Source organism: Mirounga angustirostris, unplaced genomic scaffold (genome assembly GCF_029215605.1).
Source record: "Mirounga angustirostris isolate CCGP_5_RB_7025 unplaced genomic scaffold, mMirAng1.0.hap1 SCAF_13, whole genome shotgun sequence".
NCBI classification, from domain to species: Eukaryota; Metazoa; Chordata; class Mammalia; order Carnivora; family Phocidae; genus Mirounga; species Mirounga angustirostris.
Genome location: NW_026991721.1, coordinates 21,602,499 through 21,674,587, shown reverse-complemented (window position 1 = coordinate 21,674,587; position 72,089 = coordinate 21,602,499). Strand labels below are relative to the sequence as shown.

The window sequence follows — 72,089 nt, the reverse complement described above, 5'->3', positions numbered from 1 at the left end:
ATTGCATTTTCCCCCAATTATTTAACTGTGGATAGGAGAAAATCTCAAAGTACATATTCCTTCAGTTCAGTTCAGTTAGTGTAGTTGTTTTTACTTTTAGCTAACTGAAGTACTTTTTATATAAAGTTTCCATTTCAATATGTGGCAAGATTTACATGTCAGTTAAATTAGCGTTCTCTCCACCATCTTTGGGTTCTATCTATACTGCATTGTGCAAGGTTGTAGCAGAAATACGACTTTGATGGTTTATGTCTCTCCTTGCTGGTACCTAGCCTTTGTCCCTCTATGTCTCTGTGTTTTGGTCAGTAAATGTTACTACTTCATCCCTCTCTGCCTTACCTTTATGTCTGTCCAGGCCAGTTCATCTTTTCAAGTGGCTTATATGTTTCTCTTTGGGTACTAGAAACTCACTGAGGCTATTTATGGGGCTTCACAACTTACTCAACACATAAGAAATGATTACACTACTTTCTGATCATTGTGGAGAAAAGTAGGACTTCTGTGTGCCCCATTTTCAAATTCATCTGCCTAAAGATATTACTTAGCCATTTTTAATTGGCTGAATGATATGCTGCACTAAAAAAGTGTGAGACCCTTTTACAGACCTGGGACACACACATGCAGAGATTTCTGATCTCCTCTACTTTTAGTTCCTTAAATTCAGTATGAGATTCTGCATGTCATACTAACATTGGGCCAGTAGAAATAATTGTCAAATAATTGAGTTATTGCTGGAGTATTGCAACATATATATGAAATGAATTAATTATTTAACCAACATATAGACATATAACACTCTCTTTATATTCTTTCCCATTTAATAAAACCTAGTAGTCTTCTACCCTTAAATATTTTGAAATATAGCATCATTAAAAGCATAATCAAGGATAAGACTAAGTTTGAGATGACATCGGTAAGGTGAAATCATGTGAAAATGTGTTTTCTTGATCAATAATCCATATCTTTATAATTTTTTTGAATCAATGTATTAATCCATTTAATATACCAACTTTAAAATTTCAGCGATTTAAATATATAACACTTTCTTCTCATTGTATCACAAATTAGTGACTATGTTCCTAACGAGATGTCTGAGTCCTTCAGTATGAAACAGTGCAATTTTAAGATGTTTAAGGCGAAAAAGGCAAAATAGTTCATTGTCTGATAAAGTAGACTGAAGGATGGCAGCTAGAATTCAGTGTATGAAATAAAAGCCATTATACTTATTGAAGGATTTAAATTATATTCATAAAATAATAGCCTCTGAGCTTAGTTATAACCCATGAAAGGGAACTAAAGATCATGTGTGCCACTATGGATAAAAAGAATCATCCAGTGCTGGATAGCGTGTGATTTGTAAAAACAGTGTATATATCCAGACTTCTGTGTGATGCTCTGTTTCTAAGTTTCAAGATGGTATTTTCTCTTATGCCTAAGTGGGAGAAAAATGCAGTGAACAGCTAAAGAAATAATCAAAATTCCTTTTACATGATTAAACCGAGAAGGAGAATCCATTATTTATAAGTCTTTATAGATGAAAGCTAAAAGGGAATATGATCACCAAAGAAATGGAGTGGATGAATATCAAATACTCCAATCCCTAGTCATTAATATATGAGAGAATCCTTTGAGGCAGTGTAAAAATGAAGACAGATCAAAATAAAATAAAATGACTGTCCTAAAACACAAAAGATTGAGTGAGGGTGAACGAAAAATGGATTCAATTGAATTTAAGCTATATTTGAAGTGGGCATTCAAGAAATGAGCCTTTTTATATTGTCATGAAAAGGTAGTGATGTTTGAGGTTCTATCTATCTGAAGTGTATGTCTGTATCTACATCTACTCACATATATATCCATGCACACATATTCCATTCACACATTACCTGTAATTTAATTACTGTAATTACTATTAAGTTTGGTTAATATCCATCATATAATTATTTGTTCTGTGTGATAAGTCTTTATCAGTTTTATGTTTCTTTGCTTTTGCTTTCTTGCCTTCTCTTAGATTATCAAACATTTCCATGATTCCCCCCCTTTTTTTGTTGTGATACATTCTTTTACTATCCTTTTAATGGTTACCCTACAGATTAGCATATATATTCTTGACTTACTATTTTCTGATACAAATAATTTAGTTTACCATCTCTAGTCTGCTTAAATACTAGAAACTTTGAAATTCATAAGCCACCATCTTTGAATCATTTTGTCATGCATTTTAATTTTATATACATGATTTAAATTTTAAAAGATATTACACTTGTGCTGTACAGACAAGCTATATGTATACATAGATGTACTGTTTATATTGTTCTTTAAATGAGTATGTACCTTGTACATATTCATATTACTATTTGAAATCAATTTCCATCTTTTACTACAGAGCTACTGGCAGCTCATTCCCTCCATATTGGTTTATCTGAATTATTATTAATTATTATTAAATTATTATTTCACCTTCCTTTTTGGAGGATATATTCTCTAGGTATACAATTCTAGGTTGGCAGTTATGTTCTTTCAGCAGTTTAAAAATGTCATTACATTTCCTTCCGTCTCTCCTTATTTCTATTGAAATGTTATCTGCCAATCTTATTCTTTGCTTTATTGAAAGCATTGTGTCTTGTTTTCTCTAGCGGCTTGTCTTTGGTTTTCAGCATTTATTCTATAATGTGCTTAAAAGAGGTTATGTTTGGATTTATTCTGTTTGTGTTTTGCTATGTTCATTGGATCTGTGGATTGGTATTTTCTCTTTTCTTCTATAAACATATGAACCGTGTCTCTTAAACTTTGGTCTATTCTTTTCTTTTTATTGCACTTCTATTCCTCTCTCTCTCTCCATGTACCCATGTTTTATCTTGTGTATTTTCTATTAACCTATATTTAATTTTATTAATTCAGTTCTCCTGTGTCCAATAAATTTAAACACATATAATCTTAATTTCAGATACTGAATTTTTTCAATTCCAGAAAGTTCATTTTATTATTTTTTAAAATTAAAATCTCTAGTGAAATTCTGTATCTTTATATTGATATTCTCCTTTGTTCTTATGTTGTGTTTAACATGTTCGTCAAAGTTAAAGTCTTTTTCTCCAGTATCTGAATCATATATTCTTTGCTTTTTCTATTGATTGCAAATCATGTATGTCTGCTTCTTTACATGTCTATTGTTTTTCTTTTGTATATTGAACATTGTACACAAAAAAATTATAGTGGCACCAACTGATGTTATCTTTTCCTTTAGGCAAATCAGGAGATTTTAACAACCCCATTCTGATCAGAAACTAAAGTGAAACTCCTTTAAATTTCAGGCTTAGTACAACTCAATCTATGTAGAATTTCCCCCTTGCTCTGGGGTGATACCACTTCTAGAAATTTGTTTGTGGGTGTGGTGGGTCACCTGAAAACCTGTGAGAAACCCAACCTAGAGATTCCAACCCATACTATCACTGCAAACAGATTCAAGATCAGGGAAAAAAAAAAATCAGTGGATGTCCATGATATGGTTGATGTGGACTCACCTCCCAGCAGTATCTTGTTTCTTGTGCACTGGGAATCTATGAGAGATTTAACTCTACTCTAGAAGCTTTTAAATCTTATCCCCTGTTTCCTGAAAAGCCCTGAATTCACCACAAGTTTTAGAATTGTTTGAGACCTCTCTCTAGTTTCCAACTTTCACTCCAGCCCCAAATGTTTGCTTGGTTTTTTGTTTGTTTGTTTTTTGTTTTTGTTTTCCTTCTAGGAAAGTCTTTCTAACACAGAAGACCAGATTCTTACCCCACGGTGATTTGGAAAATGTCCTCAGGAAAAAAACAAAACCTACAGATCATTAGCCAAACATGAAATGATTTCCGCTCTCTGAATTTCATTTCAGCTAACCCTCATCCATCCCTCAGCTATTTGATATCTGTAATCATAAAACTTTTGTAATTTGTCCTATTCTTCCAATTAGTTGCTATAGGATTCTTGGCTTACTGAGAATTTCTACTAAGATCATTTACTATTTTTACTTGAAAAAATACTGTCTGTACTGTTGTTGTGGTACTTTGTAAACATGGATTGGATTTTGCTAACTGGAAGATATATTCAATTTTACTTTCTTTTACATTGAAATGTGTAAATTTTTAGCCCAAATATTTTCATTGACTTATACTACAGGCCCTCACCTGCCAAGCCTTTAGCCTTGGACTGGAAGTTATACTGTTCACTCCTCTGGTTCTTAGGTCTTCAGACTCAGACTAAATTATACCATCAACTTTCCTGGTTCTCCAGTTTGCAGACAGCAGATTGTGGGATTTCTCAGCCTCCATAACGCTGTGAGCCAAGGCCTACAGTAAATCTCTTCTCATATTTATAGATACGTATTTATATATATCTATATATACCCCATTGGTTCTGTTTCTCTGGTACTCAGAACCCTGAGTAATATACCCTATAACTACATATATTTTAAATTTTCAAAATAAAAAGTATAATCATTTGAATTTTCTATAATTTAATTTTTGCTTCTTACATTGACTTTGTGAGCATAAATTTTAATGACATACTATTTGAACTCCCTTTAATTAAATCTTCAAAGCTAAAGTTTTTTATACTCCATTTCTTGAACACTTAAGCTTAATATCTCTAATGGATTTTGAATTAGAATTAAAAAGAGAATTCCTTACAAGGAAGACTTCTTGCAAAACTATACTGCAGTAGGAATGAGAGGCCAGAATGAGTGTGAACTCAACTCCACTGAAACAAAGTGAGTTTTTAAGAGTTGGGGTGGGGAGTGGGGCAATCACAAAGTGCCATGTTTGCTATTCAGGCTCACCCAAAGGAGAAGTGAAGTTCCTTATATCATATCTTCATGAAAGGAAATAGTCGGACAACATGGATCAGGGCACGCTCTGAAGTCAGTCTCCTACCCCCCCCCCCCCCCGAGATGGGGAAAGAGGGGTGCTAGCTTCTTTGATGATTACATTTCAAAGGGATGGTTCTCAGGCCCTAGAGAAAGACAGTCCTCCTTGTAAAACTGGTGAAAGGATTTTTTTTTTTTTAATTTACATCTCAAAGTGGAAGAGAAAGAATTTGAAATTACAACTTTCCTAAAGTAAATGCTCTGAGGAAATGGAGATGGGGGGCCTAGAGGCAGGAGGAAGCCTACCTAAAATTTGGTTAAGCTGAGGGAAACTTTAAAACCATCTTGGTACTCCTCCTAGTTAAACTGAGATTTTAGATGATCTAGCCACAAGTAATTTTCTATGTTCCTTCATAGTATTTATAATTAATCTTCATCATTACTAAATATTTTTCTATTGTGTATTGGTAGCATCATTTTTTTTTTTAACAATTCCTTACTGTTGGACCATTTGCTTGATTTTTGCCCTTTGTTTAAAAAAAAAATTCCTAGATGTGCATTAAACTCACATTCGTTTCTTAGAGAATTCGCCTTTGTAAGTAGCCCTGCTTAATGTATACCTCCATATATTGGAGCCTGTACAAAATGATCCCACATCTAGCTTATGGATGATTGGATAGAATGAATCTGACTGAAAAGAATTTCGTCCCTAGGCTGTAAGAAAACTGTGATTTCTTAATCTAGAGTGAGTGATGGACTGCTCTGAGTGGATTCCTCTCCTGAATTAGAAATGGAATGATGAAAAGGTGTTGACACTTAATTGTGAAGATCTGTCACAGACTCAGAAGTTAGGGAAGCCCTTTTGAGCCATGAGAGAAATCCTAGAAGATTTATATTAGAGAAAAAGTATATGGGGGTAAATAATATACTAGAAAAGAGGGGGGGAAATTAGAAAGGAAAATTTGGTTTATTTTGAATTCTTCCCGAAGCCTGGTGTTGTTTTTGCATGTTTGGTTTTATATTATTTTATTTATTTTTAAATTTAATTTTACAAATTATTTTAATCCATTTTCTTGCTAGTGCAAGTTTATTCAATAAAGCAACTTCTTGCCCAAACACCTACTGTGTCATAATTAAAGTAGTATTCTGCCCTTGGCAAACATAAGAGTCATAAATGGGACATCAGTTTAGAATAGCTTTTCCCCCATGTTTTGTATTATTTGATCATGAGAGAAGTTCTTTAAAGTGTGTTTTAAACAAAAGTAGATATATTTTCCCACAAAATGAATCCTAATCTTTTTTTCCCAGAGAGATAACAATGAAGTTAATGGTGAACTATATGTCTGACCAAAAATAATTCTTAGTTTATCTTGATTATTTTAATAACAAATAAATAAATTTTCCAGGGCCTATAATTTATGTTTAGCGAGAGACTGCTTAAAATTAAAGGCACTTTACAAGTTTATGATTTTAAAAAATAATAATACAATATCTTTTCATAGCTAATTCCGATACTGCATGCATTCAATAATTATGGCTTTCATCTGGAGCAGAAACCTATATTCAACTTAACACATCTTTAGAGTGCATCAAATGATAGTGACTACCTCAAGTATATCTATTTGACTTGTGCAAATTTTATTTACAGAGGAGATGAAAACAAATTTTAAACCCGTTGGAAAAATAAAAACACATTTGCAGATTGATCAGCAAGAATGGATGTAAAATATATGCTCCCAAGGATATAATCCCACATGTAGTTCTCAAAATTTGTATTGCAGTTAAAAAAATAAAGCACATTCATAAAGTTAAATGGTCTTCTTCAACTCTTATCCTTGGAGATGAAGTCTTGTGGTTTTAATTTGGGAATGAGAAGAGCCCCCTCAAAGAACATTGTCAAATCCACTGTGATGGGCTCCGGCAACCTGTTATCTTTAGTTGTACCTCAGCACTCTACTTCCACTAATTTAACGATGTGTTTGAAGTGAAGCACACTTTCAAATTGGCAGGATGTCAGGCAGGTTTGAAAATAACTCCTATTAGCACAGACAGCCTAAGCTAGCCAGCAGGTGTTGTTATCAGTGTCCTACGACTTTGCCATGTTTACTAGATTATTACTGAGAGATGGGGCTAGACAAAATTTAACATTGCAAATTTCAGCATCTCCTTTTAAAACACTTAATTGAAAAGGGTCTAAAGGTTCACAGAAACAAATGTGCTCTTGCTAATAATCTCCTTACAATATACTCATTAGTGTTCTAGGAATATAAATTCTGTCTGATACATGTTTGCTCTCCCACCAAATGGTGGAAATGACAGTCAGCAGCTGATTAGAAAATCACATTTGGAGTACAAAAAGCAAACTGCCTGAAATCTCTACAGTTTTACAGTCTGCAATGGAAAATATATTTCATAGGCAGGGTCATGACTGCAGTCAAGTACTTGAGGTGCTAGTTATTGATTTTAAAGAGGTTTCTGGTTTTTCTACTGACTTTTTTTATGGCTTGGCAACTCATACAAAAGCACCCAATGAACCAGTTTGACCTTTTTCCAGGTATCTCCATTTATTGCTCTGCATAACAAGCCTTCCTTATGGAACAACCTTAGAGTATTGAGTTGTGAGCAATAAGAACAAATCAATTTTTTTTTTTGCATATGTGTATACTAGAAGTCATAGCTATGTCTGGAAAAGGCTGATTTTCTAAATCATTTTGTTTATTCCCCTCCTATTTAATAATATGAAGAACATAGTTGCTGGCATTTTTCCAAACAAGATGAAATGTCATTAATAAATAATTGGAGCCTCTTCCAAGTATTTCAGTTGAGGTGAAATTTTATTAAATTAACAGCTGTAAATGATCATAATTGATATGATTTATTGAGACTTTGTTACATGGGAAAAAATGAACAAAAATTTATATGTATAATTGAACTATATTCTCACAGTTATCCTAAGGATTAGGATATATTGGGAAAATGAAAGGGAGGTGTGGGATGATGGACAGTGCTGGGATAGATTTCAACAAAACTAGAACAAGTGGATACTAGCATATTCTCCCATTTCCCATTCTATCTTAAATATCAGATACGGCATCAAGGGATAGGAACTTAGATATTAGAATTTTAAAATGAAATTATTCTTAGGAATCAACCATAATAATTGACTTTTCACAGATAAAGTAATGGTCAGGTAAGTTTATGACCAGATGACCAACACTGAGTTTTCAGTTATGCTACGTAATTTATAATGAGATCTGTAAAAAGAGTTTTCTTAGAATGAAGAGGCGAGAAAGATGATTTCTTCGATAGATGGCTAAATTTTGTTAAGGGGGTGTGATCATATCCTAACTGGAAATATAAACGTAATCCTGTATGGAGACCAAGGTCCTTTGGATCAGGGTCCAAAGGAAAAATTATTTTTCCACTAAAAAAAAAAGTATCTGCTCTTGGACCAGCTCTCCCACATTAACTAACTTTAAATTCAGACAAAACATATAAAATAAATGTTTTCATGTATTGGACAACAGAATGTACAGGAATGGTTATCTCAGAGAAAAAGGAAACAAGTAAGGCCATCCTCCCACCCTGACTGCTCTGACATACTACCTGGTAATGCTTTCTAGATCATAGTTTGGGGAATGAGGAAACTTAAGTAGACGATATTGGTAACACTGAACTGAGGAGAAAAGTTGGTACTTTCGAATTTATGAGACAGAATGCCAGAAAAAAATAACAAGCAAACAAACAAAACCAGAGCTGTGCAGAAAAGGAGTTCCTGAAATCCAACCAGAGAGTCCTTTAAGTCTTTAGTTAAACACCTATATACACATGCATAGGGCAAGACTGTAGGGTTAGGCAAAGTACAATTACCAACATGATAAATTGAGATTCCAGATACTGTACAAGGTTGAGATTGGATTTCTGAAAACAAGTGTGGAGATATCTCATTGAATGTACTATGGACATTCAAGAGGGAACAGATGAACTAAACCTTATTTCTGGATGTACCTGTGAGGGTGTTTCAGGATGAGATTAGCATTTGAATTGGTGGACTCCATAGAGGAAATTGTCCTTCCCAATGGGTTGGGCATCATCTACTCCACTGAGAGCCTGAACAGAACAAAAGGCAAAGGAAAGAGGAATTTGCCCCATTTTTCCTGCCTCTGTGCTACACCTGTACATTTTATCTCATCTTCTGCCCCTGGACTGGAATTTAATCATTAGATCTCTTGATTCTCAGGGCTTGAACTGAATTGTTCCACCATCTTTCCTGGGTCTCCAACTTGCAGACAGCAGATTGTGGAATTTCTTAGCCTACACAATCAATTTTTCATAATATTCTTCACTTCAATAGATAGATCGGTAGATGATAGATGATAGATAGATGATAGATAGATAGATAGATAGATAGATAGATAGATAGATAGATAGATGATAGAGCTCTCTCTCCAATTGGTTCTATTTACCTGGAGAACCCTGATTAATCAATACAACAGCTTTATTCATAATTACTTGGACTTGGAAGCTACCAAGATGTCCTTCAGTAGGAGAATGGACAAATGAACTGTGGTACAAAAAGACTAGATACTGTTTGATTCCACCTATGCAACCTTGTGGAAAGGGCAACACTATGGAGGCAAAGATTTGTGGTTACCAGGGATTAGGGTGGAGAGAGGAATGAATAGGTGGGCACAGAGGATTTTTAGAGCAATAAAACTACTTTGTGTGAGTCTATAGTAGTGGATACATTTGTCCAATCCCATAGAATGTATAAAACCTTGGTTTTATACCCTATGGACTTTGGTTGACAATTATGAGTCCATGTAGGTTTATTAGCTGTAACAAATATCTCACTCTGATGGAGCGTGTTGATAATGGGGGAGGCTATGCAGATGTGGGGGCAGAGGATATATGAGAAATATATCTGTGCCTTCTCAATTTTGTTGTGAATCTAAAACTACTCTAAAAGATAAAGTCAAATAAATAAATAGATTCATAGATAAATATTTAAATATGTATTTGAATCCCTAATTCTCTGTAGATACCTTGGGGTCAGGAGATATATTGCTCTCAAGTCTGAAACTGTTGTTGCCTGACTTAGTGTTTAGCACATAGCTAGCTAGCATTTGGCAATTTTTTGTGAACTGATTCAATGATACATTCGGTGGTCCTGAAAATACAGGATAGGAGAAGGCTAAATTAAAGACAGCAGTGTGGAACGGATTTCAGGAAAAGCTGCACATAGGGGATAAGTCTTGAGCTAAGCCATGAGTGCAATTAGATGAATATATCCCCAAATCTTACTTTACCCCCAGAATTTCACAATGTAAAAATACTCTCTTCCACTGGATTTACTGAAACCACACTCCCCTGATTTTTCTAACGTAATTATGAACACTTCTTAGTCATTTTAACTTTCATGTGCTTCTCTCTTTAGCCTTTAAATATGTAGATTTTCAGTACTCATTCCAAGGTCCTTTCTTCTTCAGTTCTTCACACTCAGTTCTTTCAGCCATGGCCAAGGTTTGATTCTTAATTAGTCCCTCTGTCTCCTGTCTAGTTACTAAATTACTCTCTGCACTTCTGTCAGAGCAGTCTTCTCAAATTTCAACTTTGATTATTCTTACCCCCATTTAAAAATATTTAATAACTTCCACTTGCCCTTTCCATCAAGATAAAGGTAGTGACAAATGTCCAAATAGTCTAGCATAATCTCTCTCTCTTACACCTCATTTGCTTCCACTCCCTGCCCCACCTCTGTGCCAACACTTCCCATTCTGTTACCATAGACTCTCCTTTTATCATGTACATCTCTATAAATTTCCTTAATAGAATGCATCACAGGTTGGTATTAAAAAAAATATATGGACTCTGAGAAACAAACTGAGGGTTCTAGAGGGGAGGGAGGTGGGGGGATGGGTTAGCCTGGTGATGGGTATTAAAGAGGGCATGTACTGAATGGAGCACTGGGTATTATATGCAAACAATGAATCATGGAATACTACATCAAAAACTAATGATGTAATGTATGGTGATTAACATAACATAATAAAATAAAATAATGATGTAATGTATGGTGATTAATATAACATAATAAAATTTAAAAAAATAAATGGGAATTTGGTTTAAAAAAGCAAATAAACCTTCGTTGACTAGGACTTTACTGATGTAAATGTGATAATAAACATGCAATTTGGATCTTCAAGAAAGAGTAAATTACATAGGGTTTCCCATGGAAACATTTTGGAATATTATAAAATGGATTAAAATGGCTAATGTAATTCTAGGGTACAGTGCCTGTGATTGAAACTCTTAGTTTGTAACTTTATAAAAACTCTAATGGTTTTTATTTTCTTCCCAATCTGCTCAACACCATTCCATTATATGAACTAAATATTAAAATACAAGAGATGAAACAGAGTCTCTTCTCTACTCCTGCAAGCAATGACCCTTCCTCCCTGCCCCAGTGACTGTCACTTTTAATAGTTAGAAACCCACTGCTTTTTTTCTCATTAAATTATTCCTCAACCAGAACCTTTTCTGAGGTACATAGGAGGTCTCTACGGGAGCCAACAGGAGAGCTTTTAATTGGCTTTCAAGAATTGCAATAAACAGCCTTTAAGATATTTCAGATACTAAGGGAAAATGCCAAAGACATTTAGAAAAAGCTTTGAATTTAGTTAAACTCAGACCTGAATTTCTAAGCTAGATGGAAACATTGTTATGTGTTTCCTTGCAAAGAAAGTACTCACAGAATCTATAAACAAGGCATTTCCTTTCCTTTCAAGAGGTAATTAGGCAATTCTCAAGTAGTGCTCTGAAAGCAAAACCTAGTATAAAGTAGGTGTTCAATTCGTGTTTGAATAAATACAACATGGACATTCTGATTTCCATTTCTCTTACACTTTTCGCATTCATGGATAATTTGGTGCTTTGATTTCGACATATCAAACATACTGAATGTTGCAATAGGTACAGTATTGCCCCCCCACCCCCAGGGGCAAATGTCTTTACATATGGTAAACAGAGTAGATAGAAACCCTCTTCAGATTTTAAATGGCACAAGGTCATTATGGTTCCCTTCCCCCATCCCAGTTGTAAAGCCTATTCCCAAGTGCTTTGTTTACATCAAATACATTATAAACACACACACACATACACACATATACATACATTAAAGTGTATACATATGTACATTAAAAATAACATCTTATTGTGTTACTGTTCTCTATGTGGTATTTGTACAAAATGGGTATTTGAGCAGGTCCCTCTAGCCCTGATTCCCATGTCATTTTGTAGGCTCACGGTATAGGACTCCAAGCCAATGTCGGCTACTTACTAAGTATGAGCATAGGCTATAGGCCCCATGTTTATTTTATTTTTTTTAAAGATTTTATTTATTTATTTGACAGAGAGAGACAAAACGAGAGAAGGAACACAAGCAGGGAGAGTGAGAGAGGGAGAAGCAGGCTTCCCGCTGAGCAGGGACCCTACTTGGGGCTCGATCCCAGGACCCCGGGATCATGACCTGAGCCAAAGGCAGACGCTTAATGACTGAGCCACCCCGGCGCCCTGGCCCCATGTTTAGAGAACTCACAGACCACTACTGTCCTCCTGGCCTTGGTGGTTCTCGCCCATCCTTCTCCCTATTCTCATCTGTACATGGCCTTCCTTCCCAAAAGTTCCTGACACCTTCTTAAAATCAATTATAGGAAAAAACCCTCACTCTCTCTACTCTGGCTGCTTTTTGTAATCCCTGACTAGGAGCCTGGAAACAATTTGACAGGTGAGAGGAGGACCATAGGGATGGTTTTTCTTTAGACCATGGGTTGGCAAACTATGACCAGTCTGTCAGATCTAACCCACTTCCTGCTTTTGTATAGCCTATGAGGTTAGAATGTTGTTTTTACCTGTTTAAATGGTTGAAAAAAATCAACGAATGATATTTTGTGAAATGTGAAATTATATGAAATTCAAATTTTAATCCTTTCAGTTCCCTTTTGTAGGGACGAAGAGGCCAGTCTGTAAGGGCAGCCTGCCCAGGTGAAATTTTGTTCAGCCCCTATCTCCTGCTATGTGAGAGGATCACAGCCAGCTACAGAATATTGCTAGGAGGAGGGTGAAACCACCTTCTATAGAGTAGGGGCCCAGCTCTTACACAGGCATTAAGATGTAAACTCAGCATTACACAGTTCTGAATGTTAGGAAAGGATTTTCAGACATTGTGTTTGCTTTCTGCTGAGATAGGGAATATTTGTGCCAGAGTACGATTTCTTACAGATTATTAATAAAGCTATATACGTTTCATTGTTAAAAGAAATGCTTCACAGTTTTGCATTTTATATTTAGATCTATGACCTATTTTAAGTTAGTTTTGGTGAAATATGCAAGATCGATGTCTAGGTACTTTGGTTCTTGTTGCATATCAATATCAAATTGTCCTAGAACCATTTGCTAAAAGGACTGTTCTTTCTCTGTTGAATGGCTTTATGCCTCTGTCCGTAATCAAACGATTATATTTGTGCAAGTCTACATCTGAACTGTCTATATTGTTCCATTGATCTATGCTTCTTTTGCTAGTACAGCACAGCCTTCATCACTGTAGCTTTATAATTAGTCTTAAAATTGATAGTGTGAGTCCTCCAACACTGACCTTCTTCACTTTTTTGCTGGCAATTTTAGGTTCTTTGCATTTCCTTTTAAACTTTGATATCAGCTTATCAATATCAATAAAACACCTTGCTAGTATTTTGATTTGAATTGTACCGAATCCATAGGTCAAGCTGGGAAGCACTGGCATTTTAACAGTACTAAGCCTTCCAATCTGTGAACAAAAACTATCTTTCCATTTATTTAGATCTTCTGTAATGATTTACATCCATGTTTTATTATTTTCTACATACAGATCTTAGACATATTTTGTTATATTTATATCCAAGAACATCATTTTTTTGTTGTCATAGGAAATTGTATTTCTGGACAGTTAAGTCAATTTTCACATAGACAATCAGGTCATTTGTGAAGAAAGAAATTTGTTATTTTATTATTTTTATATCCCATCTGCATACGTTTTCTTTTCTTGTATGATTGAACTAAATAGGGCTTCCCTGGGCGATGTTGAATAAAAGCAGTGAGAGAAGATGGCTTGGAGTGTAGGGAGGGAGTACCCAATCTCTCACCATTATATATTATGTTAGCTGTTGGTCTCTCATAGATGTTTTTATGAAGTTGAGAAATTTCCTATTTTTTCTAGTTTATTTTATCACGAATTGCAGTTGTATTTTGTCACATGAGTTTTCCACATCAATTAATGTGATCGTATGATTTTTCTATTTAGCCTGTTGATATGCTGGGTTACATTAATTGATTTTTCAAATATTGAACCAGCTTACATACCTAGAATAAATTATTTATTTTTAAAGTTTGAAACTAACTGCTCATTCTCACATATATATCTGTTAAAATTAATCATATTGCAAACCTAAATCTCTTAAAATGTTTTAGTTCTTTATACATTTTTTAGAGATTTTACTTATTTATTTGAGAAAGAGATAGCACAAGCATGCAAGGGGAGGGGGAGTGGCAGAGAGGGGATGGGCTGAGAGGGGAGGGACAAGGAGGACTCCCCTCTGAGCATGGAGCCCTAAGTGGAGCTCCATCTCAGGACCTAGAGATTGTGACCTGAACTGAAACCAAGAGTCAGACACTTAACCAACTGAGCCACCCAGCTACCCCTAGTTCTTTATACATTTTTTACTATCAAATGCATATCATGTCTCATAGAGCTTTATGTATATGTCCTCTATATCCTACTAAGTTATGTTGAGTTGGAGAGATGCTAGGAAAAACTTGGATCTCGTGTCCAAAAATTCTTCTTTAGGATGATATCAACGAGTAAGATTCTTTTTTGTTTGTTTTTTTCATTTTTGGGGGGTACATTTTTTGTTAATTGTTAGGTATGTGGTCTTAAACAAGAATTTTACCCCCTCTAAACTCCCAATACATGTAAAAATGTATTTGGTACATATTAAGGGTTATATTAATAGTAACTCAGATACTAATATTTATAAATCAGTTTATAATTTTTTAATAGTTATTAGACATAACCCCCCCCACCACATACACACACTTTGTTTATTCAGAGTGATACCTGAATAGAACTTCACAATTCTTTGACGTCACTGTACACTCTCTAGGCAATTTCTTTAATCTCTCAATGAAAGAAATAAGATTAATTTTATAAGATGTATTCTTTAGAATGCTTACAAATCCTTATGAACCTTGTATCTCTGATATGGTATTTAATGTTTTCTGAACTGTGTCTTTGGTAATCCATACATAGGACTGAAGTTAAAATCACTAGACTAATGAGGTCAGTGTGTCCTTGCACAGGAGGGAGTTTTATATGCCCAAGTCTTTTGAGTTTCTGAACATTGGTTGCTAACATTTTGCTGAATCTGGTCTAATGAATCAAGGAGAGAACTCTGTAAAGAGATTTTTGTTATGAATGACATACACAGTATAGGAGTGGGGCCATCTCCATTTCTTGCTAGGGCAAGAAATTAGTAGAACAATTTCTCTTTTGAATGTTTTAATTATTCTTGCAGAGAGATCATTGTTATTATCACCAATATAATGTTCAAGGGATCATTAAAATTACTAGGAAGGGGTAAAGATTCACACATTTCACCTTTATTAATCTTTTTTTCCTTTTCTATCTCTTGAGAAATCACATAGTTTAATGAGTGCTATTTTACTATTGATTATTGTCACGGCAATAAAATTTCCTTTTATTTCAGATTCATGCTCAAAAAATTAACTAGATTTTTCTTTTATCTTACTCTGTATTTTCAAGTCTCGTATAGGATGCTTTCTTTTGCCTCTGACCCCACTGGGCAGTCAACCAGTGGCCCAGACAGACCTTAACCACTATCTTCTACTTCATATTGCACTAAGAGCAATGTAAAATATTTTGATTTTTTTAATCCCAAATAGTCATATTGGTAATATGGCACTGCTTTGCTAAATAATAAATTATTCTATATCTCAGACCATGTGGCCAAAAGACAAGAAAGGTCCAAGAACAATGAGTAGAAAGGGGTTTACACTTGGTGTAACTAGATTTGTGTGTCATTCTGCTTGTATAGACTCCAATTTGTTGTAGTTTATATTTGACTGTGTATTTAAAAAAGATGAAGAAATTTGAAAAAAAATTATATAAATGCATCTAATCATTTACTTTCAGGAAATTATTAAGATAACTATGGAGTGGAATATGCAAATATTCCCATGTTACTATTTAAATTATTTTTGTAGAAAAAATACATTACGTATGAAGAAAGAGATTTACTACCTTCTTATCCATTCCATGCTGCAATAATATCCTTATTCTTTTACATTTTTATGGGGGAAACACTCTTAAGAATAGTGGGGAAAAAAAGAAGAAAAGAAGGGCTGTGAGCTTTCCTCCCTTCAATATGATCTCCTTGTGACTAGGGTTTTCCGGGGATATAGTATGTGAAATATTTAAGATTTGAAGTAGATATTTTTTGTTTAATCTAACACTGTTTTAAGCATAGGCAAAGGATTTAAACCATTTGAATGAAATTGTCTGTGTCTAATACACTACATCTTTCCTATAAAAGTCTCATTTTTGTTCACTTAATATGCCCAGCGTGTAACTAGGCTGCACTTGGTATCTATGAAATGTCATTTCTTGTCAATTTTGGCTTCTTTGCCAGAGGAGAAATTACTATTTTCTTATCCTAGGGCTAGATGCCATTTTGACATATTTTTAATGTAAATGCCATTTATCTACTTCCATATATTTGAAAATAAGAAATTATAAAAGAAAGCCTCTCCAAACATCCCACTCCATCACACTCCTATTCCTAAGCCAACCTTGCACTTTCTACTCTGCCAAAAGTTATTCTTTGAAACTGAATTCCAGTTTCAACCAATTCATTCATGCAGCATTCTCTCATTGTATGTTTGGCTCATTTATTTTTGTCAGTTGGTAAAACCTGAAACTGTATCATAATTGCTCTACATTTCCTCAATCTACTCCTCTAAAATTTTCTCTCTCTTTTTTGCTTATCTTGTCTTTCATTTTCTTTGCTTATCTCAGGCATACTTTGATAACTCTCTTCTGCTCCGATATATAGGTAATTGTAGTAGACTTTTAAAAGACAATGTCATATTTTTATTATAGATTCTAGTTATCTACTATATTTGTGGTAATAAGTGCCTATGATTTGTGGTCCATTTTTATAATGGTCATCTGAAAGTTAATCTCAGGTTCTGGATTGACAACATGGATAATGGGGTAAATCACATTTTTGGTTTGTTTGTTTGTTCGTTTGTTTTTTGCCAGCAGTGATATAAGCATTCAAAGTAAAGAAACATTGGCCTGGCATAGCCTCTTTTCTTCTATTCATTTTTCCTTGCCCATAGATATATCTCAAAATTGCCTCTGAAACACCATCCCTCATTGATTTTTCTCTCTTCTGATTGTTTTTCCATTGTTGAATGTCAAAAAGATTGCCGTCTTTCTATGAGGACATTAGCTCTGTGATTGCACCTTCAGGTTAAAATCTATTGTATATTTTTTAGGCATGTATTATTCCTTAATTTCCCTACCTAATCTGTAAAGATTTGATGGATTCAGTCATCCTGTGTAATTCTGACATCCTACAATTATGCTTGGATACTAAAGGAATCTTCAGTTGTTCCCTTGAATGGTGTGCCATAGACAAATAAAAACCAGTGCTTTAGCTATTCCAAATACTACCAGAAATTTCCTAGACCAGCTTCTAATAGTGTTTACTTTTTTCTTTCTTTCTTTTTTAAATAGCATTTACTTCTTTCTATTACCTGGCCATCTATTGCAACCTAGTTGGATCTTTATGCCTCATACTTTCAGCATTCAAGACACTAAGTACAGACATCCTCTACCCTTCCATTTTTAATGTCAAATGTAAAAGATTATGTGGTTTCATCTCTTTTAACCCCAATAAATCCTAAAATAAATTAACTTTTTGCCAGATTTTGTCTAATATTCTTTATTCCCATGAACCACAATAAAATTAAGCAGGAATTTAATCCTCTTTGTTCCATTACCAAAGGGAAAAAACACAATGCTTATTTCTCAGAAATGTAGCAGAGGAAATTTTATTAGATTTTTGTTTGTTTGTTTTACAACAAACAGATAAACATTTACCGAAATTTATTTCAGAAAATACAGGTTGTGGTGCTTTGTTTGAAATGTACAAGAACTGGCTGTCACACTATCTTGGTCTTGACTCCAAGGTTCACTTACAGTTTTGTAAAAATGGACAATCACTTCTCTACTCTTACTCTGCTTTGAGTCTCACTGTTAACATAGAAAAAATGAAAATAAAATTGGTATATTATGAGCTATTGTGAGAATTAAATGAAAATAGATGTAAGCAATTATACTTCGTAGATGGTAGGAACGGGATATGTAAGTTTTCCTTTCTTTTATCTTCTACATTGTTTCATTTCCTTATAATATTCTGGACATTTTTGGACCTAGTTTTATTTTATAATCATGGAGAAAATGGGAAATAAGAAAATTAAATGAAAAATGTGAAATATAATCAAATAACATTACTTTATAAAATGAATTATGGGAAAACACATTTTAAAGACTTTGTATTTGATATCCAGTGTTACAAAATATTGATATCATTAAAATATTCACCACAAGTCAAGAATAAGAGATAAAACTTTTGTCATTTAATATCTTTCTTGAAGGATTCCAAGACTCAACAGATTGTTCCCAGTCAAATTTGAATTCTCATGTTTCTGAAAACATCAAAAGCTAACCAACTTATGGAATTACAATTTATTGAATATCTCACAGAAGAATATGCTTTAAGATCAAGAATTGAAAAAGATATTGTAGGAAAATTCTAACATTTCATCATTTACTATTGCTCATTTAAAGGCAACAAACCATGTGTTGCTATTAAAAGCACTTTGATAATTAAACCTAGAATTTTTATTTTTTTTTTAATTAGACGAGATTTAAATTTTCAGGTGGTTATTGATACCTGAATTAGAGAAAGGAAAAACATGCGAAGTCACCTTTCCCAAAAGGCTTTTTATTTCAGGCTTATTTTTCATTATTTCAGTCTTGCCTAGCCAGCTCCAATCTGATGAATTCAAAGCCTGAGATATTTGGCTGGAGTCTTTTTAAGATGATATTTCAGAATTCTTTCACCTAAGTTCTTTCTTTAACCTATTAGCAGCATGCTATCCAAAACTGTCTGTAGGGAAATAATTATGAGTTTTGATCTCTGCAAGAGTTTTCTATTTTTATTTTTCTTCTCTTGTGGGTATGTTATGTATGTGTTTTCTTAACTTTGGAAGTTCATCCAACTCCATCATCCAGGCCATTCACAGGCTTATAAACAGTAAATTATTAATGTAAGTATAAACCCAAAGCAGTATTGTGTTTTTACCTTTTTAATGGAGGTCTAAGAATTATTTGATCATTTAAAATAATTATATTAAATGTGATAAAACTTGTCAAGTGTTAATATCGATAAATTCCAATGTTACGTAAATTCTTTAAAAAGTTACAATGTTAGTCTTATATATACAGAACAAGGCATTCACCGTATTGATAATAATATAAGAAGTATAGCTAAGGAAATGACAGCTGAAGATTTTCTTAAGATTTCATCTGTCCTCCTTAGAATTACCTAAAATATTTATAGCGTAAAGACCTACCATGCCTCCAAAGATAGCAATTTGGGTTTCAAAAGACCTTTAGAATTCTAATAGCAGGATTAAAATAAATGAACAGAGAAATCTGTACAAGGTATCCTAGTTACTCTTAAATAGCTGGCAAATTTTATTACAGATACCTCGAGGGAAACAGGAATTTAAATACCGGTTAGAGAAAACACACAAAATCAAACAGCCCTTTGCTTGTGGCTCAAGAAAGACAATGGGCTTTAATCAGTCAAACTTGCTCTGTCTTCATAGTTCAAGATATTAAAACCAATACAAACACAACCAAGGTTGCAGTGGAATCCATGAGGGTTACCCCAGCCATATGCACTGAGGACTCTCAAACCCAGCAGAGACCCAACAAACCCCAACAAAATCTTAAAAGACTAGCAAGTTATAGCCTGTTCGGTTTATGGCAGAATTTCCTCTTTCTTTCTGACAATAAAGTGATATAAATGGTATTGGAGTGAGGACCTGCCTTCACAACAAGGGCCAGGGTCTTATAAAATTTTCCAAAGAACTAGTCAGCCAGATCAGTTACTCTTTCCTTAAATTAAACTGAACTTCTCTATATTATAAAAATACTTTAATATACTTTTAGCATCCACCATATCATTAAACACATGCATTGTTTCTTTGATTGACTAAATCAAGCCATGTGTTACACAATCCAAACATTAAACTAATGTTGGGCCCTGTCCTGTCCTGTTGTAATACAGATGGAAAGTCTTTGCTTGCAAAATAGTTTTCAGTAGGGTCTGAACATTTCCTTCTGTTACATTTTCAATATGGTTTCTAATTGTTTTTCACTGTCTTCTAATTTTTCACTTCCCTCTCCTGCTTTGTGTTTCTTCTGCTTTAGTATTCTAGTAACTGTTTCAAAGAGGGTCCTTTGGTTGATAACTTTCTTGGACCTCACTTTTATTAGTTACTCACACATAATTTTTTTTTAATTTTATTTATTTATTTGAGAGGGAAAGATAGAGAGCAGGGAGAGGGGTAAAGGGAGAGGCAGAACCCGGCTTCCCGCTGAGTAGAGAGCCCGATGTTGGGCTCCCTCCCAGGACCCCAGGATCATGACCTGAGCCACCCAGCCACCCCTCTCACTCGTAATTTTAAGTAACTTTTTTGCTGAAGCTATATGGGAAAATGCACATATCATAAAAATAAAATTCTCTGAATTTTTCCCACAGAACCACTATGCATATGAAGAAAAAGAATATTTTGAGTATTCTATAACCTGCCTCAATCTTCCTTCTAGTTATGACATTACCTAGGGCAATTGTTTCCCTGACATGTAAGACCATCTAGTAGTCTTTGAAATTTCTATGAATAAAATGATAAACATACTACTTTATGCTTGGAGTTTCTTACTTAGTGTGTTTCTATAGTTTCATCTTGTGTATTTAAATACGTGTATGTACAAAAGTTATTTCCCATGTGATTAGGGTCTTCTCTTCCTACTATTTTGACCCTCAAATTTGTGAGGGGTGTGTGTGTATGTATGAGATTAATCTTAACATTATAAACACTATGATATGTTTTTACTTTTTTCTGTTCCTTCTGCCTTGAGAATTACCTGTAATACTGTCCAAGAGCCTTGAACAGGGAAAAAAAAACAATGTCCTTTGCTTGGGAACAAAAGAAACATACAAAGAAGATACAGTTTAGGTGGAGGATGACGATGATTATGATAATAATTATCATTATAATGATTATAACAAAAGTGAGAACCACAGCAGCAGCAATATGTTTATTGTTTATTTTGCACAGACGCCAGTAAATGTATGATATATTATCATTTTTGGCTTCACAAATATTTATAAAGTATGTGCTATTTTTTTCAGTTTATTGATGAGTAAACTGAGATTTAAAATCCAACCTAACAGAATTGTAAAATGTCAGAGACAAAATCTAGGCTCATTCCTCTGTATCTTATTTAACCTCTTACTTTAACATTCGTTCAGAACTGAGAAGATCACACCCATCAAGGATCAGAAAGGCTTTCCAATTTCTTCTCCTACATATAATGGGTGAATTTAATCTTTTAGGTCCCTTTTCAGTTTTATATCTTCTGTTTTTTAGAGACAAATCACTTTGTGTAATTAACATGATTTTACTCCACTTTAAGTATAAATTATCAAAATGTAGCTTTATTGTTTCTTTATATTTTCCTTGATTTTTTAATCTAATAATTAGGGTTCTTTTGGTCAAATCACTGTGGTCTCTACCAGGATCTCACATTGCCCAAAGTTATTACAATACCCCATTTCTTAAATAGAGTCTGATAAACTTTTCTCAAACATTCCATGCAAACATTCTGCTTGCTTTGTAAAATGTATTGAGGCAAAGGTTTTAATTAAAATGCTGTATCCAACAGCTGTTAATTTGTGAGACTTACAAGCCAAATGTATCCTTTTAGGAAAATGAGGCATAATTGAAATATGAGACTAACAACAGCAGATTTAAAATCAAGTGTGAAATACAGCTTTATTCACAGCTTAGATAGATGTGTCACTTGGAAGTTAAATAGCATTTCATCGATACTTTTTCCTTTTTTGTCATGATCACTTTGTCTACTTTTAATGGCCCTAGAAAATGACAAGTATCAAGCCTGAAACATACATGTCTCCATATTTATAGGAAGAGTAAGAATGAAAGTTGTTTCCATGTACTCTGTTTTATTACCTACCAAATTAATGAATAAGAATGGCTAGATAATGTATTTTTTTCCTCTTCTCTACCATAAGATTTTGATCTTTGATCAGTTATAGATGATTGACATGGAAGAGGAAATCTGCAAAAAGGTTTCAAAAACACAGAATTCAGCACAGCCCTATGTTCACTGAGAATATCTCAGTGAATAGTGTATCTCAAGATAGCTGGAACAAATCTACATTATCCACCCCATTGTGCAGCGTCGTGAATATGACCTACCCTGTAAGAAACAACCATAATTTGAAGTGAAAGGAAAATGTGTGTGTGTATGAAATCAAGCATCAGGAGACATCTTGAGTCACACCTTGTTTTATAGAATAAGCCCTATGGATTAAAAAATCATAAAAGGAGATGACTAATTTTAAACCAAGGTTTATTTAATAATTAGTAGGTGTTGTACTTGTTATAGTGGAAACTTTGATGTAAATGGAGAATTCTTCTCCAAACCCACAATATTCTGCCCAGGGTCAGATATGGTGCAAGAGTGTAGAAATGGAAGAAAATGTCTACTATATAATAATTAAAATAATATTAATAAAATAAGAATAATAGCTAGGACAATGAAGATAATGATGGTGATGATGAGGTGGTAATTTAAACTTCTTATACAACATATATCAGGAACAATACCCAGTGCTTTACATAGATCATTTAATTTCATGACTAGATAATTCTCTAATAATAGTAATATGATAGTCATAAAGTTGTTGGGACATTCATACATGTAAAACACTTATGAGAGTACATGGAATATGTAATTATTTAATTATTATTGTGTTACTTTTTTATAGTTAGCTGCCATATCACAAGAAATAGGAATTAATACTTCAATTTTATTGATGAGGCTCACAGAGCTTCAGTAATTTACCCAGTGTCCCACAGTGAGTAAATTGGAGAATAAGAATATAACTCTTTCTCATCCTGATCCCAAATTTCATGCTCCTTTACTGTGCTATACTATCTCATTTCATATCATATATTTACGAAGCTCTTATACTCATTACCTCATATATATTGAGCTATCTGTAAATCAATTTTCTCCTCTGTAAAATGATGGGTTAGACAAAGAAGTTGTTATTTTTCCCTATGTCATGGCATTTGGCCAAATAATTCTAATTAGTCAAAGTTCATTCTATATGCACACGTTTAAGCAGCTTAAAGCTATCTCTATAAACTCTTAGCAGTAGGCAAATATTTTTATCAAAGATCTTCACTTGATCCATCTATACTGCCTTGAAATACTCTGCAGCAGGGCAGGGAAAGAGGAATATAGCTCACTTCTCCGGGAATCACTCAAGCAACTTGTAATAGGTGTACAAATTGGGTAATTTTCACCAATTCAATGTAAAGAAAGGAACAAATTAAGGAGAATTATTGCCACTTGGCACTTGTTTCTTTCTTGATCTGAGAGCAGTGAGAAAAAGATTCTCACTCAATTTTTTTTTTAATATAGAACCCAAATTAGACTTAAAAAGAAAAAGAAAAGTGCTTCTTTTCTCTGTGGGTAGCTTCTTGATTTTGTTAAGTTGACACTTGTCCTCCCTTTTTCTATTAAGTCACTCATCAGTTGGTAAACTGGGGCTTATTACTCACATATCAAGTGAGAACAGAAACCCAAAGTGATCAGCTATGAATCTGAATATACCAATGTATCAAATGACTTTGTTGAACCATGTCCCACAGGCAAGGGGAGCCTGGCTAAAGAACACACAGATGGCATTACAGTTCTGAATTTATTTTTCCTCTCTGCCCATTCTAACTAATTTTAAGATACCTCAAATCACCCTGGGTCTGAGAGCATACTTATTATCTTATTTTCAATTTGAGAGAAACAGAAAGGTAAGAGGTTAAACTCTTGGGAGCTCTGACAAAGAGCCATGGTCAGGTACCAACCTAGGATATAAGTAACAATGTTCATTATTACATGGAAACTAGATGGCACTCCTAACTTTTCTGTAAAGCAAATTTCTATTTACACAATTTCCAAGCTGTTAAATATAAGAGTAAATGATATGGTTTTGATAAGCCATGACAAGGGCAAGGGCTGCCACACAGAAGCCTTGAGTAAGAATAAAGGCAAAAAAAGAACATAGCTTTCAAAAGGAAGAAATTATTTTCATGAAAGTAGTGAATGCCAAAACCATCCTTTTATCCCAGCCTAAACCAGTATAAAAGCCATATCACCTTCTTTCATCACTATCCTTCATCATATACCCTTTCTTCTTTTTCCAGATACAAACAGAAACAAAAAATGTTTTGTGTACTAAGAGATGCCTTTGACATTGGAAAAAGAAAATATCAAAGCATGTTCTGCATTAGGATTCTGGACCCAACTCAGAAAGTCATTACATACTACATTCATGTTTGCAACAAACATTTTTTTTTTAAGATTTTATTTATTTGACAGAGAGAGAGATAGTGAGAGAGGGAACACAAGCAGGGGGAGTGGGAGAGGGAGAAGCAGGCTTCTTGCTGAGCAGGGAGCCCGATGTGGGGCTCGATCCCAGGACCCTGGGATCATGACCTGAGCCGAAGACAGGCGCTTAACGACTGAGCCACCCAGGCACCCCTGCAACAAACATTTTTGAACATCTGTATGCCAGACAATGTTCTAGGGCCCCACCATATATCACCAAACAAAATGAGCAAAAATATTATCATACTAGAACTTAGAGAGCTGAGGCTGATAATAAATAATAAACATAATCAATTATATCATATACTGGTATGGGAAAACCTCCATAGGAAAAATTGAATCAAGAGTGTGTGTCAATGCTATAAAACTAGTAGTCAATCACAAGATAAAATCTGGAAACACCACAAAAAATGGAGGTTAAACAACGTGCTACTAAGCAATGAATGGGTCCACCAGGAAATCAAAGAAGAAATAAAAAAGTATGTGGAAACAAATGAAAATAAACACAATGGTTCAAAACCTTTGAGATGCAGCAAAAGTGGCAGTAAGAGGGAATTTTATAGCAATACAGACCTACATCAAGAAGCAAGAAAAATCTCAAATAAACAACCTAAACTTACACCTAAACGAGTTGGAAAAAGAACAACAAACAAAACCTAAAACCAGCAGAAGGAAGGGAATAATAAAGATCGGAGCAGAAATAAAGGATATAGAAACTAAAAAAAAAAAAAAAAATAGAACAGATCAGTGAAACCAGGAGCTGGTTCTTTGAAAAAAATCATTAACATTGATAAACCTCTAGCCAGATTTAAGAAAAAAAGAGAAAGAACTAAAATAAATAAAATCACAAATGAGAAAGGGGAAATAACCAACACCATAGAAATATAAACAATTATAAGAGAAGATTATGAAAAAGTATGCCAACAAAATGGACAACCTAGAAGAAAATGGATAAATTCCTAGAAACATGTACTAAAACTGAAACAGGAAGAACTAGAAAATTTGAACAGACCAATAACCAGCAAAAAAATTGAATCAGTAATCATAAAACTCCTAACAAACAAAAGTCTAGGACCAGGTGGCCTCACAGATGAATTCTACCAAATATTTAAAGAAGAGTTAGTACCTATCCTCCTCAAACTATTCCAAAAATTTTTTTAAAAGGAAAGAAAACTTCCAAATTCATTCTGTGAAGCCAGCATTACTGTGATATTAAACCTGGATAAAGACACCACTAAAAAAGAGAACTACAGGTCAATATCCCTAATGAACATAGATGCAAAAATCCTCAATAAAGTCCTAGCAAACTGAATTCAACAACAGATTAAAAAAATCATTCACCATGATCGAGTGGGATTTTTTCCTGAGTTGCTAGGGTGGTTCAATATTCACAAATCAATGAATGTGATACATCACATCAATAAGAGAAAGGATAAGAACCATATGATCATTCCAGTAGACACAGAAAAAGCATTTGACAAGTATAACATCTATTCGTGATAAGAACCCTCAACAAAGTAGGTTTAGAGGGAATATACCACAACATCATAAAGGCCACATATGAAAAAACCCACAGCTAATGTCATCTTCAATGGGGAAAAACTGAGAGCTTTTCCCCTATGGTCAGGAATAAGAAAATGATGTCCACTTTCACCACTTTTATTCAACATAGTACTGGAAGTCCTAGCCACAGCAGTCAGACAACAAAAATAAATAAAATTCATCCAGATCTTCAAGGAAGAAATAAAACTTTCATTATTTCCAAATGACATGACATCATGAAAGATTCCACCAAAAAACTGCTAGAACTGATAAATGAATTCTGTAAAATCGCAGGATACAAAGTCAACATACAGAAATCTGTTGCACTTCTATATACCAATACTGAACCAGCAGAAAGAGAAATTAAGAAAACGATACCATTTACAATTGCACCAAAAATGAAAAGATACTTAGGAATGAACCTAACCAAAGAGGTGAAAGGCCTGTACTCTGAAAACTATAGAACACTGATGAAAGGAATTGAAGTTGACACAAAGAAATGGAAAGACATTCCATACTCATGGATTGGAAGAACAAATATTATTAAAATGTCTCTACTACCAAAGCCATCCACACATTTAATGCAATCCGTATCAAAATACCAACAGCATTTTGCACAGAATTAGAACAAACAATTCTAAAATTTGTATGGAACCACAAAAGACCCTGAATAGCCAAAGTAATCTTGAAAAAGGAAAGCAAAGCTGGAGGCATCACAATTACAGACTTCAAGTTGTATTACAAAGCTGTAGTGATTGAGACAGTATGATACTGGCACAAAAAATGGACAGATAGATCAATGGAACAGAGTAGAAAACCCAGAAATAAACCCACAACTATATGGTCAATTCATCTTTGACAAAGCAGGAAAAATATCCAATGGGAAAAGGACAGTCTCTTCAATAAATGGTGTTGGGAGAAGCGGATAGCAACATGTAAAAGAAAGAAACTGGTCCACTTTCTTACACCATACACAGAAATAAATTGAAATGGATTAAAGACCTAAATGTGAGACCTGAAACCATAAAAACCCTAGAAGAGAACGCAGGCAGTAACCTCTTTGACATCAGCTATAGCAAGTTTTTTCTAGATATGTCTCCTGAGGCAAGGGAAAGAAAAGCAAAAATAAACTATTGGGATTACATCAAAATGAAAAGCTTCTACACAACAAGGGAAACAATCAACAAAACCAAGAGACAACCTATGGAATGGAAGAAGATATTTGCAAATGACATATCTGAGGAAGGGTTAGTGTCCAAGATATATAAAGAACTTATAAAACTCAACACCCAAAAAACAAATAATCCAGTTAGAAAATGGGCAGAAGACATGGATAGACATTTCTCCAGAGAAGACATACAAATGGCCGACAGATACACAAAATATGTTTGTCATCATTTACCATCAGGGAAATAAAAATCAAAACTATGGTGTGATATCATCTCACACCCATCAGAATGGTTAAAATCAACAACATAAGAAACGCAGGTGTTTCTGAGGATGTGGAGAAAAAGGAGCAGTTGTGCATCGTTGATGGGAATGCAAACTGGTGCAGCCACTGTGGAAAATGGTATGGAGGTTCCTCAAAAAGTTAAAAATAGAACTACCCTATGATCCAACAATCAAACTACTGGGTATTTATCCAAAGAATACAAAAGCACTAATTCAAAGAGATACATGCACCACTATGTTTATAGCAGCATTACTTACAATAGCCCAGATATGGAAGCAGCCCAAGTGTTCAACTATTGATGAACAAATAAAGAAGAGGTGGTATATATACAAACAATGGGATATTATTCAGCCATAAAAAAGGAATGAAATCTTGCCATTTGCAACCACATGGATGGACCTAGAGAGTATAAGGCTAAGTAAAATAAGTCAGTCAGAGAAAGACAAATACCATATGATTTCACTCATATGTAGAATTTAAGAAACAAAACAAATGAGCAAAGGGACAAAAAAGGGAGAGAGAGAGAGAGAAGGAAATCAAGAAACAAACTCTTAATTAGAGAGAACAAACTGATGGTTACCAGAAGGGAGGGAAGTTGGGAGGAAGGGTTAAATTGGTGTTGGGGATTAAGGATTGCCCTTGTCATAATGTGCACTGGTTGATGTATGGGATTGTTGAATCACTGTATTGTACATCTAAAACTAATATAACACAGTATGTTAACTAACTGGAATTAAAATAAAAATTAAAAAAAAAAGTGTGGTGCGTATTGTGGGCAGGGAGAGCAAGATGTTGGAAAGTCGGAAAGTCAGAAAGTCTTCATTAATAAGGTAGTATTTGAATACAGACTTGAAGTATATGTGTGTGTTGGGGTCAGTGTTAGTCCTGAAACTGAGAAATATAAACTGTTAAAGATAGAGGGACAACCAACACAGAATAACCCAAATAGTACACATCATGTTCAAGGAACATCAAAGTGGTCAGTGTTGCTGGTGTTCAGCTTCAAGATAAAAATAATTATAGTAATAATAAACTTTAAAAAATTTTAAAACATAGAACAAAGTAGAAGAAGTAAAGAGAAAATACAATGCAGATGAAATGGAGCTATCTGGCTAATATGGTCATTTTGACTTTAACTTTGAAATGAGGAGCCATTGTAGTGTTGTGAGGAGTGGAATGGTAAGACAACCTACCTTTTAAATCACTCAGGATGCTGTGTGTGAGGGAGTGGATGGTAACGGTGGAATCTAGGAAACTCACAAAGAAGCTAGCAATAGAAAGTCAAAGTCAGAATTTATTTTGAAGGAAGAGCCAACAGGAGTTTTCCAGACATTAGATGTGAGAGGAAAGGGAAAGATGATCCCATGGTTGTTGGTGGGAGCAAATATAAGATTGCATTGCATCGGATGGTTTGGGAAGCCTGAGAGTAGACAAGTTTTGAAGGGGAGTAAATCAAGACTTAAATTTGAAATGCCTGGTTGACATCTCAGTGGAAAAATCAAGTAGGCAGTTTGATACGTGACTTTGAAGTTTAGGAGGGAGCTAAGATATATAGAGACTTAAGAGGTTTTTTGCACATGGATGGTATTTTAACATGGGATAATGAATTATGTCAACAGGAGAGTAAAGATGGACAAGATACCAAACACTAAGCTCTGTGTTACTGTAATTTAAGATGTTAGAGAGAAGTGGAAGAACCAGCAAAGGATACTGAAAATAGCAGTCAGGAGGAAGGAGGGAAACCAAACCTGAATGCTGACCTGTGTCTTCAGGAAAGAGAAGATCAAGGCAGAGGTAGTGAGCAATTATGTCACATGATACTGATCAGCCAACTAAGATAAGGATTGTGAATGGACTAAACATCCAGGAAGAGCTACTGTGTAAACTCCAGTAAACAAAATAAAAACCTGACCACCAGATGCTTTCACCAAAATAACATATGAAAAAGAAATATGGAAAAATAAAAATTGTTGACATCCCAATGTGTGGAGATTATTTTCCTTATTTTTCTTAATAAATTTTCTCCATTATCATTATAGAAATTTTGACAAAAGGAAAGTATTTATATTCTTCCAATGAGCATCAAGTTAAAATGCCCATGGTGATGGATGTATCTGTGCTAGCCATTTTGAAAACTACCGGCATACTTTCTTGCTTCAAGCGCTCTGTTTTCAGGATATTTTCCAAATCCTTTAACAGTGCTCATGATCCCCTCCATGATTCCAGCTCCTCAGCTCTCACCACTGCCTTTGTCACATTTTATGGATGAAGACGCACAAAAAACCTGTATTTTGCTAGCTGAACTTGCCTTATTCTCTAAATTGCTTCACAAAAACTTCTGCTTTCACAATCAGCTTAATAGCTCCCTGTTAGCAGTTTTGTTACCACTTCCTCCTGGAAAACTCCTCTGAACTGCAAAATTAGTTTAAGTTTTGTCACAGGTTCAAAACTAGGGAAACCTTTCCTTCTCCAGGAATCCTTACAGGTAGCAACATTTCTTCTAAAACTCTCAAAATAAAAACATTCTGACTGCATTTCCTTTAACGGAATATGAGGCAACTCAACCATCCTCCTATGGGAAAATAACTCCAATGCAGTGGCTGCTTTTAAGGAGACTCAGAGTAACTTACTCTTCTAAAATAAAGTGCAGAGGTGATTCTAAAGAGAGTATTTTCTTTTCCTCCACCTCTCTCATTAGGGGGATGGACAGGAAAAACCATGACCACTTCACTAAGAAGAGCCATGCACCCACCCACAGAATCAAGAAAGAGCTATCAATCTCATCAGTGTCTGGGCCAGGTAAGATGTCCCCTGTTCACAGTTTCTGCCAAAAACAATGCAGATGGGATCACAGGAGAGACTCCCTTCTTTTTTTTTTAACTTTTTTATTGTTATGTTAATCCCCATACATTACATCATTAGTTTTAGATGAAGTGTTCCATGATTCATTGTTTGTGCATAGCACCCAGTGCTCCATGCAGAACGTGCCCTCCTCAATACCCATCACCAGGCTAACCCATCCTCCCACCCCCCTCCCCTCTAAAACCCTCAGTTTGTTTCTCAGAGTCCATCGTCTCTCATGGTTCGCCTACCCCTCCGATTTCCCCCCTTCATTCTTCCCCTCCTGCTATCTTCTTCTTTTTTTTTTTTTTTCTTAACGTATATTGCATTATTTGTTTCAGAGGTACAGATCTGAGATTCAATAGTCTTGCACAATTCACAGCGCTTACCAGAGCACATACCCTCCCCAGTGTCTATCACCCAGTCACCCCATCCCTCCCACCGGAGAGACTCCCTTCTACTAGAACATCCGATCATACCCATTTCATTCACTCTAAATATGACAACAAAAGGGTATGTTTCTGTTGTTCATCTTTACATCCTGAGACATCAGCACCTTGCATTAAACACAGAAGTAGCTCAAGAGACATCTCTTGAATGTATCATCAATACATCTGGAATGCTGTTCAGCCCATTCATTTCAAAGAAGTTTTTAGACAAACCCGGTTTCACATTCAAGTCCTATAATTCATGTCGATGATCACATCTAGGCTGGGAAAGAACAGTGCCGCCCAAGATGGTGGAGTCCCGGCATCAGGAGTGCCTCCGTGGGCCACTCTGGGAATGCTCTTAAGTGAAACGAACATTGCAAGCGGGCAGGTTTGCATTGTGCCAGCCGCACTGCACAGGGAAAAATTATATAGCCCATTACCAACCGGTTCCAGGTGCTTGCTGAAGTTGTTTTCGCCTCTTTGTTTCCCTAGCATCAGTACACAATAGACCTCGTACTACCCCTTTTTGAAATCCCCCAGCCTTCCTGCTATCCCCTAAAACTAAAACACACTCCCCCTTTTAGTGTGATTTTTTTTTTTTTTTTTTTTACTGTTAATCATTATGGGGAAATAGATGGGAGGGAAACTGAAATACCAAAAATATGAGGAAGTTACAAAGCTGACAAAGTTTTCATATTAGTGAGCCCTCCACTAGTTCCTAACTCACTCTGAGGTGGTAAATGAAAGCCCCTTTGCCTCTTGTCCGCGTTTATTCCTGAAAGTTGTACTTCTCATGCAGCACTTTCACCCACTCTTTCCCCCTGGGTTTTGGGCTTCCTGTGGGCAAGTGTTGGTATTCCCAGTGCTTAGCACAGGGCCTGGCACATAGGGCTAACATATATTGAGTACATATATTGGGAACAAGTGGGTGGGAACTTGTCTCTCAACTACCTTTGGGAAAATCAGCAGTATTTATTTTCTTGTCTGTATATGAGAAACTGCAATGTGGAATGTTTATGCAAGGACTCTTAGAACCTGGACTTTGAGAATAAACATTCATTTGTAAGTAATAAGGTTTTCAGTGATACAGATGTTATTTCAATTATAATTTCATCTGAATATGGAATGCTGTTCCTGAAAAATACTGAAAATTTTAAAAGCATTTAAAGTTAATGTATGTTTAATTTACAATTTATGTAAAACTTAGGGATTATAAATTCTACCTATTGAGTGATCACCACTTTTATTTTTAAAGAAAAAAAATCCTATCTACCTTAAGAAAAAACAGCCAACAGTAAGTACAATACAATATGTACTTTGACTTTGGGTAATAATTGTAGAACTATAGTTATTTTTTATGGCTGTAGAACTATAGTTATTTTTATCCGTCTTTTCATATTTATTTATTTTCCAATTGTTCTATAATGAAAATGCATTACTTTCAATGTTATTGCAAAATTGTCCTCAAGTTGACATTTGAGGCATCTTCACTTTGCATTGTTTAAAATGTTGCAGAATTTTTATGAGAGATTTTAAGAGAATATCTCCCTTTTTGCCTTCAAGCAATAATTTTTAAAGAAAGAAATTATATAGAAATAAAGTAATTATATGGATTAAAAAAAAACATCTTGCTTTCACTTTTATCTCTGTATAAGACTGAATACCAAAATGGCTTTATGAATTAACATAAAATTGCTACAAATTTCAGAAATGCCTTTTCTCATTATCTCCCTGAGACATCTGTCAATATTTGTCTGTTAACAGACTAAGCAATCAGCCTTAGTAAATAAAATATCAGAGCCAAATACATATACCCTTTCAACAATTAAAGGGATGCTTAGGGATAGGATATTAGCATGACGATTATCAGATATCCTACTTACACCAATTTTTCCTTCACAAAAATTAATAGTAGTGAAACTGGCCAAAGAGTAATGATATTCTGTAGGTTCCCCCCAACCTGCCATTGTCCAACCACCGCATTGCTGGTATCTGTGAGATACTTAAGTAGAAGCTAATGCCAGAACAAATAGGGCTCCAGTTTATAAAACGAAGACAAAAGTCAAGGTTAGTTGCTGATAATCTACTAAAGCAATGCTGTTATTCACATGGAAGCCAAAATTGCTGAAATGACTGCTTTGTTGCTAGTTATTAAGGGGATTACAGAGCCTAATGGCCTTTGACTTACTAGTTGTATAAACTTGAGGAGGTTACTTGAATTATTTGAAACACATGAAAAGCATCTATCGAATGGGGTTATATGATATACTTCATTTAAATTGGCATGCAAGGGCGCCTGGGTGGCTCAGTTGGTTAAGCGACTGCCTTCGGCTCAGGTCATGATCCTGGAGTCCCGGGATCGAGTCCCGCATCCGGCTCCCTGCTTGGCAGGGAGTCTGCTTCTCCCTCTGACCCTCCCCCCTCTCATGTGCTCTCTCTCTCTCATTCTCTCTCTCTCTCAAATAAATAAACAAAATCTTTAAATAAATAAATAAATTGGCATGCGAATTTTGAGATAAAATATGTGAATTACTCTGTATAATATGCAACACTAAATAGACTTTGAATGCATCTTAGATCAGTTATGAGTAGTTAGAGAAACGTAAACAAATGAAAGGCACTCAGTAAATAACCAGGTTCTTAAAAATAATAGTTTTGTGTTGATATTATAACACAATGATTATTTTAATCAAATTCTGAAATGACCTCAGCATTTCAGACAAATCTGTAGGTACACGCAGCTGTGAATTTGGACGTGTTCATTTTAGCCCTGGCTATACTCCTGAATGATGTGAAGTTTCTGAAATGTTTTTCTTTCTCTAGGAAGGACATTATATATATATATATATATATATATAAATATAAATATATATATATTTATATATATATATAAAATGGTGGTGGTCAGGGGAAACACAAAATACAAAATCCAATACAGTACAATAAAAAGAGAATGACTCTACAATAAAAGAATTGTGATAAAATTCTACCTACCAGCTTGTATTACTCTTTTGAGTAATACAAACTTTATCTGAAAATTAGGAAAAATAGTATCAACTTCAAATAGTTTTCAAGAAGTAAACGAATGGATGGCAACCAGTCATAGCTTCTATGATGAAAAGCTGTATATAAAGTCTCTGTAAATGTGACTAGCAATAGGTTCAATTCAAGGTCATTTCTTGGGAGAACTTGTGCAGAGCTTTTACTGTAAAATAAAATGTCAGTTCTATCTATACAATACTTTCCAAGGGGAACAACAAAAACTTTTCAGATTGTTAAATATGAAGGCTCTTTCTCATATACTAGATGAAGCAATGGTTAAATAGTGACAAAAAGACTAAATTTAGTATCATGTTAAAAAAAAAATCAAGAATATGAGAGAAATTTTCCCAGCTTGTTTCTTTGGTATCGCCAATTGCATATAAATAGGACAATTTAAAGCAAGATCAGGATGATACTAAGTCGTAGCTTTTTACAATGTGAATAATGTGTAGGTAATTGTCATTGGAGTATATAGAGTAAGATTATGAACTTGGATCCTAGATTCTGAGGTCATATTCTATCCCTTCTATTAACTATGTTTGATCTCTTCATATTTTCTCAAATGTACGATGAAGCTCTCATCCAGTTCCCACTATCCTGAATCCTATACTTCACAGAAGTGAGGAGGCAGCAGTCATGTGAAACCAACTATTAGACTGTTCTCAGGCAGAGAACCTCAACACAGAGTTGAGCTATAAATTCTTCATGGACATGTCATCAGTTTGGGATAAAACTATAAAATTTAAGTTTTGCTCCATGTTCAACTATCAGATCTATATCAGATTATGCAGTGTATTGGAGCCTAGGAAGCAATTTTTTGACAAAAATAAGAAGGCTGGAATCAGTCCAGTAGTAGAGGTTGAACACAAACTCAGAATGACATCATGTTCATTAGCCACTCCTAGTGGCTGTGCCAAGGTAACATGGCATCAGAAATACGGACTAATATGTGTTTTGATAACTTGGAATCCTGTTAAAACATAGATTCTTCTTCAGTAGGTCTGGGTTTTATGTGTCTAGCAAATGCCCAGGTTGTGTCCAAGCCAGAAAACACTTCAAATAGGATGAGTCTAGGTTAGTGCTGTCCGCTAGCACTCTGTGAAGTGGAACTGTCTATATTTGTTCTGTATTTGTCCAATATGGTAGCCACTAGCACATATGGCTGTTAACCTTTTGAAAAGGGTCTCATGCAACTGAAGAACTGAATTTAAATTTATTTTGATCTAAATGTAAATAGCAGTGCGACGTTGGTGGTGGTTGGTTATTGGGCAGCACAGGTCTAAGTAATCCAAGTAATTTGTCTTGATGATATAAGAGGCCGTATTCAAAGCAATAAAATTATCTTCCCAAACAGCAACTCAGGGTTATAATTATTGACTTAGTGTTGATTTGTGTATATCCGTCATTCAAATGTAGGACCACAAATGCACCAACCAAAAAGGTAAGATAGTACTGGAGATCAGTATGGGGCAATCATTAGCTTCTGTGTTTTCAAATCTACTATGCCACTTACGAGCTGTGTGATCTTGAGTATTTAACTACTTTGTGCCTCAATTTCCTCATTTGTAAAAGGGGATAATAATAATAACGTTGTGAGAATTGAATTAGTTAATATTTATAAGGCACGACAACAGTGTCTGATACTAACCTATACAACACGGTTGTTGTTATAAATCGTACTCCACATTTTATACAAAAATATCAGTTTCAGAGAAATTAAACACATAAATGTCAAAGCTAATTTGTTTTATTTAATTTGGCATCATTTGTACACTGCATAGATGCACAGATCTTAAATGTATAGTTAGGTAAATTTTGGCAAGTATATCACCCCAGAAAGTTCCTTCAGGCATGTTCCCAGACTAAACCTCCTAGCAACCACAACCTTTATTTCTATTACTAGAGATTAGTTTTGCATGTTCTAGAAGAACATATAAATGAAATTATATGTGCTCATTCTTGCTTTTGTGACTCCAAAGAATATTTTTAGGGCCTATCCCCTGCGGAGTGGTACTCTATTTTATGACTATACCACAGTCTGTTTCTCCATTCTCATGTTGATGTACAGTTGAGATGTTTGGTTAATAATGAATAAAACTGCTATAACCATTTGGTACAAGCCTTTTATAGACATTCATTTTCATTTCCTTTTGATAAATACCTAGGAGTAGAATTGCTGGGTCATAGGGGGAGATGTATGTTTAACAAAATTTTAAATAGGCCAAAGTGTTTATCAAAGTGCTGGGTGACAATTTCCCCACAGACATCTTACCAAGTCTTGAGAGCAGAGGTGACTGACTGCCTTTGTTCTTCTTTTTTTTTTTTTAAATTTAATTTATTTATTTGAGAGAGAGAGAGAACATGAGTGGGGGAAGAGGGAGAGGGAGAGGGAGAAGCAGACTCCCCACTGATCAGGGAGCCTGATGCGGGGCTCAATCCCAAGACCCTGAGATCATGACCTGAGCTGAAGGCAGAAGCTTAACTGACTGATTCACCCAGGAGCCCCTGACGGCCTTTGTTCTGGATTACTGTGTTAATATTGCATATTGAAAAGCCTTAGAAAATAGAGCTAGTGTCCACCTCTGGACCAAAGGGTAGGTTTGCTTCCTGTCCAGTATAACAAAGAAAATGTCTCCCTCCAGAGAAAATATCTCACTCCCCATTATTTAAGATTCAGGTTCCCTAAGCTCAGGGTTTCTTTCTTCCAACATAACCTGCACGTGCAGGTATCACCTGACTCTCTTCATCGCTCTATGGGAACTGGGGCTTAAAACATTGGCACAAATGGTAATATGCTGGCTCATTGATCTGACCTGGCTGTCTTATATTTTCTTCTAATGTCTATGAAACCCTGGCAGACTTAGCTGGGACCTCGTAAGTAGGGTAAAATCTAAACCCTTCACAGTTCTCGATAGTTTCGTAGCAAGGATGAGATGTTGACAAGGAGTACATTGCTGGAAAAGGAAAGATGAAGTGTTTTATGAGGCTTTAGGGAGGTACAATGGAATCAGCAGCAAACACGTTGATCACATTGTATGGCTATCAGGTGTGTTTAAATGGAGGCATTGGTGAGATGTTTGCAGGCTGAGTTCTAGAAAGTAAGTTAAAGACAACCGTCTAAATGGTGCCCTGATTGCTGCTAATCCTCCTGCAGGTAGGGTGACTTCTCACCAAGCTGGGAATCATTCTCAAGTCCATCCATTATAACAGTTAGTACAAAGATTTTTATTAGATGGCAGAAACCCTCAGATGCCCACCTCCACTTCAGGCTGTATTTACAAAGACACACACCTGTACCGTTAGTGAAAGGAGGCTATTCTCAGCTGCCCTGGGCATAAACCAGGGCAGTTATTAAATCTTCAGCTGGTTCCTAGGAAGATGAGGGGTTTGGAGGTGTATACTGCTTGTTCAGGAAAAATGGCAAGAGCTGAGCGTCCTCTGCAGGCTACCATGCCAACTGGAGAGCCACCCAGACATGAATAAGAAAGGTCTCGGAGATGTTATTTGCTTTTCCAGTGGGTCCTGGCTACTATAGTAAAGCTTTGGCTCTCTGAGAGAGATTTCCCTGAGACAGGGAAAAACATCAAAACAAAAGCAAAACAAAACAAAACAAAAAACAACCTTTGGGAAACCGTAAACGAGGCACTGACAAGTATACATGCTTCAACTGTCCTAGATTGGGTTTATAAGGCTGATAAAATGACCCTTTGGCAAATGGGCCAAAGTAATGTTATTTGTGGTTCCGCTGCTCATATACTATTTCTGTTGTTTTGCAATTGTACTATGAATGCTTGTAAAGTCGAGGGGGGATTTGTTTGTTCAGGGACTGTGGCATGTAGCAAAGTGCTAGTGAGGGACATGAGTCACTCCTCAGTCTGTCCCCTTGTCCTCATGCTGCCGGTGCAATAGAAACAATATAGTAACTGAGGAAGAGAAAGAGAAATCACAGCCTTGACTAAGGTCCTAGTGCATCACAGGTAGTAGGAGATGCAAGACCGCAATGCTACACCCTGTAGAGTCCATTGTAAAGCCAACAGGAGTTGGCATTTTCCACAACAAAACCAACTGGATTCCATTCTTGCTCCTGTATTCCCAGTTCTTGTAGATATTGTGACCGTCACCAAATCGATTGCATGAACTAATGCTCTTAGTATGTTGCCTTAGACATTGCCAACAATTTTTTTCTATCCCGAAGGCACCCAAGAACCAAGACTAATTTGCATTCATGTGGCAAAGCTTCTAATATACATTTGCAGTACTCTGCAGGGTTATCTATACTTCTGCCATTCCCCACCTGTGGCTGGGTCAGGATTTCGTGTGAATGTCTACATTCTGTGGTGAGAAGCTTTCACTTTATACATGATGCCCTGTTTATTGGCAAGTCAGAACCCTCATGCCCAAAGGTCCTGACTGCAGTCCTCCGTCAGCAGGAGTGGTTGATAAACCTGACAAAATTCAGGGGCCCACTTACCAAGTGAAGTCGCTCGGCACTATGTGGGTAGAGTCACAATTCTCAGTTCCTCTGGCTGTCAGGGGAAATTGCTTTCTCTTCATCCAACAAGATTACCAAAAAGGGGACCCAGCACTTCATCAGACTTTTAGGTTTTGGAGACAGTATGCCTCCTGTAGGCATTCTACTTGGTCTCTTATATATTGGCCAACCTCCAATCAGCATCGGGTGTCATCCCTTATCGAGATACCTCCTTTGGGCTTTGGACTCATCACCTCTCTGATGCTGCTACAGGGTACATCCCCTTTGGAAACTAGCCATTAGATGGCTGTTGTGCTTCTGTTGACATGAATGCTCGACGCAGGAGGCCTCAAGACTCTTCAGCCTGATAATCCCTTTTTGGTGTGGCTTAACTCAGACTTAAGGACTATCAGGATGGAAGGGTCCACTGAAACTCACGTGTAAAGTAGAAATGGCATATTCACGAGTACAGTGTTTTTGGCCCCTTCGGCATCTTGGCTTTACATGGAAAAAAAAAAAAAAGGCAGCTATTCCTTTTGGGGGAACTTTGTCCTTCTTTCTACTGCCTGAAGCAAATCTGCTGGCTCAGTGGGACCCTGGGTTCACAGAGGTTCTACTAAATGCCTGAACCTGTTTCACGGATAGCTCATCTAAACTGAAATGCAGTGGCATCTGCTGGGATATTGCACCTGTTCAAACTCAGCACCAGCTATGCAGAACTGAAAATGGACATGGTTGCTCTGCTCAGTGGACAGAACTCAAGGTCATATATCTGACCAGTACTCCCCTTGATGAACTTCGTTATATTTTTACCTATACTTGGACTATTGCTAGTTGCTTAGCACAGACAAGCAATTTAGAAATACTATGCTTTATATGTCTTTATTATTTTTATTATTATTTAATCATTTTAACATTACCTTTCCTCTGTAGTTAGTACTTTATGAGTTCTAAGAAATTTTTGCCTACTCCCAAATCATGAAGATATTATCCTATTTTTTCTAGAAACCGTATAGCTTTAGCTTTTATGTTTACCTCTGTGACACATCTCAAAATAATTGTTTTACAATGTAAGACATTACATAGGGGTCAAAGGTTTTGTTTTTATTATTTATTTTTTAATATGACGTCATCTCAACACTATTGGTTGAAGAGATTTCCTTTCCCCATCGAATTGCTGTACTGACCTTGATGAAAACCAAGTAATAGTTAATTTTTAAAGAATTATTATATTTTTGTAAGTAGGATTTCTTAATCAAGATACAAAAGGATCTAACCACAAAAAGAAAATGCTCATGCATTTAAAAAAAAACTTAAAACTTCCATTTGTCAAAAGTGCATTAAAGAAAATATAGATAAAAAAAAAAGAAAATATAGATAAACCATTAATCAGAGAAGATAGACCTGATATAGCTACAGATCTAGATATGGGTATATGCTTCCTCAAATAAATAAGAATGGCATGAACAACTCAATAAAAACGCACTCAGAAATTAGCAAGCCATTTATAGAAGAGAAAATATTAATGGCCAATGAACACATATTTATATTAATAACCATTTTATATCCATTCATTTGGAAAACTTAAGACAATGCAAAAAATTAGTGAGCATATGGATTTATTAAAAACTGACAGTTGATACAACAATTTAGAAAACAATTCGGCATTCTTTTAAATGTAAATATTCAAATATCCTCTGACCTTGTTATTTTGCTCCCAAGTATATATGCAAAGACATTTTGGTACTTGTGTCCTATGAGATATATATAAAGATATCCATAACATCATTGTTCATAATAGCAATACATATGGAAATGGCACAAGTGTCTTTGACAGGAGAAATAATAAAGTGTGATATATTCTTAATAGAATATTACACAGCAGCGAATATTATTAAATTAATGTTCCATGCAAAATATGAGTGAATTTTAATGTCATAAGGCAAAATAAAAAAAGCAGGTTACATAAGACTACATATTTTTTTTAAGAAAGCAAAACCAAGAAATATGTGTGTATAATAAAAATACATTAAAAAGCAAGCTAATGTCAAATTAAGGACACATGTTACCACTTGGTGGTGGCAGGTGGATAAGAGAAAGAGACATAAATATCTAGATTCAAGTTGTTGGTAATGTTTTAACTCGAGGCACAATAATTTCACCAATATTGTTCTCGCTTCGGCAGCACATATACTAAAACTGGAACGATACAGAGAAGATTAGCAAGACCCCTGCGCAAGAATAACTTCACAAATATCCATTATACTGTTTAAAATAGTTATGCAAATAAACGTATATTTAAATATATAAATTTAAAATGATATTTGAATAAATATACATTCAAATTAAAAATTAAAAAGGTATGCATGCGATTTAATTATGACAGTGCCTTATGATCTGAGGATAATAATTGAATTCTGTGTTCGTGTTCCCTCTGTGAAAACACACACACAAAAATACAAGCATGTGAATACACAGGTTGAAGCCACTGGGAAAGCAAAAGTCAAAATCTCATCCTTGTATCATATTCTGTATTCTTCATTACTGAAATATTTAAAGTGACCTGTAAATGACCTGCATGTTGAATATCAATAGGAGTATGGCTACTAAGTTTCCGCAACTAATCTTTAAAGCAGCACGTAGGCGGCAAGACTTTTGAGTTTGTGCTTCCATGTGGATCATCCCCTTTATGAAACATTCTACCACAGCATGGCCAAAACTTCCCAAGAGAGTAAAGAATATTTTTATTTTATCATCCAGGGTATGCTCGTCTTAATCCTGGATGTTTGAACACCCTGAATCTCCACATGTTCTGCACAAATGATTTTAGACATTAGTAAATCATAACTACCCTGTTAGGTCTCAAACTTGTCATGGATGCTGTTACGTTTGACCTGTGAGAGAAGCAAGGGCAGCAGAGAGGATTATAGCAACATAAAAGTAGATGCCTTGCAATGTTTCCATTTGTAGCACATTCTGACTAGTAAATAACAGGAAAAAAGATGAATATCCAAATAGATAGTGACAACTTGATCAAAAGAGGAAAAAAAAAATGGAGTCATGTACAACAGGCTTAATCAGGTTAATTAGAAACTGGGTTGCATCTTGGACCTGGGAATACTCATCAACGGGCTGTCATCTGAAGAAGGATTAGCCTCACTTAGCCTAAGGAGTGTGGCAGGTGTGTTGCATGTGGCTAGATTGTCTCATCCCAGCTCTCTGGGAAGAAGCTGTCACCGAGTTGCAGTTCAGCAGGCTGCCACTGCACATGCTGAAAAATGCCTGGTGTCCCTGTTCCTCCAATGTCCAGAAGCATCATTGTGCGGTGGAAGTCTGGGTGGGGATGCAACGCAAGAAGGAGGGGAGAGGTAAACAAGGGAAAAGGGAGAATAACAGCCAGGAGAAAATGTAGAGAAAGGAAATAAGAGAAGAAATGAGGGGAGCTAAAGAGCAATGGGAATAAAGAAAGCGAAGGAAAACAACAGACATTGTGGAAGGAGTTTGTCCAAAATCAAAACGAATGCATAAATCAACAACGTGGGACTGCAGCACTAGCCTCGCTTTAAGGAATGCCATCTAGTGAAGGGATTTTGATATAATTTGAATCGAAATGTTGCCATAGGTTCTTTTTTTCTTTATTTCTTCCCTCTCCTCTTCACTTTCTCTTTCCCTCCACCTCCTTCTCCTGCTCCAAACCTCTTCTTCTTCCTCCTCCTCCTTCTACTAAATATGTGTACTCTTTACAAGTGTCCTTGAACCAAAAACCCTTCCTTAAGCTGCAAAACCCACACATTTCAACTTGCCATAGACAAATGATGGGAAAAATGGAATGGCATGAAATACGTTGATTTCTTTTCAAGTACCATGTATCCCTTTGGAGGATAGGAGGTGGTTCAGTCTCTGTGTCTGCCTCACCTTAAGATGCATAATGAGTATGGGAATAAGAGTCTTGAAGGGAGACATGTGACTTATAAAAAAAATAGAAAAGGTAATAGAAAAACATTTTTCAATTGTATTGAGCACAAGAGCACAATGAGGAAAAGATACCTTTGCTTTAAGGGACACTGAGGGTATTTTTTTTTTAAGATTATATTTATTTATTTGACAGAGAAAGACACAGCGAGAGAGGGGACACAAGCAGGGGGAGTGGAAAAGGGAGAAGCAGGCTTCCCGCAGAGCAGGGAGCCTGATGCGGGGCTTGATCCCAGGACCCTGGGACCATGACCTGAGCCAAAGGCAGACGCTTAACGACTGAGCCACCCAGGCGCCCCGGGTATTTTTTTTTTTTTAATTGCTGTGGATTTATGACTTTGTCCTTTGAATTATTCCTTTCTTTTTACTTTTTAATTTGGTTAGCTATTTACATCCTGATACACTTCCACTAACACAAAATACACTCAACAAACACACACACACACCCCTAATAGATGAGAGGGCCCATGGAGGAAAATTTTATTTTTTGACTCATCTTCTAGCTTCCCATTTACATGTAATATAATAGATATAGTCACACACTAGATTTCATAAATTAGATGTATAAGTCTAGTATACCTCCCAAATAACTCAGCTTACTTATATTATACAACTATAAAGTTTTGAACTAAAATCTAAAATATTTTAAGTCATAAACAATTTATTTCTTTTATTTCCACTCCCATATTATATCTCTTCTCTCATTCTCTCCCATATGGTTATGTTACATATTTTGGTAAACTAAATACTCAGGATTTTTATTAAATATATTAAATTAGAAAGTTTATTAAGTATTAGAGTTATTAAAGTAGCCATTTTCGAGAGTTAAACATTATGATTGTCATTTCCCTTATAAATCTCCACTTATTTGTCTTTTGTTATTCATATACTTACCTTTTTAGATCTCATTAGCAATTTGGCCTAAACTCTTCAATAAATCTGAAAAAAAATCAGAATATGGTTGATTATACAATTGAATAGATAGCTTCCTATTTATTTAATTGATGCCATTTCTCATAGAATTCACAGTGCACCAGTTCCAATCTCTATGTTCATTTCAAAGATATAGCAAAAGGTATTGTACTCATAAAATGAGAACATAATGTTATAACAAAAGAAATAATCAGAGGATATGAATGAACTCATGGGAGACAGATATTTAACATTCAATAGAAGAGCTGGAATAGACCAGCTCTTAAATATGGATTTAAGCATCATATTTAGAAATGACATTATTGGGATCAGAAAAAAGTACTTAATGGGACGTCTGGGTGGCTCAGTCGGTTAAGCGTCTGCCTTCAACTCAGGTCATGATCCCAGGGTCCTGGGATCGATTCCTGCATCAGGCTCCCTGCTCAGCCGGAGCCTGCTTCTCCCTCTACCTGCTTCCCCTGCTTGTGCTTGCTCTCTCTCTGTCTGACAAATAAATAAATAAAACCTTAAAAAAAGAAAAAAAGTACTTAAATTCTACCAGAAAATAAGGACAAACACTAAATGAAAAACAGTGAGTAATCAATGAGCATCTTCCCTAGACCATGTATTAAACAACTTGCTGGTTTATCACTTCACGCAGTCACTCCCAGAAACCAACAGAATGGATGTGAAGAAGCCTTAATTCTAATAAAACATACCTTGAAATATGCGACTCTTTTATACCTTCACTGATTTCCTTTTTTTTATGTATAGAACTAAGCTTCTCAGTGAGTTTGCAATTCAGTTTTGGGAGACAGACATGTTATCACACTGTGTGAGTGCTAGAATAGGTGTGTACACAGTGCTTTGGGGGCAGAAATGAAAAATGAAATCCTCAGTCTGAGCTCATGGGGGGATGAGAATACATAAAGAGAGAGGGGTTTCCTGAATGGGCTGATCCCTGTGTTAAAATCCAAAGAATGAACAGCAGTTATCCTAGTGGAACACAGTGAGAAAAGGTTTTCCTAGGCATTGATATTTCTGTCTACACCTAGTGGAACACAGTGGGAGAAGGTTTTCCTAGGCATTGATGTTTCCGTCTGCACCTCTCACTGAGTTGCAGTGGTAGATGGAGGGCATTGGATGTATCCGTGGACAGATGCTGAAAAATCAGTGGAGCTCATCACAAGTTTGGACAATACAGACTGTCACATAATTGATAAAAATTGTTTATTTGATGAATCTGACCAGCTCAAGAATGTGTGACTAATGTTATGCCAGGAGATTGGCAGGAAAACAAGACATCTACCCTAGGAAAGAGGTGGGAAATGACTTTCCACATTTCCAGAAATATGACATGCCTTCTCAAGTCGCTGAATTCTCATTATCCACCTGACAGTCTCCCAGCACTAATGCACCTGTTGGAAGAACGTGGATGAGGACTTTTTCTAAGGACTAAAAGAGACTGTCACTTATCAAAGAGAAGCTAAACAAATGGTCTGAAACCATTAGAAGAGGTTGTGCATTCCTATATAAACACTTTCAGGAGATATAGACTGCGTTTTTACAAAATATCTATACAGCAGAGGGTCTTAAGTGTTTTATTTTACAGTGATATAAAACAAATAATTTATCATTTTAGGAAGCTTCATGGAGACTGCAACATTGTAATTCATTGCCTCCATACTTGAGACTTTGTAAAATTAGAGGTAAGGGCACAGAAGGCTGTGTAAATGGAAAAATCTTCCACTAGATTGTTTTGTACGTTCCCTACATGTTTGACCTAAGCACTGAATTAAAAAGGATCTCAGAAATGGCATTTCATAACTGACTCAAAAACTCGGGCTAAGAAGTGGAAAAGTTATATTAATTACCATTCCTGGTTGAGAGTGACTTTGAGGAGATGTTTACACTTGACGAGATGAGAAGTGTATGCTCTGACCTGCAGAGAGATTAGAGATGTGGTCAAGAATAGACAAAAGGAATTTCAATGTCAAAAAACCTCAAATGCAATACAAAGTGAGCACATAGAAAATCATTACAACTAAGAACAAAAGGCACAGCTATTAATGTAAAGAGTTGCAAAATAAATATAAGATTATGCACCCAAACCTGCCATCATCAGGGGCACTACCAGCTGTCAGATAACTAGAAGCAGAAAGGTCAAATAATTATATATCTTCATAAAATGAGATTTCAAGTGCACTTTGAATTCACAATGGAGCATCCTCAATCAATAACAATATCAAATTTTAAGAAAGGTGCAGAAGGAGCAATTCCATAATTACAGTATAAGTGATATAATTATTTCAACTATTTCAGTAGTCTTTGCCAAATGAGAACAGGAAAAATAACATTTCCTTAGAATAGAAACTAGGATTTATGAGAAAGTTCCCAAGTGTGTAATTCACAATAAGATTCATTCAGATACTATGGAGAGTTCAAATAAAATTCCATGTTTTGAAGGCTTTGTTTTTTGTTTGTTTGTTTGTTTTAAGAACACCCTCAGGTGGGGCGCCTGGGTGGCTCAGTTGTTAAGCGTCTGCCTTCGGCTCAGGTCATGATTCCAGGGTCCTGGGATCGAGCCCCACATCGGGCTCCCTGCTCAGCGGGAAGCCTGCTTCTCCCTCTCCCACTCCCCCTTCTTGTGTTCCCTCTCTCTGTGTCAGATAAATAAATAAAATCTTTAAAAAAAAAAAAAGAAGAACACCCTCAGGGTCTGAATGCTAATTTTACCCCAACTCTAAAAAAATACAATATACAATATTCTAAATTTATAAATGCTAAGCCAGCATAGCCTTCTTCACAAAAAGAAACACTATTTATTGTTTTAAGTTTTTATTTAGATTCCAGTTAGTTAACATACAGTGTAATGTTAAAGTGTACAGTTTAATGATTCAACACTTACATGCAACACCTGGTGCTTGTTGTGAAGAAACGTCATTTAAAGGTACTCAAGGGCACTTTTAAATAGCAGATGCTTAGTGAATTTTGTGTTTATGTCTAGAGATTTTATCATTGGCAGAAAGACTTGGGGAAGGAATTAATATTTTGATTATCTTTCACATGCCTATAGTTTTATGCACATTATCCATGTAACATTTTGACAAGGTGATCATCCTTGTCTTGTTTTACAGGTAAGAACCTGAACACAGATTACTTACAACTAAAAGCAATAAATAGAGATAACAAAGGATGCTTTGGATTCAGGAGACCTGGGCTTCATCCGGTTCTGTCACCCTCTAGCTGTGTAACCCTGTGCAAGTTACTGAAAGTTTTTCTGTGACCAAATTTTCTCAGGGACAGTAGCACCTAGATTTAATGTCCAGGTGGCTTTAATTTATAGAAACTACCTAAGATGGTGCTAGGCATTAATATCCAATTAAAAAATGGCTATTTTTTTAATTCCAATTTTTCTAATTTTGGTGTATATAGCAAGAAGTAAAAATCTCATGCTTTCTTCCTTATTTTGTTACCAGATTCCAAAATAAGGTTTTGCATTTTTTTTTTAAGACTTATTTATTTGAAGAGGGCTGGGAGGGGCAGAGGGAGAGAATCTCAGTCAGACGCCCCAATGAGTGGGGATCCCAACGTGGGGCTTGGTCTCACAAACCATGAGATCATGACCTGAGCAGAAACCGAGAGTTGGAAGCTTAACTGACTGAGCCACCCAGGCACTCCCCAAAACAAAATTTTTAACATATACAAGGTTGAAAGTAGCCTGTATACTTATAATCCACAAAAATTGGACATAGGAGTCAGTAAGAGAAAATTAATTTGATATCTGATATCTATCATATCACATTTTCTGACTTTAATGAAATCACTAACATTTTAAGGAAATTTCCTTGAGGAAGGCTCAAATATTCTGTTTTGAAAAAGACATGAATATTGCTAAATACTGTCATTGAAACAGATGAGTTTTAAATATTAGACTGCCTTTCTTCGGGGTGTCATTTAAATAATAATACAAATAATCCCTATGTCCAGTTTAATTGTAGATGTGTTCCATAAAACCTCCCCAGATGCTCTTCCTTATAAAGATGAAATGTCATATTAGGATTTTTTTTAAAGATTTTATTTATTTATTTGACAGAGGGAGACACTGCGAGAGAGGGAACACAAGCAGGGGGAGAGGGAGAGGGAGAGGGAGAAGCAGGCTTACCACAGAGCAGGGAGCCTGATGCGGGGCTCGATCCCAGGACTCTGGGATCATGACCTGAGCCGAAGGCAGACGCTTAACGACTGAGCCACCCAGGTGCCCCGATATTGGTTTTTTTTTTTAAAGTTAATTCCAGTTAACATAGTGTTATATTAGTTTCAGGTGTATAATATAGTGATACAACAATTCCATACATTATCCGGTGCTCATCACAAGTGTCATATTGTTTTAGAGACACACTTAATATTCTTCAGCAAGATCTTGTCCTGAAATGGTTCATTAGATACCTCTTTTATAAATTGGAAGCAAGAAGATGTGAATGATTTTTTTCAAAATGTTGACTTTACCATGGCATTCAAAGCCTTCCAAAGACTATCTCCTCCAACCTACCCATCCATTGCTTCTCTCTTGCCTTCCCTGATAAAGCTCTTTGTTCCTCTAATATGTTTTGTTCATTAATAAGTAAATATGCCTTTGCTCTCCTACCTTTCTACTCTTCTTTCCTGGATGGTCTGTTCCTTCCTCATTCTCTACCCTGATACACAAACTTAGACCTGATCCTGCTAGCTCCTGATTATGTTAGCCTGATTCCTCCACCCTGCTCCATGGACTACCTTTGGAAAATGTCATGTCTCTTTTTTTCCCCCCCCTGGAGCTATGATAATCACCTTAATGTCTACCAGACTGTTATGCTGAAAATTTTTAAAGGTACATTTAACACTTCCCATGATCTTTTTCGTAGCCATCATTGGAATTTATGTTATTAACTCGTATTCCTAGAAATGATAAACTTTTTTTCCAATCTCATTAGAATAAAACAAGTCAGTTTACCTATTTAATTCCACACAGGTAGTTTGTGACAAACTCGGAACAAGAAACTTTCCTGGAGATTAATCGTCCACTTCTACTCCCAGTGATGAGATGTTGCTCTGTCTTATGGTGTCACCCCAAATAGATTATAATGTATCACTTTTTTTGTTTGGATTCTTTACAAGACTGGCTCATTTGTTGCATTTTTGTCAACTAGTGGTTGATGGAACTGAGCACATAAAATTTGTGGAACAGCTGTAAAATCCACTTGCACTGTGATTTTGAATAATATATTGGTATACTTCCTGGAAATACTGAGGCAACATTTTCTAGGCCTACAGATAGAAAGAAATGGAATTGCTTCAGAATTCTATTTATATCTTGATCACATGTTTTCCCAAGACAACTGGGAGCTATAAAATAAATTGGACAAGTATGGATGTAAAACCTTGAGTAAGTTTCTGGTTTCCCAAAACCATGTCGTAGCACAAAATTGTTCTGTTTTCTAATAAAAAATACGATCCTCTGAAAGGAGGATGTGTGGGGCTTCTCATATCTTTCTTTGCTCAGACCTAATCACATTACAAAATGAGCATCTGGCTATTGACATTGTAGTCTGCAAATATACAAGCAGGCTTTTTTTCCACTCAGTTTTTCATAAGCACTTGATATTACGTTATCCTTTTTGCATGAAATCTGTGTTAGATAGGAAGAATGAATCAAATAATAAAAACTCAATATGGAATCTCTCTATCATTTTATGTTTTCAAAAATGGTATTCCTTCACAACCTCAGGAGAGAGAGATTATTTTTATAGATGTCAATGGCTTATACACTGGAAGCCTCTGTGAGTAAAGTAGTATCTGTGTGTACAGTATGGTACTAAGATTTAGCTCCCTTAAATCAAGGAGTTACCTGAGTACATCAGCTGATACTGCTTGATGAATCAATGTAAAAATCAATTAAAACTAAAATTGTAGGGGCGCCAGGTTGGCTCAGTTGGTTAAGTGTCTGCCTTCAGCTTAGGTCATGATCCCAGGGTCCTGGGATGGAGCCCAACATTGGGCTCCTTGCCCAGTGTTGGAGTCTGCTTCTCCCTCTCCCTCTGCCCCTTCCCCTGCTCATGCTTTCTTGTTCTTTCTCAAATAAATAAATAAATATAATCTTTTAAAAAAACAACCCCCCCCTAAAATTTGAGTAGGATAAACAAAAATTTTGGATTAAAAAATTTTCTATTTATCTTTGCCTTATTAACTTGTAGAAGACAGCCAGTATCAGGATTCAGAAATCCAAATATTTGCAAAAGATAAATAATTATGAGATTATTTTTTGGAATAACATCAAAATGGGAGATGAGGAAACTTGATGGTGAAAATTTCCCCTACAAATTTCACAGGGCCAAAGATTTTAGACAACTTAGATAAATTGAGATGAACATTCACTTTACTCAATATAGTAGAACTTTCTGCTGTTTTTTACTCTTATGATCTTTATAACTGTTCATACTTTAATAATGGTATATGGTAAATGTGAGAAGCTTTCTCTCCACTTATTGTTTTTCAAATGTTTTCTTTCCCCCTTGGGAATTTTTGAGGTATATAAAATACTTGCTAAATATGACAATCTGCCATTACTTTCAAGTAATTAATTTGGGGAGATTTTTATTAGGAAGATATTAATGCATTGCCTATTTTTACAGAGGCTCAGCTTATACGAAAGAAAAACTTCTCAATTAAAATGCCATCCTTTTGGCATATGTATATAGATAGACGATAGATGATAGATAGATAGATAGATAGATAGATAGATAGATAGATAGATACCGTGAATTCCTACTTTTCTGGGATTTCTGGATGTAGCTAACATCTGTTCCTAAAGATATTGAGGTGGAAGTATATTGTTCATTAAAACCAAAAATGTCAGATTTATAGCCAATATTTGCTTAATCCTGTTACATATTAGGAGTGATTTAGCTGTAATTAACAGGATATCTAAAGAACAATGGTTTATAAATACAGGCAATTCATTAATCTAATTATATGATTTATTATCTAACTTAATTAGACAATTCCTTATCTAATGTAACAAAAAATCTGAAATATCACATCACTTGATCAGTCTTTCTTTGAACATTTCAACCTCGTTTTAATACTTGATCTAGTGGCTGTGGGCCATGTAGAAATGATACATACTTACATAATGTATGCAAAGGCAGGAAGCAGTGAGAAACTCAGGAAAGGGGGAGAGAGAGAGAGGAGCAAAGAAAGGGAAGACATAGGATCTCTTCATGTATGTTTTCTCTTTAAGGACTAGGAAGAACGGGGAAGCAAATTTTGTTTTTTCTTGCTTTTATTTTGTGAAGGGAACACAGGAGAAGCATTTTGGGGAATGCTATTGGATATAAACCAAAGGCTTCTGCCAAGAACATTTTCAGTGGAAAATATTTCAAAAGCCTGTACCAATTTTGTGAGACTTCTTTCTGACCATTGCTTAGGTATTCGGATAATGTCCACTAAAAGTCATCTTCAGATTTATTTATTTATTTATTTATTTTATTTTTTTTAAAGATTTTATTTATTTATTTGACAGAGAGATAGAGAGCACAAGTAGGCAGAGAGGCAGGCAGAGGGAGAGGGAGAAACCGGCTCTCCGCTGAACAGGGAGCCCGATGCGGGGCTCGATCCCAGGACCCTGGGATCATGACCTGAGCCGAAGGCAGCCGTTTAACCGACTGAGCCACCCAGGCGCCCTTTCAGATTTATTTTTAACACACAATAATATTTTAGGGGAATTTTCATATAGTCAGCATTAAAGTAAATGTTTTCACCTAAGTTCAAATTTTAGGTTGTCTGATATTTATATTTTACATTAAGAGAGGTCCGGATTTGTTGTTGTTTTTAAGACATATTTCTCAATCAATTTTGATTGAAATTTCCAATTTCCTAATAAGAAAAAAATAAAAGTTTAACATTATCATGACTAGATTAGCACTTATAATCAAAACTGCCTAAGTTCTGTTAAGTAGCATTAATTCTTACTAAGACTGATTAGTAAGTAATTAGTACATTTGACTAATTCTTAGAATTAATAATTAATAAATCTAACTAAGACTGATCAAATTCTATGCTGACCACCTAAAATCAACCTAAGAATTATTTCTTTAAAGCATTACTAAATTGTGGTTCTTTTATTATTCAATATTATTGAAGGAAGCATATTTCATTATGGCTTAATTTAATAGCAAACTGAAGCATACCATTTAATTCACAAAATATAGATCTTTTAAATAATTAATCGGTTAACTTTTACATTTTAAATCCTAAAGACATCTACATTTTTAAAATGAAGATTCTACAGAACTTAAAACCTTTTTCCTGAATGAGGTCAATTGTTTTGTTGTTGTTTTGGGTTTTTTTGTTTTGTTTTGTTGTTGTTTTTCTTAAGTAAACTCTATACCCAATATGAGGTTTGACCTTACCACCCTAGAGATCAGGAGTTGTATGCTCTACCATTTGAGGTAGGCAGGAGCTCCAAGGTCAATTGTTTTTACATGCTTTATTACTTCCACATTTCCAGTCATCCCCAAGTCATCTCTTATTACTTTTCTCCACACAACATATTCCTTTAAAACTGAGAAACATATAATTGTTGTCAAGTTCAGTTCTCCAACACTGTACCTAGTCCATCCTGTCACTTTTTCTGAGCATAAATCTAGGATGATATCTCTTTACTTTGTGCAACTAGTTCAAACAAAATTTGGAATTCTTTATGCAAATCATTTAGCCTTTTTGATATTTAATCAAGTTTAACACATTATTTTTTTAAAGAATATATTTATTTATTTGAAACAGAGAGCGCAAGAGAGCACAAGCAAGGGGAGGGGCAAAGGGAGAGGGAAAAGCAGACTCCCCACTGAACGAGGAGCCGGATGTGGAACTCAATCCCACGACCCTGGGATCATGACCTGAGCCGAAGGCAGATACTTACCCAACTGAGCCACCCAAGTGCCCCTACCACATTATGTCTGAATAAATTTTAAATCACATATAATACATAAAATGAGACCTAAGCGGGCGCCTGGGTGGCTCAGTCGGTTGAGCGACTGCCTTCGGCTCAGGTCATAATCCTGGAGTCCCTGGATCGAGTCCCGCATCGGGCTTCCTGCTCGGCAGGGAGTCTGCTTCTCCCTCTGACCCTCCCCCCTCTCATGTGCTCTCTCTCATTCTCTCTCTCTCAGATAGATAAATAAAATCTTTAAAAAAAAATAAATAAAATCTCTTTAAAAAAATAAAAAATAAAATAAAATGAGACCTAAGCCTTTCACAATTTACAAAAAATCTCTAGCCTAAAACCAAATGACAAAACAAAAAACAGGAACAGGAAATTTTCTGCAAGTCCATATTTTTGTTTTTCATGAACAATATAATCCTACTACAGTCTTCAGGAATATATGTAGCATTCAGAATGCCTGAGAACCTGAAGGGAATATCGATCTTTCTATCCAGCTATCTATTTATTTGTATTGATTTTTCTATTTTTATACACACACACACACACACACCCCTATTTATAATTTCACATGTAACAACTGTGTAGTAACTGTATCACACAGTCACATAAAATACAAATGCCATATTAGTTAACATTTCTGGTAGTTATTATCCTAATATACATTGGATGAACAATGCGAACTATATCCCCGTTATAATTATGCGACAGTTCTGTTTTACTGCAAATGAGAATTCTTCTTGACGACAAAGGACTCAGTGAATTGAAACATTAGAGAATAAAAGAAAAATGTAACTTTGAAGCAATAAAAGTTTGAGTGTCGACTTAACTGACAAGGCTGTGTAAATGTCAACATGACTTTCAGATAGATCAGTTCCAGTTCAAAGATCTTGACAATATTTTTGACTTTGACATAAGTAGTGGAGATTCTATGAAGCTGTTGCTATGATTCTGGAGAGTGCACTGTGGGGGAGGTAATGAGAGAATTGTGTGTGCATAGAAAAGTGGCTTCTGTATCTGTCAATTTAAAAAATAAAACTTCTTTTGGGGAGTCTTTGCTCTGGTTTTATATTGTAATAAATAGTGTCTCTGCTAGAGGTGACATTTATAGCCCCTCAGAGGTCTGCCAATATGGAAGAATGCTATTATTTTCTGAGTGGTTCTTGTTCCCTCTATATGTCATTTTCCATCTTGCCTTCATAGTGGCTTTGAGACCAATTTAACCTGACTGAAAACAAAATCATAGAAGGAAGTCATAAAAATATCTGTTGGAGAACAAGATGTGTTTGTGTTGTAAGTAGTTCAGAAGACTCCATTCCATATTTGCATTCTGATCAGATCCAGAGTGAACTTGAAACCTCAGTTAAGAAAAATGCCCAAATCAGTTTTAAAACATTAAGAATTTAGTTGGGATGCAACTTTCCATGGCAACTATAAAATCATTGCTGCTGACGTATTCTGGTTCATTCTGGTTACTGATGTTTTGGTTGAGGAAAACTCAAAATGCATGTACGTTTGTAGCATTTTCTTCAAAATGGTTCTTTAAACATAAAAAGTCTTACTCATCACTAAAATATAAGCATTTTCTCCTGTACTCTGTAAACTGTCTTGGCTTTCTCTTCTGAAGTAGCAAACTTAATTAGATCTCTTATTATCCCTTGACGCACCCTTTGATATGATTCTAATCTGAGATAGTATAACTGAGGAAATGATCTTTGAAAGAGAGAGTGGGGGTGGGGGGAAGGGGCAGGGAAAAGCAGACTCCCCACTGAGCGGGAAGCTCAATGTGGGGGCTCACTCTCAGGACCCTGGGATCATGACCTGAGCCAAAATCAAGAGTTGGTCGATCTACTGACTGAGCCACCCAGGCGCCTCTAGGAAATGATCTTTGATTGATATATCTTCCACAGTATTACTTCTATTCTTGATTTTGACTGTACTAAACATGCTTCTCTTGGATTCCTTAATTTAACATCTCTCCAAACAAAAGTTTCCTGAATAATAGAAATGAAGATTATAAATACATATATGGTGGTGGAGAAATATTTGTAACACCTGACATAGATATGAGATACATTTTTTATTTCCTTTCAAGCATAACAACTTTAAAATTGCATTAGCATATCATCCTTTCTCTCACAACTTTAAGAGATGATGTTTTTGGCCAAAGAAAATAAGTATTTTATTTAAGGTATATTATTTATTATATAAATTTTGTGAATTACCTTCTAATTACAGGGCAGGGAGTGAAGTTAATTTCCAAATAAAGTCAATATACATAATACTGGCATTTTATTTAGTCTGGGTTACTTTAGCAGAAATGCAAATTGCCCACATTGTGAGTGCTTTTTAATGGGATTTAATATAATGTATTGAGATGACCTACCTAATTTAAATAAAAGTTGTTTTAGAAGCAAATCATTTACATTTCTATATAAGGCAAGGCATAAAATTAGCTTCCTACTTTTTAAATTAATATATCATCTTAAAATATATATTTTATAATAACAGCAAATAATGATTTATATGCTTTTATAAAACAGTGTAATAGTCCATGAGCAAAATAAATTAATTCAGTTTTTTTTACTAGGGCTATCAATATTTTTACCTTCTCCTTCTCTTAAAATGTCTTTTTTTTGGTGAGGGATAACCTGTAGGGAAGAGCCAGGAGCTGAAAAGGAAGCACTTGGTCTTCAACAAAAAATCATAAATGTCATATACAACCCTTCTATATGAGGCAAGAAATAATGAAGCAGACAAATCCAGCAATGATTCACTTTATTCCATGGAGACATATTTTAACCTCTGTTATAAACCAAATTGTATTCCCCCAAAATGTATATGTTGAATCCCTAACCCTCAACGTAACTATATTTGGAAATAAAGCCTTTAAGGAGGTAATTAAGGTTAAATGATATCGTAAGAGTGGGTCCTAATCCAATAGGACTGGTGTCCTTCTAAAAAGAGGAAGAGACACCAAGGATGTGTGCACCCAGAATAAAGGTCATTTGAGGACATAGTGAGAAGGTGGCCATCTGTAAGCCAGAGAGAGAGACTTCAGGAAAACCAAACCTGTTGACACCTTATATTCGACTTTCAACCTCAAGAACTGTGAGAAAATAGACTTCAGTTGTTTAAGCCAGTCTGTGGTATTTTGTTATGGCAGCACAGACAGAAAAAGAAAAGTAACATAACCACCAATTGGTAAATACAGTGGGGGAAAGTTTGATAATAGAATAGAAAAAAATAGCTGAAGATAAAATGAAATCTTTGAGTAAGCAGGAAGACATGATTTTCTAGGCAAAACTAAAATTGAAAGTCATTTATTATCCGTGTTAGACTGTAGAGTGACTTCAGATTTAGGTTATACATTTTCCAAAATGGATTCATTAGCTCTAGCAAAAAAAAAAAAAAAGTAATCTGATAAATAATTTTTTGATTGTTGAAAACCAACAATTTGAAGAGTGCTAAAAAGTTGAAAAAGGAAAAGAAAATAATTCAGAATAAAAATGTATGAAGACATTAACCATCAACTCAAGGCTAAAGTTTTAACACTACTATAGGGAAAAGGATGGATGATAAGCATTAAAACCACATAGTAGTTGGGCATTTATTACAATTTACTGTCCATATTACTGTATATTTGAGTAGGTGGTAGATGGTTGATTCTACTTAAATTCAATTGTTTCCACTAATCCTCTCTGTTTTTGGGGGGTCTTTGTTGTTGTTGTTGTTGTTGTTATAAATTTAAAATACTTCTCTTATGGGGAGACAGGGTGGCTCAGTCGATTAAGCATTTGCCTTCGGCTCAGGTCATGATCTCAGGGTCCTGGAATCGAGCCCCGCATCAGGCTCGCTTCTCCCTTTCCTTCTGCTGCTCCCCCTGGTTGTGTTCTCTCTCTCTCTCTCTCTGTCAAATAAATAAATAAAATCTTAAAAAAATAAATAAAATAAAAACATAAAATACTTCTCTTATGGCAGCGATCAGGACACTGCAGACTATGGGCCACATCTAGACTACCACCTGTTTGAGTAAAGTTTCATTGGCACACAACTAAGTCTATTTTTTACATGTTGTCTTTGCTGTTTTTACTGTAACAGTAGTGTTGAATAATTTCAATGCAGACCATTTGGATACAAAACCTAAAATATTTATAATATGGTCTTTTAAAAAATTATTGAGCTTTTTTTATAGGAACATGGACTTTCTGTGCATAGTAGTTGCTACTACTTGAATGACATATTTACTTGTATGTTAGTTTAATGTCTTTATCACCACTAAAACATTACTACCATAAGGACCTTGACCGTGCTCATTTTGTTCAGTATCATATATATAGTATCTCCATAATAGTTAGTATGCAATAAGCACACTATTCTTTATTCAATAAGGGCATTTAGTTTTGAGTTTCAAATTGGTTACAAACTGATAGAAATGCTTGAATGGGTAACATGATCATTATTTATTATCACCAGCTTGCCACATGCCTTACCTATCTTTGCCAAATATGAGCCATATCTGAATCTATAACTTGGGGTTTTCCATTCTCTTTCTTCCTTTAGCTGGAACCAAATCATATCAAGTGTATCAAGTTCCCACAGGTGACAGGATTGTCATAGCTCACCCCCTGTCCATTATCTCTGTCTTCTTTGTTAACAGAAGCCCAATATCTGAGCCCATAATGTCTTCAACTAAAGACTCTACTTCCAATGATACTTTGTATTTAGACATTGCCATTGAAAGGAAACTAGCAGTGATTAATTGACTGAACTTTTCTGAAAGTCTTGAAGAGTAGTGAATCATCCAGGAAGGATGTTTGAGCTTTTCTGCTTTTTCTATCTTCATCTTGCCAGGAATATGATTGTCATCACTACAGTTCTAGTGCCTTTTCATCAACATGTGAGATGAAATCCAACTCTAATGAAGGCAGATGAGAAAAATAGTGAGCCTGACTCTGTGATGGTCATTCTTGCACATGAATAACTACTCCTGTTCGTGGGAGATGAAAGAGAAAACCAGCGTCTTTATTGTGTTTATGTCACTGAACTTGGAATTTCTGTATTATTAGATGAACCCAACTAACTGATACATCCTGTAGTCCTTCTGAAGGCAACTTCTTTTTCTTTTACTTGTTGTATATCTTAGGTTCAGGAAGTAGGCCTGGTAGCCCCTTTCAGCCATATTGCCAATCCCAGACCATTACTATTTTTCCATGCTGCTCATCTGAAAATTACATCTTCTCCTTGTTGACATTTACTAGCCTCCTGGTCACTGCATCTTTTTCATTCAAGACATTTGTCCCACTTACATTCCTCTTTTCTCCTGTCTCTCATCATTCCCAGTGACTTCCATGTCTGCAGATTAAACACCAACAGTCTAACCTATCAGTTACATCATATGTTCCTTCCCAGTGACTTTTTTTGCTATAATTTTTTAAAATTGTCCTAAAATATTACATAATATAAAATTTACTATATTAATTAAGTGTGCAGTTCAGTCATTAAGTACATTCACATCGTTGTGCAACCATCACCACCATCTACTTCCAGAATTTTTCATCCTCCCAAACTGAAACTCTCTACACTCTAAACAATAACCTTCTATGCCCCCCCAAGACCAAAGCCCCTAGCAACCATGAATCTATTTTATGTCTCTACGAATGTGACTACACTAGGTACCTCATATAAATAGAATCATACACTATTTGTCCTTTTATGACTGACATTTCATTTAGCATAATGTTTTCAAGATTCATTTGTGTTATAGCAAGTGTGAGAATTTCTTTTCTTTTTCAGGCAGAATAATATTCCACTGGTGTGCCACATCTTGTTTATCCACTCATTTGTTGACAAACATTTGGGCTGCTTCTACCTTTTGGCTATTGTGAATAATATTGCTGTGAACATGGGTGTTGGAGTCCCTGCTTTTTATTCTTTGGGGTATATATAGAGAAGTGGAGTTCTGGATCATATGGTAATTATATTTTTATTTATTTTTTGAGGAATTACCATGATGTTTCCCATAGCGCCTTCAGCATTTTACATTCCCACCAACAGTTCACAAGGGCTCCAATTTCTCCACATCTATTCTAACATTTGTTTTTTTCATTTCTTCCTTTCTTATAGTAACTATCCTATTGGTTGTGAGGTGATATGTCTATGTGGTTTTGATTAGCAATTTCCTAATAATTAGTGATATTGACATCTTTTCATACACTTGTTGGACATTCATACATCATCTTTGGAGAAATGTCAATTCAAGTCTTTTGCCCACTTTTAACTTTTTTTTTTTTTTTTAACTGAGCTGTGGCAGTTCTTTATATAATCTGGATATTAACTAACTCCTAATTAGACATACGATTTGCAAAAATTTTCTCCCATTCCATGTGTTGTCTTTTCACTCTGTTAATAGTTTCCTTTGATATTCAAAGGTTTTTAATTTTGTTGTTCTATTTATCTATTTTTTTCCTTTGGTTGCCTGTGTTTTTGGTGTCATATCCAAGAAATTGTTACCATAACCAATGTCATGAAGTTTCCCCACTACATTTTCTTCTAAGAATTTTATAGTTTTAGCTCTTCTGTTTAGGTCTTTGATCAATTTTGTTAATTTTGTATATGGTGTTTTTTCAGGATTGGTTTCTAAATATTTATTTTTTTCCTTTGAATGGGCCATGTTTCCCTGTTCCTTATCTGCCTTTCAATCTTTTGTGGAAAATTGGGCATTGAAAAAATAGCCACTTCTCCCAGTCTTTTCAGATTGACTTCATATAAGGGAAAATCTTCACTAATCAGTCCATTTTAAAGTCTTAAGATCGTCTCAGGCTTTTTTGGGTGAGTGTTGCCCCTGGGAGCATGTGTGTATGTGTTTCCAATTCTACATGGCTATATTTAAAATACCTTAACTTCCCAAGAGTCTCCCCACTGTTTCTTGCTGAGCTTTATTTCTCTGCCTGCATTCTCTTATCTGAGAGCATCTGTGGATCTGAAATTTTCTTGAGTCTTGCTGTCTGTCCCTGCCTTCCACAGCTCCCAACCTCAGATGCAAACCACACTGCCATTCCAAGCTGAGCTGAGTCAGGCTCTACAGAAACCATTCCCTTGGGCAGTCCACAGACAAGTCAGAACATTGCAAATGACCTCCACTTTCTTCCCAAGGGAGGAAACTGGGAATTGGGCTGCTTCCTCCTGACTTCACTATACCATGCCAGGGAGGAAAGTGGGAAAAGTGTGACCAAAAACACCACAAAATTCTCCATCATATTATGTGTGGATTTTTCTCGATTGGACATTTGTTTGGTTGCTGCAGATCCTCGACTGGTTTCCAAAGCTCCCACAAAGCTATTTTAGTTGGGTCTGTATTGTTCACAATTTTTCCATGGGGGATTGGAGGTTCTTACTCTGCCATCTTGCTGACCAACACTCTATTTACTTTTATACTCACTTCACTGCACACATTGACTTCATTAGCCACAACCTCAACTTTGTTATCATCATGCCACTTCTGATAGTTTAACTTAATTTTTTTTTTTAATTTTCAGACTTACCATTTTTATCATTCCAGTTCTTTTTTTTTTTTTTTTAAGATTTTATTTATCTTGGGGCACCTGATTGGCTCAGTTGGTTAAGCATCTGCCTTCGGCTCAGGTTATGATCCCAGGGTCCTGGGATCCAGCCCCACATGGGGCTCCCTGCTCAGCAGGGAGTCTGCTTCTCCCTCTCTCTCTCTCTGACCCTCCCCTCTGCTCGTGCTCTCTCTCACTCTCTTTCAGATAAAAAAAAAAAAAAGATTTTGTGAGAGAGAGAGCAGGAGCAGAGGGGGAGGGAAAAGCAGCATCCCTGCTGAGCAGGGAGCCTGATATGGGGTTCGATCCCAGGACCCCAGGATCATGACCTGAGCTGAAGGCAGACAGTTAAGCAACTGAGCCACCCAGGTGCCTCTTTTTCATTCCAGTTCTTGTGCCCAAATTCTCCAACTATCAACCTCACTGAGATCTTTAAGACCATGTATTATCTCCCACCTGTTTCCTCTGTGACCCTTGTCTAGCTTTTCTCATGGTGCTTCACCATGGTCCTTGCTTTTGGGGAGTTTATCTACTAGCAAACCTAAAAATTGTTCAGTTGTTCCTTAGTATTTCTTCTTGGAAGTAAAACTTAAAATGAGATCACGTGCTACATCTCATATGTTGCCTGTGCCTAGAGTTGCACTCAATAAATATTTGATGAATGAATGAATTGATAAGCTTTGAATAGAATCAGTGAGATGGTATATCCAGCGAGGAGATCCAATATCCTATCAATAATGTGAAAAATAAGACTCAGTGTTTTTCCTTTAAAAATAACTTTCAAGTAATCATAAAAAATATTTGCTATGGCAAATACCTATGTACAGTCTATCTACAGAAAAGCAAATATTAAGGAAAATAAAAAAGTCTACCTAATCTTCAAAAAATATTGAAGTCTTTTTATTATTTTGTTTAGGGAATGGTATTTTTCCTGGAGAGAAATGAGTCAGAAAGAAAGACAGCAAGTCACACACTCAATACCAAGATTTTTGTCTGGTATTTGACTGTTATTTTTGCTTTCTCTCTGAACAGAATGACTGCAAATGTATCCCCAGCAAGATCTGGTTTCAGACATAATTCAATCAAGTCTAAGTTCAGGGGGATCATCTTAGAGAAATAATAGAAGTTGAATTTGTAAAAGAAAGGAGAGTGTGTGGAGAGTTTTAAACAGAAAGACAACTAAATCAGTGAAGTTTCTGATTAAACCAGCAAGAAGCAGATTCAATTTATATGTCACCAATGAAAGGAAATTTTGCATTGATACTAATATTGGTTCCTGGTCTGAGTGGCTTTTTAAGGTAATATCCCTTAGATAAGAAAGACAACAGGAGTTTTCACTAATAGCCAGTTTCTATAAAATTCTAACATAGGGCCATGTCCTCTAAAAAACACGGTATTTATTACAAATCTTTAGAGATAAAGTGAAGGAATATACCATCCACATCCAATCAACTGCAAGTGGCCTCTTTGTTCCCCCAGAATGTTGTTTCCATTAATTCCCTTATTTTGTCTCATGTTGGTACCAAACTAACTAATGTATGACTTCTTATCTGAACTCTTATGAGATTTTCCAAACATTTCATATCTCCAAAATCACTCTCTTCCCATTTATGTGGGAGAATATTGCCAGAATAATTATCCTTAAATGACTCTTTTATTACACCATTATTATATTCCAAACTCTCTACAGAGCCCTATTATTTTTATTCAACATTGTTTCAACAAGTATTTTTAATGTGTGCTAAGTGCTTAGCATAGTGCTAGGTGTGTGAAAATAACTGTGAACAAACAGGGCTAAGAATATTCAGAATTTTCTCTTTCTACTCTTTCATTGTTATCCCATGCCTGTATCTAAAACACATGTTGGCAAACTTTTATTGTAAAGGGCCAGATAGTAAATGTTTCTGTTTTTGTAGGCTGCTAAGTGTAGATTACAACTACTCTGTCACTGTTTCATGAAAACTGCCATACACCGCATGTCCAAAAATGACTATGGTCTTGTTCCAATAAAAGTTTACTTGCAAAAATAGGCAGTGAATTGGATTTGCCTAGGAGACATAATTTGCTGACCTGTGTTCTAGTACATTCTCCAGTATCTTCTTCATTACTCAACATATGCAAGCCCCAACTGAAGTTCTGTTTCTCCATGAACGTGGTAGTAACCTACCTTATACTAATACAATGTAGAGTCCTCATGACTCTTGTGTTTCCCATTAGAAAGGCCACGGGTGTAAATCCTGGTTCTAATATAGATTAATGTAGCATAGATTGGTTACTAAACATCATTGTGCCTCAATTTCTCACATGTAACAGAAATATACTAACACCAACCTTGTAATTGTGTGATAATGCAAAGATTTAATTACATGAAGTATCTTAATCAGTAGGCCATCTACTGAAAGGCACTTTTCTCATCTGTTCCAAATCAAAGCTGGCCAGCTTCCTTCTATCTTGGTAAATGGGTAGAGCAGCATTACCAATGTCATACACGCTACTTCCAGGAACCAGAGAGGCCAACCAGGGATGGTGCTTTCTTTCCAGTGGTAAGATGGAGCAGGCAATAATTTTTCTTTCACTCTGCATGGAATATTTCAGCATGCCTCACACCACTGGAAACGTAAAATTTCATTGAGGTGGTAGCTCCTTAAACGTTATAGTGTTTATCTACACCTTCTGAGAGAGCACGAGCAGAGGGGGAGGGAAAAGCAGGGTCCCTGCTGAGGGGGGAGTCTGATGCGGGGCTGGATCCTAGGACTCTGGGATCATGACCTGCGCCAAAGGTAGACACGTAACTGACTGAGCCACCCAGGCGCCCCCATAATATCTTTCTTTCCTTCACAGGACCAGTGCTTCCTCTGCTGAGTTACAATATGGCTTGTCCCTAGTTGTATGTCTGTTGATCTAGAGTGGAGATGGAGGTGGGTCCTGAACTCAACAGGTGCTATTCTGTAAGTCATAGCTTTTCCTTTATTTTCAAGTGAGCTAATACTTTAGCTTTAATAAGCGGGAGCAAGAAACTTCTGTAGTTCCAGAAGATTCAAGGGAAGCAAATTTAAAAATGTTTAAGCTCATCAATCTAGGTTCCTCATACTGAATTTCAGGTGTCCATTCTTTCTTAATCAGGTTCCTTATCTTGGTGTAGGACAATGGCCAGGGTTGACAGCATGATTTTTCCTAGAGATATCTTCACTTATAACACATTCTAGTCCAGCTTCGCACTCTCTTTCTGTTCTCTACTTCTTTATATGCTGCCAAGAGTCCTGCTGGATTTTACAGTCTCCTTTATATTAATCACCTTCAGCCTTTAGGTTTTTCTTTTTTTTTTCTGCTGTTTGTCAATAGTCCTTAGAAAGAGTCAGAAAAGGAAAAGGAAGGAAGGGAAGAGCAGGGCCATCCAATTCACAGCCCTCTTTGTTACTATAAGTTTCTCTTGAAAATTATCCCAACTGTGCCTTCCTTTCCACTAGTATCCATCCTGACTCATCAGCAGTGAAAGTTTAGTAAAGCTCTAACATTACATGCCGGGACCCATTGGTTCTCCACTTACTAGCAGTGATGAGGTCTTCACTGCCTGCTGGAAGGTGAGGAATCTGTCTCAGAACTCCCCATGTAGAATCAGCTTCCAAGGGACCTTCCTAGGAATACCTGTTGTTGACTAGGTTCCCTAATAAACAGACTCTGTGCCTCTGGAGTTTGTATTCAGGACTTCCATTGGAGATTGATTTGAGAAACAATATCTGTGAGCAGTGAGGGAAACAATGTTGGAAGAGAGATAAATTGACCTGAGGTGCAATTGCAACAGAAGCCTCACCAATCCTACACAGAGCAGAGTCCTCCAATTGAGGCAGGGGGGCTGGGTCTTTATGCTAACATAAAACAGTTTCATGTGTGGGCTGACCCCAGTGACTCCACATAATCTTGGGTGAAGCAGGTTTTTTTTGATTTAAGAAAAATTCCTGAAGAGAGTCTCAAGTTGGAGCAAATATACTTGCAGTAGCTGGGAGAATGAGGGACTTCATCTTGAAGATATCCACAGTATCCAATTCAGGCCTCAAGAGATTCATAAACTAAATTGAAAACATTTTGAGTGGTATCTTTAGTCTACATTATTGACAACCTCCTTATTTCTAAAAATGAATGCCAGTTTATATTGGTAGCCATTTTTGATGGAACCAACAGTAGATATTCTAGTCAATACAAACATCTTAATCCACTTTCAAACCAAATACATGGTTAACACACTGTTTGGGATAACATGCCATTTGCCAGAGGGAATACTAGCTTTGTGCAATTACATAGTAGAACATGGACATCTCTACCTGTGTATAATTCAGGTTATGAAAAAAAATGACCACACACTTGTGATTCACCAGTCTGTGCATTTTTAGGTAGGTATTTCACAACATTGTGAGGAAATCCTATAAGCATCGACTCCTAGGATTTTCCAGGCTAGTTGCAAGTGAGTAAAATGGAAAAGCTGATTCACATTTCTCCTGGAATATAAACAGGTGGTTTGAACTATTAAGATATGTTTCTTAGAATTCCTTTCTTTATTGACCATTCTGCTTACTAAGCTGTGGCAAGTTGCTTTTCTCCCTAATTGGTGCTTGTACTCATGAAGTGTATCATCATCATTAACCAAAATCAATTAAGCACCTACATGAACATGGCCTTTCTCCTGGGCCTTGGGAGGTTATATTCCACATAGTGGAATGTGCAGGATAGTTTCTATTCCACTTAGATTGACCCTCCTCAGTGACAGTTTGGCTCTGATTCTATAGCTCCTGGGATTTAGAGTAGAAACATTTTACCCAGCACAGAGACAACTTAGTTGTGAGGCTTAGACTTGGAGAAAGGGATGTATGTGGACAGAAGCCCTGTTTCAGTTGAGGAAAGTCTGGAGAACTGAAATGACTTAAGAGGTAACAACCTGATGGGATGCCTGGGTGGCTCAGTTGGCTAAGCATCTGCCTTCGGCTCAGGTCATGATCCCAGGGTCCTGGGATCGAGTCCCATGTTGGGTTCCTTGCTCATCCGGGAGCCTGCTTCTCCCTCTGCCTCTGTCTGCAGCTCCCCCTGCTTGTGTTCTTTCTCTCTCTCTGGCAATAAATAAATAAATAAATAAATAAATAAATAAATAAATAAATAAATAAATAAAATACATATGTAAAAAAAAGAGATAAAGCCTGAGGTATGGATCCTAACCCAAGTTTTCTTGAATCTTTGTAATATTTGCAAAGATGCAATGTTCTTCTTTATAAATGGCAGAGATCCTGTCTCAGAGTTTCAAGATTTATGTCCTTCTATTTAGAAGTATAGGATGATATCAATATTCAGGTAATTTATAGACTACACACAACCATTTTTAGGAATTACCACAGAATTTTTAGTGCCTTTTACAGAGTAGACACTAAATATTTGGTGATTAATAAAAATATGAATAGATATGTATACCTCTAAAATGGAATGACATGTAATAAACAATATTTTATGTAATACTTAAATTATTAATCCTCTATATTAGTCACACCTTTACAATGAAATAATAGCTAAAATAATTACTAAAAGTATTAACAAAAATGGTTATGCTTATTGATCGGGTTCATTCAGGGTGGTATGGCCTTGGATGGCTATGGCTGGTTATGTTTATTGAATACTTACTACATGATAGACACATTTCTAAGTGCTTAATATGGATAAACCCCTTGTTCTTCATAAACATGGGAGGGGTAATATTTCAATGTCCATTACATGAGGGAACTGATGTGTTGAGCGTTCGAGTTATTTGCCACAGATTTCATAGCCAGGAAACAGCTTGGATTTGAACCCTACCAGCTGATTCCAGAGCTTATGTAAAATAATTTAATAAGAAATGGAATAAAATAATTAAATACACAAATAAAATGTCAGATATTTAGAAATGATCATGAGATCACTTGGGATAACTTGTAAACCTGAAAAAAAAAATGACGAGGTCAGTATTTTTCCTCCCATACCTATTCACCCTTCAGGGGTCTGCCTGAGATAAAAATGGAAGAAATCCAAAAGAGGATTCAGGGAGAATGGGGTGGATGTGTGTATGAAGGAGTAACATGGGAAGATTATTGTGGTAATGGTGTAGTTGTATATTTTGATTGTGACCATGGCCACACAAATCTACATGTGGTAAAATCTACAGATCCGTACACACACATTTACCAATATCAGTTTTATGACTTTTATATTGGACTGTATTTACATAAGTTGTAAGCATTGGGGATAACTAGGTAATGAACATTTGAGACCTCTCTGTACTGTCTTTGCAACTTCCTGTAAGCCTATAATTATTTCAGAATAACATGTTAAGAACACCATTTGCAAGAAAATTAAAAACATGTTATATTTAGGAATAGATTCAACCCAAAAGATAGAAGACACCTACACTAAAACTATAGATTATTGTGTAGAGAGATTAAAGAAAAGGATAGATAAATGGAAAGATGGACTATGTACATAGAATCAAAACTCAATAATTTCAAGATGCGACTTTCCTCTAAATTTTTCTATGTATTCAATAACCAATTCCTGCTACACAATATTAGAAACACAAAATTATCTTATAGGTAAAATGGTTAAAAGATTTGTGCAGAATTCACACAAAAATAAAGATATATAAATGGCACATGAAATGATGCTCAACATCCTTCAATATTAGAGAAATGTAATTTAAGCTATCATACAATACCAACACAACTGTTAGACTGATTATAATTAAATACGGCTGATATTAAGTGTTGGTAATGATATGGAGCAACAGAAACTTTTTTTTTTTATTTTATGATTTTTTTTTTTTTTTATTTGAGACAGAGAGAACGAGAGAGAGAGAGCACATGAGAGGGGGGAGGGTCAGAGGGAGAAGCAGGTTCCTTGCTGAGCAGGGAGCCCGATGCGGGACTCGATCCAGGGACTCCAGGATCATGACCTGAGCCGAAGGCAGTCGCTTAACCAACTGAGCCACACAGGCGCCCCAGAAACTTTCATATACATTGCTAGTTGGAATTTAAAATGATACAACAACTTTGAAAAGGATTTTGGAAATTTCTTCTAAATTTAAGTATATCTTCTCTATGACCAAGTTATTCCATTTATTGCTATTTACCCAACATAAATGAAAATATATATCCATGAAAATATTTTTACAACAATGTTCATAGCAGCTTTATTCATAATAGACAAATACTGGAAACAATCCAAGTGTTTATCTCCAGATGAAAAAATGTTATTTATGCAATGGAATGCCAATTAACAATACACAAGCACTAACTACTCTTACATTCATTAACATAGGTGAATCTCAAATCCTTTTGTTGTGCAAAAGAAGACAGAAATAAAAGATCACATATAATATGATTTCTTTTTTTTTAAAAAGATTTTATTTATTTATTTGACAGAGAGAGAGAGAGGGAGAGCACAAGCCAGGGGAAGAGGCAGGGGGAGAAGGAGAAGCAGGCTCCCCGCTGAGCAGGGAGCCCAATATAATATGATTTCTTGATATGAAGTTCTAGAATAGGTAAAATCATTCAAAACAGATGATAGGATTCAGAATAGTACTTGGGTTTGGGGGTTCTAGAACACGTCATGAGATGGAACTATTCTAAATCTTGACCAGTAGTTTGGTTACACAGGTATACACATTTGTCAAAACTCATCAAACTGTACCTTTAAAATCTTTGCATTTATTGTGTGTAAATTATACTTTTATTAAAAAATTAACAGTATGAGCTTGACAATATGTTTGATATGACTATTAGCAAAACAATTGAAGATGTCAACCAGACAGATTTATGGGTCTATAGTTCTAGGGAGATTTCTGTGCCATAGGAAACTCGAGTTATTCACATAGAATAATAGTGGTATTTCCTCTTTCTCAACTCCTTTCTTCCTTACTACCATAAAAGCAGTGTAAGTTCCAAGCATTCTTTTTTCTTAAACTCATTGCAACCTGTCCTTTACCACTGAGATTAATGTGGTATAATAATCACCATCAGATACATGCGGTGGTGGGTCATTTTAGGATAACACTTTTGTTTTTGAAGGAAGGAATTGGTCATTTTGAGCTTCCTCAATTTTTTCTAATGGGATTGTCTTTCTTTCTGAACACATAGTCTCTAATCTTCTCTTGGACATGGATTTATCTTAGAATAAAAGGTTCTGCCTCTGTATTTTTCAGATCTGCCTTTGACTAGTAAGAGGATGGATTTCAAGTTAAAAAACTCAGTTCATCTTTACTTTGTCATATTCACCAGTACCAAATCTATAAGAATAAAGATAAAGATAATATGTTGATAATTACTTGTTCAATTTAGGAATTTTCAATAGATTCCAAACTTGAGACAGCAGATAAAGTATACACTTGTGAGACCCTAAAACCTCAAGCGAGTTTCTATTCCCAGTCCCCAGTTCTCTATTTTTACCAATTCTAAATATTAAGTAGTTGCTTATTTGAAACACTTTGCAATTCAATTAAACAATGATTATTTGGGAGTAATCTAGGAAACAACCCTTACTTCTTTCTAAACCAGAATCAAATTTAATTTTTTTCTTTTTTTAATTTAAATTCAATTAGCCAAGGTATTATCGGTTTTTGACATAATGTTCAATGATTGACCAGTTCAGTATAACCCCAGTGCTCATCACATCACATGCCCTTGGGACCTTGTTTCATCTGGGCTCTGTAATTTAGCAGAATCAAATTTTATATGTGAGTGAGATGTTTAGGAAGACTCCTGAAAAAAGTTCCTATGGAGGAAATCACTGTACCTCAGTTCTTCCATTTTGAAATCCATTTATTTCAGAAGATGCATTAATGTGTGTGGCTGTTGTCATTGCTAAAGAAAGCAGAAATGTTGAGGACATATTCCATGGCCTCAAAACTAAAAGAACATAGGTTGGTTCCAGGTAGAAGATAGAAGAAATGAATATGCAACATTACAGAACTATCCTAGTTTGTTAAGGTAGTGTTGGTGACATTCAATGCCAATGATTTTTTGCTCCTACTGAAGGTAACAGGTCAGAAAGGCACAAGGCTCTTTTTTTTTTTAATCTTATGTTAATCCCCATACATTACATCATTAGTTTTAGATGAAGTGTTCCATGATTCATTGTTTGTGCATAACACCCAGTGCTCCATGCAGAATGTGCCCTCCTCAATACCCACCACCAGGCTAACCCATCCTCCCGCCCCCCTCTCCTCTAGAACCCTCAGTTTGTTTTTCAGAGTCCATCGTCTCTCATGGTTCGTCTACCCCTCCGATTTCCCCCGCTTCATTCTTCCCCTACCGCTACCTTCTTCTTCTTTTTTTTTTTTCTTAACATATTGCATTATTTGTTTCAGAGGTACAGATCTGAGATTCAACAGTCTTGCACAATTCACAGCACTTACCAGAGCACATACCCTCCCCAGTGTCTATCACCCAGTCACCCCATCCCTCCCACCCCACCCCCTACTCCAGCAACACTCAGTTTGTTTCCTGAGATTAAGAATTCCTTGTTTTTTGACAGAGAGAGAGACAGCGAGAGAGGGAACACAAGCAGGGGGAGTGGGAGAGGGAGAAGCAGGCTTCCCACCGAGCAAGGAGCCCGATGTGGGGCTCGATCCCAGGACCCCGGGATCATGACCTGAGCCGAAGGCAGACGCTTAATGACTGAGCCACCCAGGCGCCCCCATGTGAGCCTCTTTATGCTAGAATGGCAAAGTTTAATTAGCCTCAATTAAAGAGAAACAGAGACTGCTTCCAGAATGGTGCCCTTTTATAGGAAATCAGGTATTAGATGATTACAAAATTTCTAAAGCTGAGGGAAAAGAAAATAAATATTTAGCGAAGGCAGATCCTTAGACTCCTGTCTTCAAATGCTTGGACCCCAAATACATCAACTCTGCTTTTAATTCTCACTTGACTCTAAGGTTTGAAATGTTAAAAATTATAAAATAAAACCCCAAGTTAGCTAAGTTCACAGGAAAAAGCATAGCAGTGTTTCTGCCTCAGATCATTTGTAGGTTTAAAGAGCAAATATATAAATGAAGTGAACAAAATGGTGCAAAAAAGGAGTTATTTTCACATTGAGCAATATTGTTTGTTTTGTTTTACTTAGGTCCATATGGACAGAGATTATCTTGTTCAATTTCTTTTCACCACTTCTCACTTTGTATTAACTTCAGTCTTAGACTGTCTCTGTCCTGTTAGTCTTCAGATGACTGACAGCCATTCCAGGGACTACCTTTACCAAAATTCACTGAAGACAAATAACAAGTAACTGTATTCTAGCATTTCCAGATAATTGTACCAGAATATATGCTGATAGATCTAGTTTGTGCTGATCTCTGAACCAACCTCTGAATATAAATGATACAATGTGCTGTTTGGCGTAGGCCTAAATCGTATGCTCTGCTCCTAAAAGCAATAGTGATTAAAGAAATACAAACTTCCCCAAGATGCCAATTTTGCCTACCAAGTTAGAAAAAAATGAAATAAATGCTAGTAACTGTCCCTCCAGATAGCTATCTAATGTGGATCCAGGCATTAAATTAGAGCAAAGCAATTGTAGTTGGCATAGTACTTGTAGACAACATTATAGCTCAAATATAAAGAAAAAAGGCAAACAAAACTTGATTTTTTTGAACCAGCATTTTAACACCTGGGAATTTATTCTAAGAAGTTAAACCCCAAATTTAAAGTATGTATTAAAGTATGTGGCTTTTATCTTTTTAAGCAGAAGACTTTAAAATAGTAAAATTTTGGAAGCCAATATCCATCAGAGGACATTTTGGTACATTCTCACACTCATTGACAGAGAAGTGGTTAGAAAAGTGCCCTTATTATGAAACAGTATCAAAATAAACTGTAATGCTATTTTCACCAAGTTTTATACCATCTTTGACTTCTAAACCTCATCTCCTACCCTAAAAAATTACAGATGTCATGAACCCCTGTGATGCTGGTCATACATCACATCTGTATTTGTATGAGTCATGTAAATATAGGAAAATGTTGATAACCCGGTCATTTTTATGGCAATTTTGAAAACTAATAAGTGAGAAATATTTTTTAATATAATGTTAAATTTAAAGAAAAATAGGCTAGTACATCATAGGCATACCATGATTGCAAGCAAAAACATGAAACTCTGGACGTAAATTCAGGTCAGATGAAAGAAATTAAGAGTGATTTAATATGGGCTTAATAATACATCAGCATTATATTTTTAATGTTTTTATTTTTACTGCATACACAGTGATGATTATATTTTCTCTTTTCTACATAAATGCTCATACTCATAAAAGAGAAGACTAAGTTAATAAACACACAATTTGCAGACTGCCTTGTTTATCTAAGTTGTAGTTAAAGGTCATACAGGAAAAGTCAATCCCATAATGATACCATAATACTTAGTAGAACTCATTGCTTAAAATTCTTTAAGAGATAGCAAAGTTTTTGTATCTGGACCTATTAGCAGTAGGCTATTTTATCATGTTCAGTCACTAAAGAAGAGTCTTATCCTGTAAAGTATGGTTTCCAAAATGAAAGCAGGAAATTAGAATGACTACTTTTCTGGTAAAATGCCTGCTGGCTCTTAATGCACACTATTAGAAAGGTGATCAGTTAACAGTCACTCAATCCTGATTGTCTGCTTTTCATTAAAATTATTGCTGCTAGGAAACTACCACATTGCAATCATGCCTGGAATTTCTGAACATGGGAAATTCCTGGAACTTGCCAACTTGGTGAAGTTGCTAGAGGGATAGGGTATGAATTTAAGGGGAATTTCTTTATTTCAAATTCCCATCACATTTGGCATACAGAAAGGCTAGACAATGCCATAATATTTGAACTTCAAAGGGTGTAAGAAGTGTCCCAATGAAGTCTTGTATTTGGGTATTAATATATGTATGTGGGTATTAGTATATATGGGTATCCATTAGGCAAGAAATCTCCACAGTTCTTTCCTTCATAGGGGGCAAATTTGGATAAGGAATTGTGTGTTGCTGCCGTTGTCCAGACCAGATGGACAAATCATTTTAAATTGCCCAAGTCTGTAAAAATGCCTAAGTGTGCAGAGTATCTAGTATCAACTCCTACTCTTCCTGGAGTTGGTCAGTTGTGTTAACT

At 35.7% G+C, this 72,089-nt stretch overlaps 1 non-coding gene across 1 annotated transcript; it reads left to right on the top strand.

The window, feature by feature from the left end:
- Nucleotides 1-40,686: 40,686 nt before the first annotated feature.
- On the top strand, nt 40,687-40,789 carry LOC123858078 (U6 spliceosomal RNA). The gene has a single exon (XR_006794040.1). It is a non-coding gene; the product is annotated as a U6 spliceosomal RNA (small nuclear RNA).
- The last annotated feature ends 31,300 nt before the right edge of the window (nt 40,790-72,089 follow it).